The sequence below is a fragment of the Uloborus diversus genome, chromosome 4 (genome assembly GCF_026930045.1).
Source record: "Uloborus diversus isolate 005 chromosome 4, Udiv.v.3.1, whole genome shotgun sequence".
NCBI classification, from domain to species: domain Eukaryota; kingdom Metazoa; phylum Arthropoda; class Arachnida; order Araneae; family Uloboridae; genus Uloborus; species Uloborus diversus.
In genome coordinates this window covers 86,592,268-86,647,754 of record NC_072734.1, presented here as the reverse complement: position 1 = coordinate 86,647,754, position 55,487 = coordinate 86,592,268, and the positions used below count along the sequence as shown (strand labels likewise).

Here is a 55,487-nt window from a genome sequence, read left to right as displayed (position 1 = left end):
TGGTTTTGATAGTGAAAACATACTTGCATATTTAAAATATTACTTAACAAGAAGTTCCGTCCAGAACTACACGAGTCTAGTTTCCCGTATACCAATATCAACTATCTAGTATCTGATCAATATTCTCAAAATTAGCTAAAATCTCAAATTATTTCAATCATAAAATTTTTAATATTTTAAACTGATTTCTAGAAATAAAATATGCCTCGCTCATCTTAAGAATTTGATGTGTAAAACATAAATAAACGAACAAATAAAGTAGCAGCACCTTTTAAACAAAGCAGCTAATACATTTTTTCCGCATGCTTAAATGTCGTGCTTTCGTTTCTAAATCAGTACTATTTTGTTCTTTATACTTATTGCTATTTTATTTTGATGAGTAAAGGAAGAAATTCGATTTTTAATTACATCAAAAGGTTGTGTTAAAATTCTTTTACTTAAAGCAGAAAACAAAGGCAAATAACGATTCGCAACTCCAGACCTCGAATACGCTACCTTGCGGTGATTAATAATACTAAAAAAAGGGGAAAAAATTCCATTCCACGTGTTTTCTTTGGGATAAATTACAGGCTTCAGGCAGTTTATGGTGTAATATAATTTCAGAAGAATAGAAAAGAAAGCTTTCCACAAACACGATGAAAAATTACTGTCATTCACTAAGCGTCAATGCAAGTTATAAGTTACAGCATTTGTTTGTTTTACCTTTTTCATCCGCTATTAGTCAGTGGCTGTAGCGCCCCCTACAGTTTATTGGAGTTGCGAATTGTTTCTCATAATTATTACTGACCTAAGCAACGCCGGGTATTTTTGCTTACATCATATAAAAAAAATCGTTTGTTTTTCCGCTGTTACCAAAAAATAATTTAAAAAATGAATTAATGTACTTTCAAAAATAAATAAAAACAATAAAGTGCCAATTTAAGGAAATATTTTTATTGTCGGGGAAAAAAAATCGTCTGCGCATATCTTTATGTAGAAACATAAAGGACTCCAAATTTCTCCGCCAAAAAACTGAATGTATAAATTAAATCTTTAGAGTGAAAATAAAAACAGATCATATTAACGATTATTATTTCAGAGTAAAAACACCATGGCTGCGGAGCCGGAGTCGGAGTCAATCTCATTTTGCTTTCAACAACTCTGCCAATATTTGTGTAGTTGGATTCTTTTGGGGGGATACAGGAGTTGGAGTCGGAGTCAACTTTCCAAGAGTCAGAGTCGGTCTTTTTTTATCCGTGTATAACTTTTTGACGAAGAAACGAAGTCGAAGAGCCGGAGTTCGATTAATTTTCGGGCTCAGTAGTCGGAGTAAGGTGTTCTGTTCTTGGAGTCGTCTAGAGCTATTTCTAACAAAATTTGTTCTAAGTAAATCCTTAAGTTAGGGATATTGACTTTTAGTTTTGCAGTAGGCGCTAATGTTAACGGATTTGAACTGTTCAAAATTGATCGGAAAATTGTTCAAATCAAAAAAATATATCCTACGCACCCTCTTTGAAAATTTTTTGATACAAACTTTGTTTAAAGCAAATTCCCCTCGAAGTGCAGGATTTTTATATGCCTAGTGCTCTAAATGTTATTTATTTATTTATTTATTTTAAGATGTTCAAAATCAGACGAAAAATTGTTCAAATTAAAATATGATAATGAGGTGTCCTCGCCGAAATCTTTCGAACAGAAAAAAAGGTTGTTCGAATCGAACAATTCATTCAAAAGTTATATGGGGACAGACAGACATTTTCCCCCATCTCAATACCCTACTTTTCAACTTTTAATTTTTGGATATTTCTTTAATTATATTATTTATTTTTGACTTTTTTTTTTTTTGGTTTTTCACGATATTTTAAAAATGCAGTGAGCCTTCTTTCATGCTCTTTTCATGTTTTTCTGATTTTTACAGGGAAAGTGGACTACAAAAAAAAAAAAAAAAAAAAAAAATAATTTGAATTTTGATATCTTGAATTTATATTATGTTTTTCGCAATCACGAGTGTGTGTATGTAGGCGTGTGTGTTTGTGTGTGGGGGGGTATGTGTGTTTGTGTGTAGGGGTATGTGTATGTGTGTGCAGGCATGTGTGTTTATGTCTGTGCGCTGGCATAAATGTTTGGGTAGTTGTGAATATGAATGTGTGTGTGGGGGGGTATGTGTATGTGTGTGTAGGCATTTGTGTTTGTGTCTGTGTGCAGGCATGAATGTGTGGGAGTTGTGTGTGTGTGTGTAGTGTAGTTGTGTATGTATGCGCGTGTGTGTAGGACATGGATGCAACCTGGAGACGGCTTTCGCTATAGGAGCAGCATCGTGAGGACCCGGTCGACGGTGATGATGCAGAGGGTGGCGGTGGGAATATAAAATCAAAGGACATCAAAACAATCAAATGAGAACAATAAGCAATCGTGATTGCTCAAAAAAAAAAAAAAATAATAATAATTTGAATTTTGACATTTTGAATTCAAATTGTGTATTTCGCAATCACGAGTTGCGACAGGATCCTATTCGTTGGAGTTATTGTTTCTAGAAACGGCTCCCGTCCCCCCAAGCTTGCCCCTCCTCCTAGGTGGTTACGTGTGTATAGTTGTGTGTGCGTAGGCGCGCGTGCATGCATGTGTAGGCTTGTGTGTGTGCATAGACCTGTGTGTATGCGTAGGCGTGTGTGTACCGGACATGGACGCCTCCGACCAGGAAAAGCGGATAGCTCACGACCGGGGGGACAGCCGCCGCGCCGCCTGCAGAGGCCGGTGGGCGGTGGTGCTGCAGAGCCGCTGATCTAAGCTGAAAAAGGCGCGGACCTCAAGAACGGTCAAGTGAGAACAATAAGCAATCGTGATTGTTAAAAAAAAAAAAATTAATTTGAATTTTGACGTCTTGAATTCAAATTATGTTTTTCACAATCACGAGTGTGTGTATGTAGGCGTGTGTGTTTGTGTGTGTGTGTGTGTGGAGGGTATCTGTGTTTGTTTGTAGGGGGTATGTGTATGTGTGTGTAGGCATGTGTGTTTGTGCCTGTGTGCTGGCATAAGGGTGTGGGTAGTTGTGTGTATGAATGTGTGTGTGTGTGGGGGGCATGTGTATGTGTGTAGGCATATGTGTTTGTGTCTGTGTGCAGGCATGAGTGTGTGGGTAGTTGTGTGTATGTTTTTGTGTGTGTGTATGTGTAGGTGTCTGTATGTATGTATGCGTATGTGTGTGTGTATGTGTTTGTGTGTGTGTAGTTGTGTATGTATGCAGGCGTGTAAGTGTAGGACATGGATGCAACCTGGAGACGGCTTTCGCTAGAGGAGCAGCATAGGAGCCGGTCGACGGTGATGGTGCGGAGGATGGCGGTGGGAAAATAAAATGATAGGAAGCCAAAAAAGTCAAGTGAAAGCAATAAGCAATCGTGATTGCTCAAAAAAGTGCTATGATATAAAATAAAAGCCGTGAAATAAAATCAGATAAACTTCGTTTTTTACCCGGAATAAGAGCTTAAATTTTTTTTAAATTAAACTTTTTATTTTGCTGACGTTTTCTTTTTCTTTTTTTGAAAGTCCTTTAAGGATAATTTTATGGTAACATGTTAGCTCTGTATTTGTTTAAAAGTTGCTACTACTTTATTATTTGTTCGTTTAATTAATTTTTTAAGTATCTGTTTCATCAGATAAGTTGAGCATATTTTGCTTCTAAAATTAGGTATGCTTGACATAATTTGCTGTGTTGGCTAATAAAGAGAATATTGATTATATACTAGAAAGTCGATGTTGGATACGGGAAAGTAGAATCGTTGAGCTCTTGACGGAACTTCTTGTTTATGGATGTCACCAGTAATCAGTAATGACGGGTGCGAATTTCTTCTCCATTTCCTTTCCACTTTATTTCTTGAAACAAGAAATCCAACGAGTATGGTCCTATAAGTAAGGGTTACGTTCCCCTACCCACAAGTTCGGAACTTTTTTTTTCTTTGATCGTAGCTAGAGTCCCTACGTTTTCATATAGGGACTCTAATCGTAGCGAACGACTGAAACTACGCATAGGGCAGTAGCAGACGACGTCATCCTGGTGGACAAACAAACTCCAAGTGCTGCTGACAACTAAACGTGCTGTTCACTCGGCTGTCAAAGCATCTCGTTCGCTTCCATGTTTTTACATCGTAATGCTGCGTGTGATCTAACTTTTGTTGAATTAGGTACTGTTCAACTAATTTCTTGGCATTGATGAGCATTTATTTTAATACTAGATAAGTTGAAGTGACTAATACAACCAGTATTTTGTTAACTTTATGTACAGATTCTTTTTTAGAGTGAGATTAAATTTTTGTTTACTTCACTCACCCATCCACGATGTTTACGCTATGTTGCTATTATTGTTGTTACGTTTGCGTTGCATCAAAAATTATTTGCATTCTCGACAAGTCAAAGTCACAACTTCGTTTGCCTGTAGTGTGGGTGTTATTTCTGCTTTTTTTTTTCCATCCCTTCATCATATAACTTTTTTGCCTTGTCATAAATTTTGTCAATACATTTCGTGTTACGTTTAACCACAATACGCAATGTTTAGATTCTAAAAATTTTTTTTCTAATCACTGAACCGACTTGCTCCGCGTTGTGTTGCTATTCAATTTCATGCTAAACGAACTTCGTTGCACTTTTTCCTCTCAGTAAAACTCATCACATTGAGATTAGATAAGTCAAAGTCACAAAATAAACAGTTTGCCACAAATTTTATGAACTCTCTCCCCCTCCTCCCTTTGTTTTTGGGAATTGTTTGTTTGACATTTGTTGCCTTCTATACTATTTCTTTTGCTGTGCAGTGTAGGTGTTATTTTCTGCTGCTATTAAGTTTTTCAGTGTTTCTTAAGCAATAAATTTTGATCAGACTACGGAGCCGGAGTGGGACTGATTTTGGGGTAAAGGAGTCGGAGTCGAAGGTTCTAAATTGCCGGACTCTTTCATTTCCCCTCCAACTCTACAGACCATGTTGTCAAAAATTTCCCCTTGGATTTATGCTTAAATGTTCTTTATTAAAAATTTATTATTCTTGAACGTTTGTATAGTTATGGCAATTCCCAAAAGAGGCAAAGGATATATGCTTAATACATGTTCTATCGAAAAAGAATGTAATCCGGGGACAGTCTCGCGAAAGTTTCGCCCCTGTAGCGCTTAAAAAATGTGGCTTTTAATATAAAAATTTAAGCGATCGTTTATAGGGGGCTTTAGTCCTGTTTAATGTTCAGGCACTTAATACTTTCAGTGTAACTTCCCTACTGATATTTTAATGTTACTCAGATATAAGTACTGAAAATAGATGAATAAAATTCCTTAACTGAAATGTTTTATCTATTTATAAATTTAATAGTTTATTATGTTGATCAGAACAGCTTTCCTGTTTAATTACATTGATGTGAGTCTTTTTATGTGTTCCCAGTTTTTATTTTTTTCATTACGATGGTAATTTTTTTACTACCCGATTGCAAACACTACTGCGAGCTTAATAAGCTTTTTATGATTCTCTACGGATGAGAAGTGCCAAAAAAGTTGTATCAGAAACACAAGGAATATTTTCACTAGCTGGATCATTTGTTCAGAGACAGAGTTAGTCTTTAAAATTCTGCCCTGCGAATGATCTTGTTGGTATGAAAATTTGGAAGAACTATTTGCACTTCATAAGGATGCATTGAATTTGACAACAGAAATATGAACTCTTTTCTGCAACCAAGGACGGAGTAACATAGTAGTATATTCTAAATATAAAGTTTCTCACTAAATTAGACCATATGATTACCACATAATGTATTTTTACCACATGGACAGAAATAAATTCAAACTTAGGTAATAGTTCATGGTTTGTGTTAAAATTTTAAGTTCATTTTCCTTTATCTGTGTCAACTTTTTTAACTGATTTGAAATTTAATTTGATCTAAAATGTGAATTCCATTAATGAATGTGCCACTTATTTTTATTTTGATCCCAGGTGCTGATATATAAGTCAGAGATAACTGTATTAAGTTTTCAGAATGAATAGAAAATTATGGTTTAGTGAAAACTTGATTTTACGCTTTCTGTAGAACCAGTGATGAAAAACGTTCCAAGGTGGAATACTTAAAATCAGGGCCTTGTTCAAAATCTGAACACATTGTTTAAAAATCGACTCTTATCCAATGAAGTAGGGGGGAAATGTGTAATCTTTTTACTTGTTTTTTGATACAATTTCATTTATAGCACGATTCGTTAACATTTTTTTACAAATTCACTTCTTGGTTGGCATTTACGAATGTAAATAGCTTTAGAGTTTTTGTACTTAAAATTGCTTAATCATCTTGTAGGGACATTCTCGATTATATCTTCTTTGTTTTCGTTATTATCATCAAAGGCGTTCAGTTAATCTGATCTTGAAGGAATTCGTTATTTAATGAGACGTCACGTGTCACCAACTGCTGGAATAATTTCAAGAAGGGTACCGGCAGCTCTAGTCCTCAACTGCCATGAAGGAATATTGGACGGTCAGAGGAAATCCTTCTCACAGACAAAGAAAAATTAGACAGTGCAAAAAGGATGCCAGAGCGGCTTCAAACAGCTATAAAACATTTATCTTTAAAAAAAATTCTGTGAGTCTTGTAGCTGGAAAATTATTTTGATCTGTTTGTAGAAAAACAATCATGTGGACTTTCTGAAAAAGGGTAAAGTAAATCCGGAATATTTATCGTATCAGTATTTTTCAGAGACCATCAGAATGGAGTTCCACTGTATCTGCAATTTAACTGCCCATTATGGGAGAAAAACTTTTTGATGCTTTATCATTCAAAAATCATCGAAATCAATTTAATTTTGAATGGAAGGCACAAAAATAACACATTCAAATAAAAACTTTTATTTCCAATAAAATTTCTATTGCTCCTTTTTACATACATACATATTTATACTTACACACAATGCTGTAGTTGTAGTATAATTGTTTTTTTTTACTGTAATAAATGCAAATGTGATGTCAATTGGTTTGAAACCACCTTTTCTTTTAATGAGTCCCCTCAAACATTTTTTCTTAATTGCAGCACTGCTGACATGTATATCTTATAAGTGAAAATCAGCCCTCATATGAAAAATTCATGATTATGTCAAATTTTATGGGTTCTAAGCCCATAGCTATGATAACCTAAAAATTATCAAACAGTTGTTGGGGTAGGTAAAAAGAATGAGTTGGCACAGAAACCACCTCTTCTCCTTAAAACAGAGTACCCTACCTTTATAATTCTAACGGGTTTGATGACAGTCTGGCAATTGAGAGAGAGGACTTAACAGAATAAATTAACATCTGCTACCGGGCCTCTGCCCATTGCATTTTTATCTATAAACTTTCTTCGTTATAAATCCCTCCCCCCCCCCCCCACGAAATAAAATCCTAGCTATGGCCTTGCAATAATCTACCCCACCTTTATATGTCCGGCCTAGGCCCGTATCTATAGTTCCTTCCCTCCCATAATCGCTATCGAATTGTCTTTAGTCGTAACATCATTGTTTTGTGAAATCCTTAGGTTTTTTTTCTTTTCAATGAAAAAAGGAGGAAAAAGTTTGTTTTTAAATTCAATCGATCCTTGCATTACATAAGTAAAAGAAATGCAGTGAAATCCCATTACAACGAACTCCAAGGGACTGATAAAATATTTCATTGTAACGGAATCGTCTAAAAACTTACTTTATTTTTATAAAAGTGTCAGTTTTACAAACCTACACCCTAATATACATAAATATGCAACTTTTACAGTTACAAAAAATCTAAAATATAATTAACACATTAATTATTCTGAAAAAAAAATTAAAATATTGAACACTGAACTTTTATTCACTGGTCGTCATCACAAAAAGTGTTGCTATTTTCTTTTATGCGAGACATTTGGTCCCAGTAGACATTATAAAAGATTCTAATTGATAACCGTTATTATACTGACCACAAGAACCCTTTTCGAATTCGCAAGGTGCCTTGTGTTTGGTGTGCAGAAATCGACAGCGCTTGGATAGACACTAGCTTTTGTTGTCACACATAAACCCATGTTTCAGTATGAGTGCATTTCCACCTTGAATGGCTCTGTTTTGAAAGTACAAATGGAGTTTTCACATAGCGACTTGTGAAAGTTGTTTTTTAGTTTCTGAAAACAGCATAAGTACAAAATATTCGAACTGACGTTGAAAAAAATATTTCGTGGAACAAAATTTTGAAAAAAATGTCTTCGTTAAAATGAGATGTTTTATACATCATCTTAATACGTTTTAAAATGGGACCGCACATTTTGTTCGTTGTAATGAAAATTTCGTTGTAATGGGATTTCACTGTATATGGAATTCTACACACTCGAATTTTTTTTTTTTTTTTTTTTGTGCTATGTAAGAAAACTACGTGTAAAAAATGGACCTTTTCCATTTTTGAAGTTTCTTTCTCATTTCGGAGAGGGTTCTAACTCCCTGGATCTACCTTTGGCTGTGCCATTGTTTGTGGTAAATATGTTGGATTATAATCTGTGCAATACGTATTTTTCAGATTTTTAACTATCATTTGTGGTAATTTGGCTGCTTCATGTTATCATACATAAAAATAAGCACATTACATATTATTTACTTGTGTGTAATATTTATATATATTGTAATACTGTAGACAATAATTTGGTTAACCTTTTAGTTCCATCAAGTGACCACTTGACCAAAAATTAAAAACCTCGATTCTCCCTCTCCACCACCATTTTCTTCAACTATTTGGATATCGCATTTAAAAAAATAGAGCTTTGCACAATGCATTTGTTTTCGATATTAAATTCAACGCCTTTTTAACAATTCCGTTACCTAAGAATTATTTCGCAGGAAAAAAATTAAATTTCAGTTTTTGAGGTGAAATATCCTCTATGTTATTATGCTTCAATTTTGAAATATAGTCAGTACCCTGTTATGTTTTGATATTCATAAAAATTTGATTAATTATTCATCAGTTAAAGATTAGAGAGAAATTTAGAGTGGCATTAACTTCAGTATTAGAATACAGCAAAGCACGTTTATACGTTTTTGAAGGGACTGTATGAAAAAAGCAAACAAATGAAAAATATGTATTATAAGTATAGGTTAATGTGTATTAGACTCTGCAGGGACCAATTTAAAAAACCTATAATTGATAAGAACGTATAAAAAAGATAAGTATAAATGGTGCACTGTATTTTATTTTCCGAAAACGCATTAGCATTTCAGGTGAGCTACTGAACTCGAGAGAACTTCGAGCTATGAACCAAAACATACAATTAAATTTAACCGTATTTTTTTCCTCTCTATATTTGTCGACAAAACCTCACTACAGGTGTTAACTAGATTTTCCTGAACGTCACAGCATAAAGGTGCCTAAAAGACATTTGCACAAGGGCACCAATCAGGCTTGGCACAAACCTACCCGCCTTGTTAAAACCAAGTATTTAAGAGATCAAAAACGAATTTTCTACAATAGATACAAAAAAGAATCCTGCTCAAAATGGAATCACATATTGCTTTACGAATTGGAATTAATTTACCAGAATAAATAACAGTTTATTTAGGACTGTTGTAAAGATTCAAAAAACAAGCCTGTCGTTTTGAATTTTTCGGGGAGGGGGCAAAGGGCTATATTTAATGCAAGTTTTTATTGGATAATAACAAAACCTGCACTCTTTTATGAAAAAAACATTAATTTTTCAAAGCTGGCCATTGAAAAATTAATGTTTTTACATGTAAAAGGGTTTTGCATTGCTTGCTCCTCCGTGGAAAACTCGAAATGACAAGCCTGAGGGGGGGGGGGGGGGGGCAGTTGACCCTTAAATGACAGGTCTGTCTAAAAACTTCCATGACTGAAAACTTACTATGCAAATTAGCAGATATACTCCACAATTTATGTTATAAATCTGAGTTGTACGAGAAGGATAACTTTTATCAATATTAAGAAGATTAAAAAGTTGGCAAAGGAAGTTTTTCTAAATATTTCAAAATCAGAATAATCATTTATCTTTGCAGATAATACACATACTCAATATCCAGTATGTATTCTAAACAGTAAAAACACTAATTATTTTATTATTTATGCTTTCTACTACTTTTATGTCAAGGCATGTTTAGTTTTTGAGAGCCAAAAATTTCTTCTATTCTTCCATTTATTTAAAATGTTCACCAATAATTCAGTTTTATTAGCAAGTGTGAAAACTGAATCTGTGTCTGGTGTGTTGTCTTTTTTTGCTCATGAAGTTCTAACAATTCAACAATTAATCTGCTCTTGAAAAACTGCACTAAAAATTTTGTATTTCTTAGGAGACCAAGTTTAGCATTAATTCTGGGATCAATTTCATAGAAAATATGATATTCGAAACAAAAATCAATCCTTTAGAAAATGAATCGAATTTTGTATTTATATAATTAAACGCGCACAAAACAAGGTCATTGCAAAAATATTTGGACAGACGCCGGTATGCTAAACATGATTTTCACCGCACATATATCGCCGAAATTTTACACATAAAAAATCCGAAATACATCCACAAGAGAAAAGGTAATAAGCTTTTAAACTTCAGTACGCTTTAAATTCTTCTAATGCATTGGCACTGAAGCCATAAATCGAATAATTCAGGATTCAAGTCCGTCAAGTCAGATGGCTTTGTTGAAAGCTCATTTTTACTCAAATATTGGTCCTTATTGTTGATTATCTTGATTTTTTTCAGTTTTTCATCGTTTTTCTTCACTACTATGGCTTTGACAATATTCAGAATGCATTTTAAGCAAAGAAAAAGCATAAAAGAATAACATCGCACTCGCAATAACATGCAGCTAATACGGCGAACTGGAGGTTGCTTGTCCACCAGGAACGGTTGCCAGGTTCCGTTGCTATGCAAAAAGCAGCTGACTGCTACTGCCCTATACCCCCTCCCCCGAAATGTTTTTCCGGATGTGCTACTGTCCCAGTATTTTAGCAAATTTATTGTATGTTGAGTGGTCTAAAAAACTGCATTTTTATAAGAATAAATCAGCAAACCAGCAGACCTTTTCAAAAAGAAAGAAAAAAAATTTTGGGGAAAATTTTTTTAAAAGAAAAAGTTTGTGAATAAAGTATGATGTATACTTTACCTGTTGTCAGCAGAGCTAAATATTTAAATTCTCACTCTAAAAAAAGTACTAATAAATTATTTTTCTATTTGTCATTTGTCATTGGCATGGGCAGAAGAATCCAGCCAAATTCAGAAAATTTACTAGTTTGTAGTATACTTGTTCAGCCAGTAGATGGCAGCATGTATAGCAGTATTTAAAAGTTTTTGGTGTTGATGATACTGGCTGAATTTAACCGATTGTCCGTAATCTTAGCATACGTTGCCAAAAATATTTTGAAATTTCAGGTTCAAAAATAATTTTTAAGATCCCGGTAAGAAAGGGGTTGAAATAAAATTTCTGCGTATCATTTTTTTATTTATTTGAAGTTTGTAACAAGTATTTTATAATTTTAGTTAAAATTTGTTATTTTTGTCACATTAACGCTACTTCTTTTAGTTAACTTCAACTGCAACTTTCAAGAGTTCATTCGATCTCTCTGTTCGGTCGCATTTCGTGTATCTGTGCTTCGTCAACTTCCCACGACTACGATGTGGTCGTGACGGCAATCTTCATCAATCCATTTCACAATTAACTTTAAATAGTTTATTTAATTTGTAAAATACTCTACAACTATGAGAGCTAAGGTAATTATGCTCATTTATTTGTTTTGCTTTTCAATGTGCGTCTATAATGTATAAAATTTTTCGAAGTGCGACACACTCTTGCTAGAGTGCAATTCTGTTCTAAGTAATTTTTCTAGAAAGTAGTATCCTGATCGGTTATTTTTTTGTCAATGCTCGATGTTTCTAAACAAGTCGACAGATTAAAAAAAAAAAAGATGTCGTTCGATCTGTCCCACAAATTAGTCGAACCACGTGTTAACATGCTTTGCAAGTTCGGGGTCTAATTTTTTTTTTAAGAAGTATGTCTCTCAATTTAAACAGAGGTTCCAATATCTTAAGCGTTTTCACCTAGAATATATATTATGTTTAGTTGACCTTTCTCACGATCATTATATGCTAATTCTTAATTATTTGTAGATTTTTACATGTGAAAGCAATTTGTATATTGTAAGCTAAATTTTATTAAAATACAGTAGAGCGCCGATTATCCGAACACGTCGGGACCGACCCTAGTTCGGATAAGCAAAAGTTCGGATAATTGGACAGACAATTTAAAGGATATCCCTATCTATACAAAAACCTTCACACTTTATCCAGGCTTAGGACTGGCAACACTGTTAGTGCTGGCGTGTTTAAAAATGTTTTTTTTTTGTCTTTTTTTTCATTTTTTAAACTTTTTTTTGTCTTTTTTTCATTTTTTAAACTTTTTTTTGTCTTTTTTTTAAAAAGATTATAATTTAAGTAAAAAAGCTTTTGATTTTTTCTTGCTTCAAAGAAGACATTCTTTTCAATGCTGCCATATCTCTAATGCTTCTTAAATGCATTGCTTGAATAGGATCAGCGTCTTTCTGCCTTTCGAGCCATTTCATAGCTTTTTCCAAGCATTCATTGGCTTCGCTATGTGATGGACCTGGGTCATTTTCAGAGCATTCATTTTCAATTTCATTTTTATTTTCTTCATTTTCGCCTTCAATCTCAGCCACAATCTCATTGTCATTTAAAATCTGATATCCAGGGTCTTGCATGTCACAATTTAGCCACTCATTAATTTCTTTTTCCTCATAATTTAGGATTCTTCCCATCTCTTTTATAGTTTTACACTCCTCATTTTTCCTTATCAGATGCTTCTGCTCCAGTATCAATTTTTTCCCTGTTTAAAATTTTATTCCAGGCATTTTTTAACGTTGATGATTTTACAAGCTTCCAGGAATCGGCAGCCATAATGCAACAATGTTTTAAATTAATGTTTTTGGCATTCTGGGAATCAGGCTCTTCAGTGTCTTCTGATAGAAGCATCTTTCTCAACATTTGCTTTCTATAAAAGCGCTTAAATGTCTCTATTACACTCTGGTCCATGGGTTGTATCAGTGATGTAACATTAGGTGGCAAAAACTTTACTCGGAACTTCCCATTTTCCCGTTCAAGGGTATCTGCACACAGATGTGAAGGTGCATTATCAAGAAGTAGGAGTACTCTGCCCTCTTTCTTCATATCTTCTTGATGTGTCTTAACTTTAGGAATGAATGTGTGATCATACCAATCAATGAAACCTTCTGATGTCATCCAAGCCTTCCTTTGAGAAATGTAAATTACTGGCAGATTTTTCCAATTATTAAAACATCGAGGCTTCTTTGAATGTCCTATCACGAACAATGGTATTCGATGGTTACCGGTTGCATTTGCGCAATAAAGAACTGTGATTCTTTCTTTGTTTAATTTAGTTCCAGAAGCACTTTTTTCGAACCCAGATGCTAATGTTTTTCGGGGTAAAGATCTCCAAAACAGGCCGGTCTCATCTGCATTGTAAATAAATTCTTCTTCGTATTTTTCTGATTTTACAAATTCAATAAATTCTTTTACGAATTTCGTAGCAGACTCTGTAGATGCAGATAATTTTTCACCATGCAATCCGATTTCGCGTATACCATGCCGTAGCTTAAAATTTCTAAGCCACCCAGAGCTTGCTTGAAATGTATTAGTATTTTCTCCATTCAACTTTTCGTTGAAAAATAGTGCCTTCTCGCATAATAAGGGTCCAGAAATGGGATGACCAGATGAGCGTTTCTGCAAAAACCACATGTGCAAAGCTTTATTTACTTTATCATCAAAGGATTTTTTCATCGATTTTCTATCTAAGCTTCCTTGCTCACTTTCAAGTCCCGTTAAATACTTCATAATTGATTCTTCATTCTTTTTTATATCTGATATTGTAGACTTTCCTACACCAAACTCCGCTGCTAATTTTGAAGCGGCTTCATTATTTTTCAGCCTCTTCAATATCTTTCCTTTGTCTCCTAGCGAAAGAACAACTCTTTTTCGCTTTCCAGACATCTTTTCACCTTCGTTGCAGAAAAAGAAATGAGCTAGTTCGCTGGTGCAATCAACAACCGCTATCAAGAAACCTTTAGTAACAACCACTAACAACTCTATTAACAACAAGAATTAACAGCGGCTAGCAACCGATATCGACGATAACAAACTCTAAAAAAAGCAGAGCACATGATTCTGAGCAACTCACTTTGTCAACGTAGATACGTCACACAAACCAGTTTTTCACCACGTGTCCACAGCGAGGGTGGGGGGAGAAGAATGCAAACAGGAATTTTGTGCTTTGACCTTGGTTTCTCAACCCCTTTCTTCAAACCTTTTGTGTTCTCTCTTCCCACTAACAAAACTCCCCAAAAATACCTTGCAGTTTCCGGATTAAAATTTGTATGCCAAGAAAGAAAAGAAAAAAGATAGATAACAGGGTGAAAAAAAGAGTACGTACGTAATTGAAAGCTTGGTTGGAAGGGACAGAAAAAAAAAATTAGGTTTTGGATGAAAAATATGCCGTTCGCATAAAGTTCGGAAAAAAATTTTAAAAGGCGAAAAACACGGTTCGGATAATTGGAAGTTCGGTTAAAAAATTTTAAAAGGCGAAAAACACGGTTCGGATAATTGGAAGTTCGGTTAATTGGAGTTCGGATAATCGGCGCTCTACTGTATAGGGTAACTTTTTCCAGTTACAGGAAAACGTGATTTAAAAACACAAGTGGTTCAGATATGCTGCTTAGTGACGCTTGTATTTAAAATAGCGAAAACTAATGACCTAAATTAACAAGTTAGCTCTCATTGGAATCTTCATTCTCCTGTAATTTCTGGGCTACGCTTTTTTGCCGCATTAAATGAAAAGTTTGCTTTTGGTCTGAGTAAGACGTAAAAGCCAATTAATGCAAAATAACCATAATAGTTCCGAAAGCAACTTTCATTTTATTACATAATTTGCTTAGCTACAGAGTTATAGAAATATGTCACGAATCGTTTGAGCAATCTGTAGTGTATATAAATCTACTGTGTAGAATATTTTAATGACAAGAAAAAACATCCATAATAGACAGTTGCAGTTATAGACTATCCCAGTAGCATTAATTTTTGAAGAAAGTTAGTCACACATGCCTTTGTGACTTCTTAAGCAACAAAATCTTGTCCTTCATCTTTTTTAATCATTTATATTGTTATTTTTTGAAATATATGAAATGTCACATGCAAGAGAAAAATACCCTTTTCCATGGAATGACCCTTCTGCAGAATGGTTCTACTGCTGACTTTTCCCTCCCCCCCCCTAGTGAAAAATCTTTCTGCACAAACTCATTCTGCGAGACAATGTCCTGTGTGACAATGTCGCTGTTTCGGCAGCTTTCTGCCACGGGGGGTTCTAAGTATATTCAAGTTATTAAGACTGCTGAAATTAAAATATTTAAACAATATTTAATAAAACATTGTCCTTGGAAAGCACTTTTGTCAAGCATTGAGCTAAAGTTCAAATTCGAGTAATAAGTGTATTTATTATGTTATATTTGAAATGTATTTTATTGTTTTTTGTATAATATGTTCTGAACTATAACCTTTCACCCTCTCCCCCCCCCCCCCCCCAAAAAATATATCGAAAATAAGAATTTGGAGAGCGATATATGTGGTACTGAAATTCTGATATTGTCCAGTCCCTAATGCAAGTCTTTCTGACAATTTATATCTCCAGTTGAAAGGGAAAATACCAAATTTTCCAGTAACATCTTCAAAGAAATAGGATAATGCAAGTTAAATTAAACATGTTTGTTAAACAAAACATTGCTATGTTTTTAACTAAAAATCATTCTGGTGTACTGGTAGTTTATTTCAAAAAAAGGGCAAGCCTAGGTAACAGGGCTGTCACTAGTGACTACAAAGTAAAATGACTAAAATGTAAAAAATGCAAAGGAGGTAAGAAAATGAAGATGTAAAAAAACTTAAGCTTCAAGTATCATTGATCGACCATTCTAGGAAGTACAACCTTTGTTCTTCCTAGAAAGTAGGGTTTGCATCATGAAAATCTAAATGTGACCATCTAATGAGAAACTGGGGTAGTAATAGCACCCCTCGATAGTGGGTGCCATATGAATGAATTTGAGGGTACATACTAGGTCTTCAAAAGGTTTAGGAGCCAACACACATCCAAAGTATAACAAAAAATCTATTGAGTTAACTACTACTTATATTGTGTGCTACTTTTCATTTAAGTGTAATTAAAGACAAATGAGGCAGTGAGCAGCAAAGGGATGTAAGTGGGAAAATTAAAAATTTGGAGATAAACAGTATGCATGGTAGGTGAACCTCTCCTCTGTCTTGAGGCAAAAGATAGTACTATACTCAATTCAGTGAGTGCTGATAGAGGAAGTAAACAAAGAGGGTTACTACTTTCGTGACTTACTCGCCCGATTGGCAATGTTGTTCGCACTGAACTTGCGGACATTTCACTTACCTGATTGGCGATGTTTTCAATCACCCCAGCACCAAGCAGACAGCGGTAATGCCAATAGGGAAGTTGCAACCTATTAAATGTTCATATTTTGACTACTGGATACTGTTAATTGACCCTCAAAACTAAAAAATTCACCATCGCCGAATTTTGAAACACCGTGGTTGATTTTTAATGAGTTTTTAAAAATCCGTGTGCAAAAGAGCGCGCTTCTGAAACGTCACGAGCTTACGTCACAGGGCACTAATGGGCAGCCGAAGATCCCTTGTTTTCGCTAGGAACATTTTGAGTGCGCTGATATTTTTATTTTTTAGAAATTCAATAATCCTTTTGAACACACTATGGAGGCCGGATTCGTTAAAGCACAATCTAAATAATCTTCCTCAAGTAACACCAATGAGATATTCGAATATTTTCGAGAGGATGAGAGGTTTAATGTTCCAGAAACGCGAGGAGTTAAATGCGAGGAGAAAGCCTTTTACGTTTCGTCTTCGAAGTCGAATGCGTGACCTTCGCTTCTCCCCTATCGGAAGAGGGGATGACGTCACTTCCTATGCCATTTGACGTCACAAGAACTTGAACTTTAAAAATTAATTTAAAAAAAAGCATGTCACTCTATCATGACTTACTCTCTCTTACGTCTCTTTCATGACTTACTCGCCCGATTGGCAATGCTGTTCGCATTGAAAGCGCGGACATTTCGCTTATCCGATTGGCTGTTTTCAATCGTCCCATCGCCAAGCAGACAGCGGTAACGCCAATTGTCACGTTGATTTGTTTACGTCCACTATCAGCTCTCGCTAAATGGACTATAGTATAGCTTTCATTAATAAATGCACATAATTTCATTTGAAAAATGTTTTTTCAATAACAAATCACAGTTTAAAGGGGGCAAGGTGATTAAAATTTTTTATCATCTATAGCTGTATTGTACAGTCGGTTATTTGGTTTCCGCTGGAAAAAAGTAATTCTAACATTTCCTTATTGTTAAAATTAAATCCGCAATCCAATATCTCCAACTCATTCTGCAGTCTTACCTGCCCACACTGTTATAGATCTTATCAATTCTGTTGATACGTGTCACTATACATTGGCCCCTATCCCTAGACTTGGTTATGTTTGGAGTTAATAGATTTGCAAGGCATCTGGTGGCTCTCAGGGACAATTGATATTGAGGGTAGTCTTGCTTTTTTAAGAATGAAATATAACTGCATGATGTATATTAAAATCCGCAGTACCAATACTTATTTTTTTTATATTAAGTGGCGTAAGAAGAGGATGCGAAGGCTTAAGCGTAAGAGGAGGAAGATGCGTGAAAGGTCCAAATAAATTTGTTGGTAAGTAGATTGTTTTTATGCTGCACTGGACAGTGCTGGATTAAATGGTTTATCACAATTCATTTTTTTGGGTTCCTCTTGACTACCCTAGATGCCACTTACAAGCTTGGAAAATCAAAAGATACATGAAGTTAAAAAAATCCATAGGTAAAAAAAAAAGAATTTTCTGCAAAGCCCAAATTGTGAAGATTGAAATTGTAAAAATAATGCCAAAATATAAAGCTGTAAAAATAATGCCCAATTATAAAGCATTTCAAAATAACTTGAATAAAACATTTTGCATACTTTTTGTTTCGAGGTGAACAAATTAAATTTATTTTTAAAATGCCAACTCAAGAATTTTTCTCGATTGTGTATGCTGCATTTATTTGTAAGTTGATGGGCAGTAAAAGTTCTATTTTCTCCAAAATAACACTGAAAAATGTTATTGCAGTGTGTCTCAATCATCTGGATTTTTTTCCCCAGGTAGATGTTGGCAAGTATGATTTTGTGCCAACGTTATAAGTGAAGTTGCCAAAGTTATAAAGGAACTTTTTTTAAGCTTTGTGTGTCAAAACAGTTAAATGTTAACTGCTGCGTGTATTTTATTTCTGTGAATCAGATAAAGATCAAGTCCGAGTTTGTACTCTCTTGAACAGTGCTATGCTCTTTCAAAGCTCTAAAGAACTAAATATTTCATCAATGATATTTTCTAATTATATGTTCGATACACAACATCACAAAGTTATTGGGCAGTTCTCAAAAGGTGGGAGCAAGCACAGATCTCAACTTTGAAGCTTCAACACCAAAAAACTTTCATTTTAATTGACTCAAAATTTTTTGAGTTAAATAGTAATACCGTATAGAGACAAGAATTGACATAAATTATGGAAAAAATGCTCTTCAAATACCCTTAAAAAATATTTTCTTCGCTAAAAGGCACAATTTTGGACATACCAAAACGTAACCTGAGCAAAAGTACCATTAAAAAAAAATTAAAGGTTTGAATCGAACACTGAATAATTTTTTGTTAATATTTTACACAAATAACAAAAGTAAAGACAGATTATTTACTTTGTAAACAATTTTAGAAAAAAGTAAGTTTGAAATTTGATGCATGTCCAAAAGTTACGATCTTTACAATGCTATTATTTGAGAATTAAGTATATGATGTTTTCGTTTTAAAGGTATTTATCGATCCTCAGAATCAATTTTTAATTGTTTTAAAGTGTTTTCATAAGCTTTTATGCCATTTTCCTTAATCCATTGGTATTTTGCATAATTAATACGTTACACATTGAACAATACATAAATTACAGTAGAAACATGGCTGGTTATGATCGCAACGAAAGCCGTTTTGCGCTTAAATCGCCAAGCAAACCTCCGTTGGCGACAACACAGTATACGATAAGCTAAAGGTTACCAGATGGGAATTCCAGTTTGACAAATGTAGTTTATCATCAGCTGCATTAGTTTTGGAGACTTTATCGCCTGCGCTAGCAATTTTTTTTCCCCTGCTTTTGTTATTTTAGAATTTTTTTCTCTTTCTTTTGGAAACATAATTTTTCGATCTCCAAATAGAAATACGAATTTCTTTTTTCAATAATTTTTTTAGACATAGTTTTAATTCCTATGACATTAGAAAATTTTTGAAATTGCTCAAAGTTACTTTGCTTTAGTGTTAAATACATCAGGGTTTGTACGCTCCTTACAAACTCTTTATAAACTCTTTTCTTTTTAAGAAAAGAAAATAAGGGCCCTTAAAACTCCTAAATTTTGCTATTTCCTTACAAACTCCTTTCTTTTATTCTACATGACCCCTAAAGATTTTCTGCTGTCGATCTGATACAAGTGATTATATTATACTGAATTCTACCATTGTTTTTAACAGGAGACTTCCGTTTTTTGCTTCCATCTCCTGATTTTCAGTTTTTAAGATTTTCTCCCATTTTTCAGTCTATCATCTAAAAGGTTCAGGTCACTTTCTTCTCAATAGATAGTGCCCTTTTCTAGTCATCCCACCAATGTCGGGAATAAAAAATTTTCCAATTAATAACTCTGTTAGCAAAAATTAAATTTTTTGGAAGCTTTCTACATTGCATGTTCAACGAAGCAAGTGCTCTGCCGAAAATTGCAGCAGATTTCAATCTTTTTGCATATTGAAAATATTTCAATTATTTTGAAAGTTTGAAGTTATTTTAACATGTGCTACCCTATACCTACTTTCATTATATATTGATGTTGTTTTTTTTTCGGATTTAAGGAATCAAATTTTGGTAGCTACTTTTCTGGAAGAGACTAGGGGATGTACAGAACTTTAAGCAACTTTACTACTTATGTATTAGGTTTTTCCTTTGCAGTATGATTTTCTTGCTGCTACCTATTAGCTTACATCTACGAAAAATCCCCATTTCACTTCGAATTTAGTATTCATGTTATTTAAAAGCACAATTAATAAGTATTTTCATCAGATCTTTTTATATGTTGTCTTAGAAAAACATTTTGTTAAAGTAAAAAAAAATAATTTTTTTGGGAAACATGCCAACATAATAATACTTGGTTCTCGAACATTTGCTTTCTTTGTTTGAGATTTCAATCATCTTTTTAATATTATGTTTATAGCAATTTGATGTTCTTTTTTTTTTATTAAAGCTACATTAAATTAGCTGGTTTTCATTAGTTTCAATAACTAAAAAAATTATAAATATCAAGTTGAATTTATGAACGTCATTGTCCTGATGCCTGCTAAAAAAATTAAATAAGCGTTATGTGATCTGATAAGCCTTATGTGATAAACAAGCTGTCATGACATTTTTAGAAAAACTTTCAATGCTGCAGATTTTTCAGTCTGTGGTAGAAACCACATTTTGTTTTTCTATACTTATTTGTTTGCATTACATACTTGCCAACTCTACTGTTTAACGAAGGACTCCAGTTTTCAAATTCAATTTTTCCAATTAATAAATCATTTTGTCAAAGTTAATTTTTTGGAAGCTTTCCACTTAGCTTGTTACAATGTTCAACAAAACACGTTGTTTTGCTGAAAATTGCAGATTTCTTTCCTTTTGTATCTTGGAAATATTTCAATTATTTTGGAAGTCTGAAGTTATTTTAAAATGAGATACCCTATACTTACTAAATTAATTTTAATTTATATTGGTTTTATTTTTGGATTTTAGTAATTAAACTAATGCAGCTACGTTTTTGGTAGAGACTGGTACTCCTTGTTTTTGGTTTTTCCTTTGCAGTTAGTGATGTAAAATACCTGGGTATTTATTTTTAGGGGTATATACCCGGGTAAATACCCAAAATGGGTATTTACCTGGGTATTTATTTCAAAAATTTATATCCAACTTTAATACTTTTCTGTTTGTATTCCACTATGTATATATACAGGGTGTTTTGTTTTATCTTTCAAGACCTCTATTTTTGCAACCGTTAGTCCTAGATGCATACTTCCAGTAGCAAAAATGTTCAAATTCAGATACAGACTTAAGATATTAAAAATTTGAAGTAAAAATAAAAATGAGTAAAAAAATACAAATTTTAACTCTTTACACCAGCCCCAGGTCCTCTGACTTATATTTAGGGAAATAATCTCCATTGAAAAACAATTACAAAAAAAGTTTGACATGAGTAGGACAAATATTCACTGAGATATGAAACGCAGTGTTTTGTGATTTACACCACTTTACACTCGCCCTCAGTAACATCTTTTGGGGGAAAATATAGCAGTTAATGAGTGTTTATATAAAATATAAAATTATATGTGTGCAGAGTGTGATTTTTCAAATTGTTCAAGGTTTTGCAGCTTGTTTTGCGTATCACGGCATAACATTTGCATGAATTTTTGAATAGAAATGAAAAATGTAAATACCTTGTGTTTTTTACTTTGCCAACCTATCATTCTTCTGAAAGGGTAATAAGTTCTAATCTCATCTTCTGTAGGGTCCCTTAAAACTTTTAAATGGAATATCTCCTTGAGTTTTGATTGCACAAATGTCAAGTTTTTTTGTGTCAGTAAGTTTTAAATGCAGATCATTTCTCTAAATATAAGTTAAGGGACCTAGGGTCGTAGAAAAAGTTAAATTTTGTAGTTTTTGACTCATTTTTATTTTTGTTCTCTATACTCTTTACTCTGCATTTGATTATGAATATCTTTACTCTGCATTTGATTTTGAATATTTTTGCAATTGGAAGTATGCATCTAGGACTAGCGGTTGCAAAAATAAAGGTCTTGCAGGTTAAAACAGAACACCCTGTATAACCAACCATATATACAAAACAATAAATTTTTCTCTAAAATTTGTATTTTGATCGCATATTTAAAATATTATTGTGTGGAACAACTCAGCAAGCTAATATGATATTCACATATAAAAAGCCATTCTACAAAAAGTAAAAAGCTTAACTGGTTACAAAAAAAAAAAAAAGTTAACATCTTCTCCAATTATGGCATTGAGAAGAAAGATTCTTTGGTTCATGATATGTTTCTTTCATAATTTCATTAAGTGTTTCAATAAAAAATATTATAAACTGTGTAATACATATGTATGTATCAGTTTTACCAATTATTTCATATTTAGATTTAAAAAAAAAAAATTCTCGCTCACTTTTTGCATTTTTTTGTAAAATACCCAGTTTTTGGGTATTTACCCAGCCCTTGGGTAAATACCCGGGTAAATACCCAAAAAATATTTACCTACCCGCTGGGTATTTACCCGATCCACATCACTATTTGCAGTATATTTTTTTTTTTGCTGCTACCAATTAGCTTACATTTGTGAAAAATCCCCATTACACTTTAAATTTAGTATTCATGTTATTTAAAAGCGTAATTTAATAATTCTGTTGTGAAGATATCTCACTAGTGAATCGCCTATATACCTCTAGTGGAATCTTCTGTTTTCCTTTCTTTGAAGGTTGACAAGTATGGCATTAAATAAATTCTGCAATCTATATTTACTGTATGAATTTAAGGTAGTACCTTTTGAAAATAACTTTAAATTTTTCTTCCTAAAAAGTATGAACCTTTAATAATTAAATGATAAAAGTATTTGTTTGTAATTTTAACTCTTCATTCCATGTTTCCTCATTCTTTAAGCTCTCAAATTACATTTCTTGCCTTTTTCGTAAAAGGCAGCATAATAGAACAGATTTACTCAGGAATTAGGGTTTCATTAAAAGGTATATTCTTCACTTTTTCTCATAGCATCCCCATTTCCTGTTACTATCCTGAGGTAGAAGGGACAGAAAAGTACCACATATTTTGCAAATTAACTAAGAATTAAATTTGAAAATTGTGTTTAAGATCAAGGATGGACAATGATCTTATTTGTTTTTTTTTTTTTTAAATATTTCATTTTGTGATTTTATGCTATCAGTACTGACTGATGCTAGTATGTACTGACTGTACAGGGTTTTTATTTATTGCAGGTGTATAAGAAACGAGCTCCCTTTTATTTGTAATCAATTATATAAATAATGCTAAAAACTGAATATGTCATCATTTTACTTTACCCCACCTTCACCTACATTGTTTTTAATTTTGTATATTTGTACGATAAATTTTGCATGATAATCCTTGTTCATGTATAGATAAATTTTTGTTTTTCTTCTAGGTGACAACACTAAAAGACTTGATGCACCTGGTACAGAAATGAAAACTCAAAAGTTGGATGCATGACAGGAAGCATCAGTTCCATCATTCATTTTTTATCTTGAACTTTCCATTTGTTTGGAATTACTGGATACCACAACAGCTTGTAAATTTCAGAAATACAAGCTCCTAATAAATGTTTCTTTGTGGAGATTTTGTTATATTTCACTTGTTGTTCAGGCAATAGTGCTTACTCATGTTGTGTGACCTAAAATCTGTTTTACTTTTTGCAGCAGTTTTATAATTTATTTTTCTTAGGCATCTGTATAACGAATATAACCGTGAACTAAGTTTCAGAAAAAGAAATATTGGGTTTTAGTCTTCATGGACATGGGTATAGAATTAAGTCTATTAGCTTATATAAATTGATTTTAAGACATCTTGACTTGCTCTAGTAACTAAAATTGGGAATGTGTAGATTTTAGTGTGGCTTAACTCTTCTTTATTGTGTAGAATAATATTTGAATAGCGATTGACCTGGTTGAAAATGTTTTTCATTGTTACAAATAATGTCTGCAGCTCATAATTTATTAGTATGTATTGTTTATTTTAATTTTGTTCCTGTTCAAAATTTCTAGTTTTTTCTTTAATTTTCTTTTTAATATTGTGAATCTGGCTCTGATAATACCAAAAAGAGAAATGCTAATGGATTACTAATTAAAATCTTAATCATACTGAATATTTCGAAGTTAAAAATCAAAAGCAAGGATTTTGTTCACTGGAGAGAAAAAGCCAATGGAATGATTTTATTCATGCTTATCAAGTGAGCTTCTGCAGAGGGTAAATGTTGCAAATTACACTAATATGAGAATTTTCCATATTTGTAAGGGCTTCTTTGTACTTCCATGTAGTGCACTCAAATCTGTTACTTTCTCCCAGAATATTTAGACTAATAAAAGGTATGGAGTTCTCCTATTTTTTAAAACTCAAGTTGTGAGATAATCTTTGACGTTTGGGCAGTCGTTGGCGCTGTAGATTCCTCTCTCGAATGTTCCACTCTTAAGAGAAACAAGAGAACAGTTTATTTGGAAATTTTAGTTTTGAATTTCGTGAAATGAATTTTATCTGAAAAGGGTTATGGCAAGGCTCATTTACTATTAGAAGTGAAGTGGCCGTTGCCATCCCCCCCCCCCCATTACGAGTCGCCTATGCCTTAAATCGACCGTCCAGGGTACTTCCAGCTATGTCTCTGTCAGGAAAACAAAAGTACGATTCTCTCATTGGGAGAACAAAGTGTGTTCTTCCATTTGCCAGCACTACTAATGCAAATCAATGCATTCTAGTAACAGAGGTATGCTGGCTATAAAGTTTGAGAGACCCTGTCAAAGATTTTCCTGCATTTATATTCTTTACCTCTTTATTTCAATGCATAATCGTGCTTCCACTTTATTACCCATACTTCTATGTTTTTGTGCACCTTATCCACAGACGGTGGCGGATCCTGTTGGGAGGGGTGATTGAGTAATGCATCAAGGGGGAGGGGGGACTAATAAAAATTAGAAAAAGGTTTAAGAACTGAAGCATGCTTTTTTTTTTTGGAATGCGTTTCGTTCAAAGAGTGAATGGAAGTTATAAGTGCTTCTCCAGTACCACACACATACAAGAATGAAAAGTTGAAAAAAAGTTTCTATTAGAGTATTGAGGATCTATTATCTAAACTTTTCAACTTTTGATTCGTTTCTTTGAGGACTCGAAGTTTTTCCAGTTGCTATTCAGGTGTCCCCAATTGTACTTTTTTCCTTATAAAAGAAAGGTTTCAGTATTAAAATGGTCTCTTATCAGTTTTCGTACCAAACATAATGAAATACTAAAATTGCTTTTGTAAATAAAATTGAAGTTAGTTCTGGATTTGTTTGTTGTTCAGTTTAATATTCCCGCATAAGTAGGAGTGTTTGCAGGCTTGCCCCCGAAAATGTTTGTTAGAAACGTCTTTTTAGACTTTGTTTTTTAATAAGAGGAAGGGAAGTTTGGTGGTCCCTTTTTGGAAATATTTTGAAATTTAAGGGTATATTTTCGAAAACACAATTGGTTACTATCTTTGTTCTTGAAGGGAAAGGATGAGATAACAGGAATTCTCCCTAGTTTTATTAACCGACTTCAAAAAGGAGGCGGTTATCAGTTCATACCGTATGTATGTTTTTTTTGTTTGTCCACTCATAGCGTCTCACCTAGTGAACCGATTTTGATGATTCTTTTTTTAATGGATAGGGGATGGCTCAACTTAGGTCCCATTACTTTGTTTGACCATATTTGTTCTTTAGAAAAAAAGTTATGGGCAATAAACAGTAAATTTTATGCAATTAAAATGATATTGTAGCGAAGTTCGCACTTTTCATCCGTGGATAACGGTGGCTCAGTGGTAGAATTCTCGCTTCCCACGCGAGCGACCCGGGTTCAAATCCCGACTAGGACAAAGTGAATTTTACTAAAATTTCGTTTCTACTGTTTCCCGTATTTTCTCGAATGTTCTATTAATTCTGTATCTTTCCAAGTCTGGAAAGTTCCAGCACTTTCTCAAGTATTCGCTTCATTTGACTTTCACATTGACTTCGCTATCTTCATCTACGCGACAATATGAAACTCATTGTTATAAAAGTTTGGTGCCATATAACAGTAACATTAATAGTAATTGTAATGATAATTTTGAATAAAGGGTTTTCTAAAGCAATGCAGTGATATAGAACCGAACTTCTTACTAGGTAACTTCTTACTTTTACTAAAATATCTACATTTACACTAAAAAGAATGAAATAAAAAAATTTTGAAAAAAAAATAGAACCGACTTCAAAATTGCTCTAAAAAGTGAAAAATAATTTTATTCTTTAAACACCATCGATAATACTTTTAAACATAATTTTTGAAGTTGGCGCAAAAACAAAACGTAAAATCCATTGTAACCATGCTTCGTTCATATTTTTATCAAAAAATCATCCAAAGTTAGGAACGAAACATTTATATCGCTACTTAAATATGCTGTCATCAATGCGTAATGCATGTGGTAGTGAAGAAACTGGACCTGGTAAAATTTATACTTGTAGTTGAGTTATGGCTGTGAATGATTTTATCGATCGTTTTTGCGCCAACTTCAAAAATTATGTTTAAAAGTATTATCGATGGTGTTTAAAGAATAAAATTATTTTTCACTTTTTAGAGCAATTTTGAAGTCGGTTCTATTTTTTTTTTTCAAAATTTTTTTGATATTACAGCTTCAAAAAAGCAATTATATATATCTTTAGTAATGCTAAAAACCTGAGGGCTCCCCCAGAAATTTCTTCCCTAAAAACGCAATTGTAGGCCACCTTTGATGACGTAGCAGAAGACATGGGGTTCAGAACTTTTCAATGTAAGAGTTCCAAAAATGCTGTTTTAGACAATCTTTGAATGATGTTGAAAGACGAGAAAAGGACATGGGATCTCCTCTCCGGCACTTTTTCGAAATTGAAGTCGCAAAACAGTTGTATACCATCTTTTATGACGTAAGAGGAAGGAACGGTGTTTGAAACTCCCCATCAGAAATTGTTCCAGATTGGAGCCTCGAAATGCGAATGTTAACCATCATTGGTAGTGTTAAGAAAAGGGATGCAGTCAGGAGTTATCATCCCTCAACTTTTCAATATTGAAACTTTAAAAACGTAATGTTAGTGGGTCTTCTTTGACCCACTAACGTGGAAGGACTCGTAATCGAGGGGATTTTTTCGGAATTAAATATGTAAAAACGTATTTGAAGGCCTTCATTAACGACATTTTCGAAGAAGTCTTCGATTCTGGCCATTTTTTCGAAATAGAAGCTCTAATAATTCTAAAGTTTTGACCATCTTAGATGACATTGGAGAGAAGGATTGAGGAACTCTCTTGGAAAATTTTCGGAATTAAAGTCGTAAAAGTACGGTTGTAGACGATTTTTGTGATGTGTTAGGGGAAAGGGGGAGTGCGGTGACCTTTTCCCGGGTTTTTTTTGAATTTAAAAAACTTTTTTTTGGGGGGGGGGGAGTGGGCAATCCCCCCCCCCCGTTGGATCCGCCACAGACTATCTGCTATGAGAGTGCAAAATTAATGATGCACTGATTATCTGTGCTTTTTTTCCCCTCAAAGTTAAAGCTTATTGAACCTCAATTTATAGTTAAAGGACTGCCTGTAACACAGATTTCCTTTTACTCTATTGATTGCAGCTATGTAATGTTAAATATGTTGCAAATAACTTCTTACCCTTCCACAAAAAGGGGGTAAAAATTCGCACCATTTTGTGCGTCGGATTTGGGGGAAGGGGGGGGGGTGGAGGCAAAAAAAATCCTCTTTTTAAAATTCTATTAAAAAATTACTCAAGAATCGCAGAAACCACTCGAATAGTAAAATAATAAACTAATAAACAAAAATGCTAATTAACCGGAGTGCCCTGGCGCAAATTGCATCATTGGAATTTTAAAGGAAGGTTTTTTGAGGGGTTTTATTCTGGAGGGATATTTCCGTTACGCTTGAGGGTACTCCATCGTTTTTTTTTGGGGGTAATTTGAGACTGGCATAGCTACAGTTTCTGCCGGGCGATTCCCCTATTAGCCACCCTTTCATTGAAACATCTAATACATTAAAACGTCAATAACTATTGAACTTAAAATTGAAAACATCATTTAGGGAAATAAAGGGGAACTAATTTAATCCATATTCTTCCTACCAGAAAAGGGGGGGGGGGTGTCAGGTGCCAATCTTAGAGAATTTGTAAATTTGCTTCAAAAATTGCAATTAAAAGTAACATTTGGGGGGATGGGGTTCTCTCCCGAATCTTCATCGAAACTGAAGTCAATTTTAAGCTTTTGGTGACATTAGGAAGTCAGGGTCTTTTCTTAAATATTTCCCGAAATTTAAGTGTGTTTAAGGAATGAGAAAGGTTAGGTTCACTTATGGGGAAATATTTAAACTTCGAACACTGAAAGGCGCAATTGTACAGTCTTACCAAAACCTTACATTTTCGAACTGGTTTCTTTTCTTTGCTCCCAATAATAGATTTAAAGTGATTTCCTTATTTAAATTTTTTCACACTAAAGGCGCTGAATTGTCGACCCCCAAAAGTATGCCCCCTCCATCCCACCCTAGCTACACCTCTAGATATTGAAATGTCAGAAGGCCCATCCTAAAATGATCTAAGTCAGCTCAGAAACCAATTTAGTTGTGACTGGAGTTATTTAACTGTTAAGAGCGTTGAAATGATAATAAAAACTAAATCCCTGTGAAGCCCCGAAAAAGTTCAAATTGACTGTGTCCTTCTTAATTTACTTTAAGTTTTGAATTGTACTAATTTGGATCTACCAGTTTTAAACCGGAATTCCCACATTACAATCTAAATCATAGCATCGTCTTATCATACCAGTATAGTGATGGAAGAAAAATTTAGAAAGACCCTTACATATATAAAAATTATTGTAGTTTAGTAAAAGGGGGAAAGCGCGAGCTTGGGTAAAACTTTTTACTTGATTATAATAGTAGCAATTGCAAGTAATTTCTTTAATTCAATATCATTGGTTTCAGAAAATAACGGTCACTTCGCCCCCTAGCAAATCCCCCTCTGAAGCCTTTTGCTAATAGTTGATATGTATAAGTAAAACATTCTCTTAAGCAAAACAATTTCCTGGTATTTTTATATTGAATAAAACTTCTAATTGTTTTCATTAATTGTAATATGTTTAATAAACATGGAACAGCTTAGTAGCTCTTTTTTTCATACTTAAATTTGTAATATATATATATATATATATATATATATATATATATATATACAGTCGGATCTCGACTTATGCGAGGGATGCGTTCCAAGACCCCTCGCGTAAGTCGGAATTTCGTGTTGTGGAACAGCGTATGTTCAGAAATGTTTTATAAGCATACTCAATTATTTCAGACACGTGTTAACACCCTTCAAATTGTTTCAAACAATTTCTTAGCTATATATTACGGTATGTTTTATAAAGAACTTACTTTTTACTGTATTTTAGAAAAAACGTTACTATTTAACATTATTACTCTGTTATGAAGCACAAAATCAATGATCAATAAAATACATGTACTTGAACAGTAGGGTACTTACAGAAAGAACATTACTGCATTATAATAGCACTGAACACTAGATATCGTAATTTTAATTATAAAATTTATGAAGTTTATGCAGTGTGGGAACACCACTATTTCTGGCCTGGCTTATTTTGCTCAGACACTACTCTGCGAGCTTCATTATTAAAACTAAATTCTGAACTTTTGCAGATTTCCTTTTCTTGAACTTTAATTGTATGTATCGAAGATTAAATTATACCTAATTGTCGTGCTACCTTCAAGGCACTTTATAATTGTTTAAGCATCGAGAATCTTTACCTCTTCTTACATTGTCAGAAACTTTGTTTTTCTTCCCACTTTTGCTAACTTGAGATGAAAGTCCTTGTTTGGAAACCATTCTGTTCAATCAACGTTCATAAGAAGGAGAAAAACCGTTCAGAATCGGAGTGGTAATTTGCATAAAGTAAAGCAAAGCCTATATTAGACTAATAGACTAGTGTGAACTTCTGCTGTCAGTGATGCAAGTCTATTCACGAAACCAATATTTAGTGTCAACGAAGCCGCTGCTCCTTTCCAAAAAATTTCATGTTGCAAGCGAGTAATTTGCGTCAGCTATAAAAAAATTCATTACTCATGAAAAACTCGCATTATAAACATTTCGCGCAAGTCGGATAGCGTTGTAGCGGGATCCGACTAAAGTTGCAATTTTCTTCCTTTTTTAGAATATAATTTTCCTTTTTCTTCCTATTTTTTAAAGTATAATTTTCCTATTTATGAAATTTTTGCTCCTATTTTTTTCTAAAAATCGTCTGCGGAGCCTGAATAATTATACGATTGACTTGATCTCAGTCTTGATCGAAAGCTCGCGAAAAATACCTTTGAAGTATATTTACTGCCTCCAAGGAAGAAGAGTTAAGGGAATTTTAAGGAGGAAGGAACATCAATATTAAATCTTGAATTTAACTTCTGCCACAAGCTCGGTTTTAATTAGCATGAATAAAATCATTGAGAATAATCACAATGGTGCTGCATTATTTCCAAGTCATCAGCAAAATTTGCCGAATAAGTAAATTTTTGGTAGATCACAGTGCTTTTTGGAGTATTCCTGTATGTAAAAAATTTCTTCATTAGCATGACAGTTTAGAAAGCACTACATTTTGTTTTTCAAGTCGAGGAAATCTTATGTGTGTGTGTGGGGGGGGGAGATTTCAAGGTTATCTACTTAGGGGCGAAATAGAGTTAAACTTGCTCTATGTGCCCCATATTATTATTTCCTGATTAGTGGACAATATAAAACATGCTGGAGAATTTCGTTATTTTATACTTGCAGGGGTTTCTTGTTAAATTCCTGCACTTTTCTTCATAAAACTTCAAAGAAATTTCAGGATTTGCACCAATTAGCAAAAAAAATCAACTAAAAATACACAATTGTATGAATGACTATCTCGCTATTAACATAAGAAAAAACACAACTCGTGATTAAATGAAATGCGATATAGTTTGCAGTGGTTGCTATGAGCTTAGAAAAGTAGGAATTTTGGATGTTAAATTAATCTTGTTATAATGTTCAACTAATATCAGTATTAAATTTAATGTCCCAATACAATTCTAAGCCTTGAAAACTAAGAAAGTTTGTTAGAAAATCAGAACACAAAATACATCTACATTGCAAAAATTTCATAACTTTAATACTTTCATACAACATGAAGAGTACATAAATAAGCCTAAAAACAATTTTATTAGTATGTTACAATCATAAATTGATTCATTTTTTTGAAAATTTTCAATTTTGCATTAATTCAAAAAATTAAATTTTAAAAATATTTCATTGAGTCACTAACTGTAAGAGAAAAAAAAAAAAAACGAGGTCTAAACTTTGAAATCTAAATTGGAAGATGAGCAATAATGATTATGGAATTGGTCCACAAAATTAAAGCAAAATATTTTGTGTGTGTGTGTGAAGTCAAGCAAAACGTTCTATTTTTAAAAATTTGAAAATTTTATTTATTACATGAAAGAAGAGTATATGTTAAACTGTGTAATTGCATTGAATGTAGGACGCAGCCAAGAGAAGACTCAAAACGTTTCAAAAATGTGTTTTTGAAATTTTTAATGGTCTTTTTTTCATACTGAGTTTACACCACGATTTGCATTTTATGCTTTAGATGCCAAATACATAATTTTCAAAGATTAAAATGAAGATCTATGGAATGTTTAAGGAAATTACATAGTTTTGATTATTAAAACATAAAATTGACTATACAATGGCATCAATGATACTAAAAAATTGTTTATTTGGAAATATATAACAGAATACTATGATTACACATTTGAACCAGTCAAACATAGTGCTGGATATATAAAAACAAGTGATTTTACAAACAAAACATTTTAACATCAATAATCTTTTTTTTTTTCACTTTCAACAGAACAGAATGTAAAAAAAATAAATCCTGTCCATATAATATTGCGTTAAAATTGAACACAGAGGAGGCAGGCAAGTTTTAAAAATAAGAGAAATTGACATTTTATTGCCGTAATTGGTTTGATACATTTGCTGTATTTTTTATTATCATGCAAAATTAAAGTAAACGATGTGATGGTCTAAACTATACTGTCATTTTAACAAAACTGAATATAATCACTTAAATAATAACTACTGAAAGTATGCTTTTAAGAACAATTATTTGCAAAAAAAATTTCCACGACACTATAACAGAACATTGTTCAGCAATTAAGCGACAATGCCATATTTAAAAAAATCGTTCATGCTGTCCAACTGAGATTACAAGCTTTCATATATTCAGTTATAAGATAGTGTGTGGGCATGTTCCTTATTGTTCTTTAACTAATTTCTAAAATAAGAATATGCCAACACACAATTTGCTATGAAAGAATCAGTCTCAGTATACCTTTAGAACATTTTGCCAATGGCCAAAACTTCAGATAAGTGTTATATATATATACAAATTGTCCAATGTACATTACTTTTGAATTTTTTCAAATGAGTAGAGTGGTAGCCAGTTTGCTGCCTGAATTTCACCCATCCTATGATTTACAGCACCCCCCAGACTGCTGTTGGTTCTCGCTCAAGTCTACACCTCTCCTGCCATCACTTGCTCCTCCATTGCCTGCAGTTTGGTCACTTTTGGGTAATTTTTTAGCTGGAAAAAAAAAAAAAAAACAGGAGATTTTACTAGAGGTATATAGGTGATTCACCATTGACATATAATCACTACAGAATTATTAAATTATGTTTTTAAATAACATGAATACTTTAAAGTGAAATGGGGATTTTTTTCAGATATAAGCAAATTGGTAGTAGCAAGAAAAATATACTGCAAAGGAAAAACTAAATAATAAGGAGTGAATTTGCCTAAAGTTTCATACATTCTCCAGTCTCTACCAGCAAAGTAGCTACAAAAATTTAATTACTAAAATCCGAAAAAAAAAAAGGAAATAAATATATATAGTGATAATACAATATAAATTAAATAAGTATAGGGTAGCACATGTTTAAATACCTTCAAACATTAAAAATGATTGAAATAATTTCAAGATGCAAAAGGATTGAAATCTACTGCAATTTTCGGCAAAGCACGTCCTTCATTGAACATGCAAAGTGGAAAGCTTCTGAAAAATTAATTTTTACTAAATGAGTTATTAATTGGAAAAATTCTTATTCCCCGACATTGGCCGACTAGAAAAGGGCGCCATCTATTGAGAAGAAAGTGAAACTTTTGATGATTGACTGAAAAAACTGCAAAAACGGGAGAAAATCTTAAAAAACGGGAGTCTCCCTTTAAAAACAGTAGAGTTGTCAAGTATGAAACAGCAGTGCTTGCACACACACACACACGGATAAAAAAAAATAATATTCTTTCCCTCGGATAATCATACAAAAAATGTTTTAAAAAAATGTAACAGAAGAAAACTCAGAAATCCCATTAAAACAGACTTCAACGGATCTCAAATTTTGCTCGCTATGACGGGATTTTCACTGTAATGGAAATGGAATCGAGACTGAATATTTGTTTCGTTCAAACAGATATTTCGTTGTATTGGTATTTGTTGTAATGGAATTTCACTGTCTGTCTATCAGTTGCCACTGAAAGCAAAAAATTGCTTGCCAAATAATGGCACAAAATTGATTTCTGTCAACAGCAGCAACAGTATGCAAACTGAGCCAAAAGATCTGAATTTAGCAGAGACTCAATTGAAATATGCAGTATGTGTTTTCAGACATTGATGAATATCAGTGGCACACAAGGGGAGGGTCCAGGAGGTCTGGACCCATTTCATCACCCTTGAATAAGTTTGATGGACTATAATCCAATGCATGTAGTACGTAAAATAATTCAAGCAAAGGTTACATTAATTTCAGATTTATTAACTAAAATAAAAATATTTTCTCTCTTTCATCCCTTACAAAATCAAACTGTATGTGAACATAAATTGTTTTATAATGATGTTGCTTCTTTTTTTTAATTTTTAACTAACTGAAAAAAGTAAATGCATGTACAGTCGACACTTGTTACAACAATTCGTTACAATGTATTGCAAGTTATTTAGTCAATTATTAAAATGCAAGAATGATCTCAAATTTATGGTTCGTTTTAAAAGACAAAAGTAATAAAATAAAATCTTTGATTTTTTTTTAATTTAATTCTTTCTCTTTTTTAAAATTTTAAAAGTAAACACCCTATTCATAAAATTTAATAATTTAAAATAATTACACATTAAATAAAAATAATACATTCAGAGACAAAATACATTGAAAATAACAGAGTGAAATCAGTTACAGTAGAGTCTCGAAAATACGAGTCTCAAAAGTAAGAGGTTCCGCTTAATTCATGGTGCTTTGTTGGTATTTTTAAGGTAAACATTTGAAAGACAAAAAATTTTTAGTCTGAAAATCAAAAAACTTTGCTATGTAGAATTTCCGTAAAAACATACAAAAAGGTAATGAACAGCTCTTTTGGAATATCCAATTGCAATTAAAAAGCGAATTGCAAAAAGCGAAGTGTGAAACTTGACGCTTTAGGAATTGGAATCATATGTACAAAATCAGGGGCAGATACTAGACATGAGACGGGCTCTAGAACCGAAAATAGGTTTCGGGCTGGGACTCTAGCTAAGATATTCAATCGTCAATCTCCAAACAAATTCAAAGCAAATAAACATTTTCCTACTGTGAGGAAATGAAAGGATCATTTAAATCAGTTCAATCAAATGAGAAGATTTAACCAAAAGAAAAAAATAAAAATTAATTTGAATTTTGTCATCTTGAATTCAAATTATGTTTTTCGCAATCACGAGTGTGTGTATATGTAAGCGTGTGTTTGTGTGTGGAGGGTATGTGTGTGTGTGCAGGCATGTGTGTCTGTGTGCAGGCATGAGTGTGTGAGTAGTTGTGTGTATGTGTGTGTTTGGGTATGTATGTGTGTGTAGGCATATGTGTTTGTGTCTGTGTGCAGGCATGAGTGTGTGGGTAGTTGTGTGTATGTGTTTGTGTATGTGTGTAGGTGTATATATGTATATGTGTGTAGGTGCGTGTATGTATGCGTGTAAGTGTAGGATATTGACAAAATCTGGAGACTGTTTTCGCTAGAGGTGCAGCATCGTGAGGACCCGGTCGACGCTGATGCTGGGGAGGGTGGCGGTGGGAAAAATGATAGGACATCAAAAACAGTCAAATGAAAGCAATAAGCAATCGTGATTGCTCAAAAAAACAGAAAATAAATTAACGCTTATTTATAATATGTTTTTTTTGTGATTACTATTGCAATATCTCATACAATAATGCATTTGAAGTGGAGCATTGAGAAAATTTAGAAACTTCTGTTAATGAAGAACATGATTTGACATAAAATTTTTCATCAACAGAGAGATCATGTCAAACTGTAGAAGGTTCGGCTTTTGATACAAGAAAGTGTCCTTCGAGCTCGAATTTTAGTCCGAGACAATATCAGCCGGGTTCTCAAAAAGGAGCCTGAACTCATCTCTAGCGGATACAGACTACCATTTTAGGGAGGGGGGGGGGTCATGCTGAAAAATGATCCCCCCAAACTAACCATAGTTAGGGGCACAAACATTTTTTTAAAATTCTTGGGTGTCAATAAAAAGAGCACGAAATCGGTCTCAGGAATAGGGCTTCTGATAGGCATAAACGTAGCAAATTAATTTTATATCAATGAAGAAATTTCAAAAATTTACTTTCAAAACTAATGAATTGAACAAACAAGGGTAATCTTTTACATTTTACGCATTCAGTGTTTGAACTAAATGTGGACGGATATTATCGTCGACGGTTAAGGGGGGGGGGGGGCATGACCCAGATGACCCTTCTCTTGTATCTGCCACTGTACGAAATTTTATCCTTCTATGACAATTTTTTTTGTATTATGTGAGGTACATACGTACGCTCATACAACACAGATGAAATGTCACGATAAAACTTGTGCAAAATTTGAGGACGATCAAAGGGTATTTTTTGGTTGCCTGCATGTTTAGACACAAGTACATTCAGACAAAAAAAAAAAGAAAAAAAAATAATCAAAACTCACGTAGGGTTTATTAAAATATAAATTTATGATGAAATTTGAGTGATGAATTTTTCGAGGAGACAATGTTTTCTTTTCATAGCGTGAGAAGTAAACAGTACACGTCCTTACTTAAGCCAAAGAATTTTTCGGATAATCCAAGTTTTCAGCAATCCGAGACAACGCAAGCCCCAATTAAAATGAACTTTCAAGATGCTACTGTATTTTTAAAACTAGATATTTTTTTTAGACGTTTCTTTTATTTGATTGAAATTTTTTCCATGTATTTTCTTCTTCGTATAGACATTGTAGAAATTTTTCGCTTTTTAAAACTTTTTGAAAAAATGCAATTCTGAATGTCTATTGTTTGCGTGAGATGTTCATCACTTGTTTAACCATACAGCAACAAATAATTTCCTTTAATCGAAATTATACTTTTACACATAAAACGTTTTAATATCAATTTTTGAGCAGTTAGTCTGCAGAATATTTAAAAAATTGAAACTTAATTTTGTACGTTGTATTGGAATGAAAGATTGCATTTGGACGCTCTAATGGACTATAAAATAGCATTGCATCTATGGAATAGGAAAAGTGACTTTGTGCACCGGTCGCTATAACGGAAAGGTCGCAGTAATAGGAGGTCGTTCTATAGAGCGTTGACTGTATTCTTGTGCTTTCTGGTATTTTAAGTAAGTATATATTTATCATAAATTAATTTCAAAATTAAATGATGCTAAGTAATTATTCAATATTTTTAAAAAAAAATTCCGGACAATCGATAAATAAGAATGTTTGGATGCCGGTTGGAGTATGACATGAGAATGGTGGACCTTCAATCCTAACCCCGCCTGCGGAATTTCCGTGCGCCACTGATGAATATAAAAGGTAGAGTAGCTCATATATGAAAAGAAAAACTTACCAATTGCAAGGAAAATGTCATTGACATTCATAGCTGTCTTCGCAGAAGTTTCCATAAAAAGAAGACCATTTTCATCTGCATAAGCTTGAGCTTCCTAAAAATATAATAAAAATATGACTCTTATACAGTTCTCTATATATGCATGTGATGAATGAATAGTATATTTTGTCGCCTCAGAGCAACAGTAAGATATCTTAGTGTTATTTCTACTATTAGATATCTTAGTGTTGCTCTGAGGCGACAATTTGGATGATGAAGAAAATTTTATAAATACTTTTCATAACTTTAAATCCTGTTCGGTAATACAATCAATTTTAATCTACTTCAAAAAATTAATCTTTTGTAAAATAATTATAAAATTATTTTTTTTTTCCAGAAAGTAAATACAATCATCCCTTGCTAATTCGCACTTTGCGGCTTCACTCTATTGCCTATTTCTGCTACCAGGCTGCTTATTCTTAGGTCTGTAGGTTTCTTTATAGAACTTTAAATTGATTTCCAGGTCTTTGGTGGCCTATGACGAGGGGGGGGGTAGACTTAAACTGAAAAAAGAAAGCATTTAAATATAGTGAACACTCTGCTACTAACCAGGTCATCGGAAGAAAAGTATCTCTTGAAAGATGAGCCAAAAGTGAATGAACCAGAACTCCTCCCTATTAATTTGATGCTAACCTGCCCTATTTTAAGTGACCATTTCAAATAGCCTCCCTTAAGAAATGACTGCATAGCGCATTTAATGTCAAATCACCAACGGGTGGAAACTTGTCCTTTAATGTTGGTCCAATTTTATCAGAATGTTGATAAAGGCCCCTAGGGCCCCTTTTGTGGAATAGTGGCATGTAATGCACGCATGTTTGACAAATATTTGGCTAAGTTTGCACTTTCATTGCTCTGCATCTAAGGTTCTTCACATTTACAAACATGGGTTCCTAGACCAGATTTTTCTTTTTTTCAGAAAATTAAAAAATATTATGATGGATAAAAGCCCCTGAGCAATAAAAATAATAACAATACCTCATGCTCAACAGCTCTTTTGGCTGCTAAGTCTGCTTTATTTCCAGCTAACGCAATAACAATATTTGGACTTGCTTGACGCTGTAATTCTTTAACCCAAGTTTTAGCCCTGCTAAATGTATCCTAAAATTGAAACAAAATTAGTTACAAAACACTTCAGCTTTTGTAGTAATCACAAACAACCAAAATTAGAGAAATTAATGTTCAAGAAGAGATTTAATGGAAAAACAATCAACTTATGGAAATGCTAAAATAGGGAAACAGTAGTCAAATTCATGTTTTAAGGTTTAAAGCTTTTTTGCTTGGGAAATTTTTCTCAATAAAACTTTTTTTTTTGGATAAGTTTGAATCGTCCTGTTACTGAAAATTTGCTTTCATACTTAGCATACCTGCCAACATATACTGGGAAAGAATCCAGTAGATGATTGAAAAATTCAGGAGATCATTAAGACAGATCTTTTATTTTTCTTAGTATGCAACTAAATGTTCCTTACATCATATATATTATATAGAAAAATAATCAAAATCCAGGTATCTTCCGGAAAAAACTAGTAGAGTTTACAGGTATAACTTAGCAAGAGGGATAAAAAGAAAGGTGAAAAACTCTAAAAGCATAATCAGTTAAACATGGTTAGGCACAATGTTCAGTTACACATGGAAAAAGTCGGAATTTTTTTTACATAAAATGTTTTTTTTTTGGTTCATTTTATTGTTATAATACACAGGGTGATAAGCCAGAAACTGACAGATGCACAACATATCACACACCTAACACAAAGACGATTTTACACAATATTTTAAAAAAGGCTCAAAGCAGTTTTTGAAATTTACGGCCTTAAGCCACCATATATGCGTGTTTCAACGGCAATGCACAAGAGTGCCTTAATTATGAGATTAGAGCAAGATTTCACAGATCCCAGAGTTTTTGTTGCAGGACGCAAATTTTAAACAGTTTTAAGCCTTCTTAAAAAACTAAAATGCTTTGCAAAATAGAGACATGACCTGGATCCGCCAGTGTCTGGTTTTGTATGTATGACGCAAGTCAGTTATCCTTGTAGCAAGATTGATCTGCCATGTCATATTATTCGCATTTTTAGCCTACTTTTCCGTAAAAGTAAAAGATCAAATCATGAAAGCATCTTAAAAATACTGCTAAAAACAAAAAGTCAATAATTAATAAAATAAAAAATAGAAAGTCTGGTTTTGAGATGGAGAAAATGTGTGTCTATTTGTCCTCCCTAATAACCTTTGAGTGAATAGTCTGATCCGAACAAAGCTTTTTTTTTTGTTTTAAATATCTATGCGAAAACGCCTCACTCCCATAGTTTACATTTTGGTTTCAACAATTTGTCATTCAATTTAGAACAGATCAAAAAACTTATCAGTGCCTACGGGGAAATTTAAGGCAAATATTAATCCTGTGTGTGAGTTAAAAGATGGATTTGCTTCAAACTTTGTAGGAAAAAGGTCTTGATGAAGAAAATGGAAAAAAGAAAAGACTTGTTTTGATTTGGACAGAGTTTTGTTCAATTCTGGACAGTAAAAAAAAAATTAATATTAACACCTATTGAGAGATGTATAGCAAATATAAATCCTGAACTTAAAACTGGATCTTTTTCAAACAAACTTTGTTGGATAAAGCTCTTGTTGCAGAACCCCATGTATGGAAAATATCTTTTTGATTTGAACAACTTTTTGTTCAATTTCGAACTGTTAGAAAAATTTTACCATTAAGCACCTGCAGGGAAATTTAAAGCAAATATAAATCCCAAACTTAAAAGCAGCAACAAATTTCATTGGAAAAAGCGTTTCCAACGAACCGTAAATCTTCACCTATTAAAGCAATTGTTAAAAAGGTATGATTGACATAATTTGCTGTCTTAGCTAATAAAGAGAATATTAGATACACCAGAAAATCAATGTTTTATGTTAACTCTTGTAAAACTTTTCCCATAATTTTTTGCTCTTGTCTTGGAAAAAATTCATGTTTGTTGGCACAAAAGCAACCTTAAATGTCACAAAGGTCCATACAGAAAAAATATTTTGATGAGATCGAGTTGTTATTACACAAAAGCAAAAACATTTAAATTAAAAATATAGAAAACTCTGAACTACCTGATTAGTAATATCATATACAACAATCGCTGCTTGAGCACCTCTATAGTACATAGGAGCCAAACTGTGATATCTTTCTTGCCCAGCAGTGTCCCATATTTCAAACTTAACTGTAGTGTCATCCAAGCATACTGTTTGTGTCAGGAATGCAGCTGAAACACAAAAATGAAAACTAATGAAGTACGAAAACATTTTACTGAAGAAAAGGATTTAAAATGTATAAGCAAATATGTGTTTTATCCACAAGCGCAATCTTTCAAATTTATGCATAATTTTTTCCTTCTTTCAGTTCTGAACACATTTCTAAAAGCCAATTCAATAGTACCATCTGGTTTATTTTCAAATAACTTAGCTGTTTGAACATTGGACAGGATATGCAGAAGAAAAACAAGTTAACAGAAAAGAGTTCACAATCACTAGCTACCTACTTGGCAGCAGAATTTAATTTTAAAGAATACACTACTTAGCACAGCACCGCTTGTAACTTTGAAAATATTTAACAATTGACAAGAATTTTTAAAAAATTCAAAACATTTATTAAAGAAATTTCAACTTTAAAAATCCCTAAAAGGCTTTGGTTTTCCACTTATTTAAAACAAGGGTTTTGCTAAACATCACAATATTCATGCATCTCCCAAAAATCCCAGGTATTCATTTGTTTCTATGTGTATTGGAACATTTTCTACGATTAATTATGTAAAAAATAAATAATTAAAAAAAAAATTTGTTTTTAAGCTATAACATGCTCTAAACATTTTGAGTAATTTATAAGATGCTTATCAATGCACATTTTGTTAAATATATATTATCCTGACTGCAAAAATGTACTTTAAAGCTGTATATTTAATAGAAAAAATCCTTAGGAATTCTAATGACATGAAAACACACACAAAAAAGCGATCCTGAAAACAGTTTCAGAATTTTTTTTTGCATAATAACACATAGTGAGTGACCTAAAACTACTCACCTTTTTAAATATTTGAACTTAAGCGATGGAAACTTTTCTCCACCTGTGTTTGGGCTTAATTTGGCATTTCAGAAATAAGCAATAAAAATATTTTTTGATAGTTTGATCATTTGGAGTACTGTGACCCTTAACGAAAAAGAGTTTACAATGCACTGCATACCTTCTTTGGCAAGAACTCAATTCAAGTACTATAGCGCAGCACATGTAACTCTGAAAATATTTAACCATTAACAAAATTATAGTTAAAAAGGATTTATAAACTTATCATGTTCATTGAAATTGCCCTAATTTCATTTAAAATTTGGACCTTTTCGTGTTTCTCCAACTTTGCTTAGTACAATTTGTATTATTATCAAGAACATTGTGGTCAGCACACAGTAAAAAAATTTGATGCCGTTTACTCTGAGAATTAAGCTTTGAAATTTTATTTGCACTTTAATATATATTGTTGATATCAACTGAAATAAAATAACTTTAAAAGCACACTATAACGCATTGAGACACCTACATCATTAAACTCAATCAAATTCAACAATTTTGGAAAATATTTGATAAATATTTTCAAGAAGGAGGGTTCAATTGTTTCTTTTATTTAATACAATTATCATTAACTGAAAGTTTGTGCCAATGAATGGGGAAAAAATTCAGTAGTACTTGTACAAAGACATACCAAAGCATTCTCATATCCCATAGCTAGATAATATAGATGCATTTGTACACAAATACATTTGCTGCTGTGCAGATACATTTGCTGTAGGATATGTGCATCACCTAGTAATTGTGAATTAATATCATATTTGGTAGGTAAACTAATGAAAGAAAGTTTACATTTTGCCCTTATGGATACATTATTGGACCTACCCACTATATATTGATTTCCATACCTGCAGATAGTTTTGTGCTTTGTATTTTTATCTTACTATGCCCATATCATACTGATTTTGTTGCAGTTACTTCTTAGATAGTTCATTTAATATTTTTTAAAACAGCATACCAGCTAAGCTGATTTGAGTTGTTTTCTAACTTTTGCAAGGCACCTTATTTTCTTACTAAATTACAGGCATAATTCAGTGCATTTACTATGAACAGAACTTTCCTGTCACATCTACATACGTTGCACAAGTTTCTACTGCTATATCTTTCATTTTAAATATCATTGCAATAAAATGGAGAGGATCTTAAAAATACACGGGAATCTCACTTATTTGGATCTTTGAATCGAATTTGTAGCCATTTATGATCATACATTATAATTTTAAATTATGATAGGAAGTATGTAACAATGGGTACACCAGACATTCATTTTTTAAAAAATTTTGATCTATTAACGAGAAAGAGTGACGTTGGTATTTCTTATTTTACAATATTAACCTACCTCGATTTTTTGATGCTGAGCATGTTACAAAGAACTTCGGAAAGAAAAAATAGGGTAAAAATGTTATACATCTTACAGTCAAATTACATATATTATGCACTCAGTGCTGAAATACCAACCATGGACAGCAGCTAGAGCTACAACCATTAGTTGGAAGCTTCAGTATTCGGCGCTTCGTGCCATCACTACTTACCACCAATTGTACTCTCTTGATATTCATGAAATTGTCCTTTAACAAATCTTAACACTAAACTAGATTTGCCTACAGCAGATTCTCCAAGTAAAACAAGCTTGAACTGACAAATTTTGCCTTGTGACGTGTTGCTAGGTCTTTGAGCTCCACCCCGATTTGCCATCACAGGGTCTAAAGTTGAAGTAAAACATGAAAAAAGTTTTAAATGTAAGATACCAAAAAAGAAAGATAAGCATGCTTAAAGATTAGTATTATTTACATTAGATACAAACATTGGACGTCATTCTTTGAAGGGGGGTCCATGAAATTGTGACATGGGGGAGGGATAACAAGAAGAGTACTGCCATGGGAAAGTAAAGGAAAGTAACCAGGAATTTTTCAAATTTAATTTTTTTGCATTTTATCATCTATTGTGTGTTAGTTTTATTGGTCAAGCTTGCTCATTTGGTTTCCGCTATACAAAAGCACGAAAAAAAAGTCTAATTTCCACATTTCCCTATTGTTAGCATTAAATCCAAAACTAGTTTCCTCAAATATTTCGAAAACTCATTTCTACAGATAACTGCCGTTTACCTGCCCATGGCAGAGTAACATGCCACATTTTTTCATAAAGTTTCATAAGTTTGACATCATTTATGGACTAGCCCCTTAGTTACAGGAAAATCCTAAAACATAACCATTGCAAGTAAAACTTTTTTCATAAATCGTTGTACACAAATTAGTTTATATTCAAACAAATACGTCACACTTGCAATTCACACCTTTTAACTTTCAAAAAAAAAAAAAAAAGAACCAAGGCCACACCCCACCACTCAATCATTGATGTTAAATTTAATAGAATGTTTCCAAAAGAAATAAAAATTTATACCAGATGATTGCATAAACAATACTTTATTCATTAAAATGATTACATAATTTATTTTATTTCTCTTACAATCAATCACCCACAATTCTTTCCTCTACAAAAGTTTTGTTTTAGGGACTGCTTTTTAACTACTTAATACGTTCTATCCTGATCAAACACAAATTGGACAATGCCTGATGCTTGTAATCCATACAAATAAAATAACGAGTGTATGTATGTTCCCAATTGAAATCCACAGTTAACGTTGGATCTTGACCAAATTTAGAAGTGAGGTACTTGGTCACCCGAGATGAAACTTAGGCGTGTTTCCAAATGCCAAAAAAGTACCGAACCGTTCAAGTTTTAATTTTAGGGCCCTAAAATGGCATTAAATGGCTCTTTCTACCCGAAATAATTACAGTAAAGAACCAATTATCCGGGAAGTTAGGGACCATCGCTATCCCGGATATCTGAATTTCCCGGTTTTCTGGATCGCAAAAAAGCTTTGTTGGCCGAATGTGTATAAAACTGAAATTACTATAATAAATGGCAATACATATTAATGTAAGAAGAAAACAGTTCAGAAATGATTATAAATACAACCAGACATATTAAAAACTACTAGTGGAAGAATAATTTAAACACCAAAAATCTTCAAATTTTTCATAAGACCTGAGATCCCTCACATTCTCTCTCTCTTTCTCTCTCAATCTGAAAAAGAAAAAACCCACCACTTTTCGATGCTTTAAAACGAAAAAAAAAAATGAATGGGAGGGCTAGAAACAAGTTTTTGAACGTAAATGTGCGATTTTCCTGCTATAGTGTATGAAAAAATTTGTTTTCATGAACACTGTTTTTTTTTTTAATTTTATAAAGTTTTTGTGTTTGCGTTTACTATGGTTATTGATTACTATTGTTTTTTGCAATATCAATAGGAATTTGATTTAGGAGTTCTTGCAGCCTTATTACAGTCTTGCGTTTAACGATTTCTAGATTTCACGATCAACTAACAATCCAGAAAATTCGCGAATCTGATTTTCGACGTTTCCAGCAATTTCGCGGCGTCGCTTACGCTCTAAACGGCTTTAATTTTAAAGGCCGTTGAAAAAAAAATTGCATTAGAATGCGACAATATTCATTTCTTTGGTTTTCAGTTGAAATAAAACACGAAAATTTGCGACTTGCGAGTGTATTTCTTAATTCAAAAAAATATTTCGGAAATTTTGCCCCGCGTAAAGGATAACCCTTTGAAGTTCGTTTTTGTAAACATTTCCCCCAATTACAGTGAGTAATATGGTATTATTAAGAAGCAGTTCATATTCTTTTACATATTTCAAAGCTTAGTTTTTCAAAATTGCTGAAAATGTGTATTTTTTAAAAAATGGCCTGAAAGTCGGCAAAAAGTTGCCGGTTTTCTGGTTTCCCGGTTTTTTGGTTCCCGGATAAAAGGTTCTGTACTGTATCTGATTTTCTTCATTCAGGTCCCATTCGAAAGCCGACGAAAAATACCGCTAGAATTGTTTTAAAACCTCTGAATTAAAAAAAAGAAAACCGAGGCTGTAAATTTCCGGGGAAAAAATAAAAAGCATTTTTAAGCCTAAAATGGAACAGCATTTTCACATCGGAAAATTATCGCTTGCGTGATCTCATTTTAAATTAGAATGAATAAAACCATTGAGAAGGTTGCCACTTTTTTTCTCAACTGTGACAAAATAAAATTTTGTTCTTGTTTTGAGGTGATAATTTCTCCTTTTGACTATTATTTGGCGAATTGTCCTTAGTTTTTTTTTTTTTGTACTGCTAGCAGAAGATAATCAAGGATTTTAGTAATTTTTACGGAGGGTTGCGTTTAATTTTTTCGGGAATTTTCACAGTAATTTTTTCTCTAATTGAAGCCTGATCGTTGATTATGCCGCACTTGACATAACTTTTAGTTTCAAGATAGGCTGTGCAATGCAGCTAGTTGAAAATAAATGAAATACAGAGCACTTCTTTGGTTTTAATCTAACACAGCATCAAAATCAATGCTGAAAGGGGGGTGGGGAGGACACACCTGTTGGTCCGTGCCCGATCAGGGGTGAAATATGTGTTGGGATGTGGGGTAAACAACGTGGAGGGGCCCGTAAAAGTAATTAGTGACGAGTTCCAAGATTTCTGTGCACGCTCATGATGCTTGATCTAGTTTGGAGCAAGACCTGGTCCTTGCCCAGGGCAGTCTATTTACCCCATATCCATTTTTTCATTAAAATTAGATACCAAAAGTTGATAGAAGATGAGTAAAGTTGGCAGTTTAAAGTTTTTGCAAGTTCAATCCAAGCTACGACACTGATGGAATCACTAAATTTACCCTTTCAAAAACATTTTTAAAGCTACAATTTTATCAATACCTATTACTGATGTATGCTCAGTAAAACTCGACATTGAGAGCTGGAGCTTTCTATCCGATGTTTTTACTTTGTTTACTATTTGTAACTCTTGACTTTTTTGGCAGTTGTGAAAGAGATCTAGATCCTCATCACTTTTGCCACTAAACTTGAACATACTAGCTTATGAGAATTGACAACAGACACCTGTCTCTTGCTAACAATTTTGATAACACAAAAATTTGCTTAAATTTCAAAACTGTCAGCAAACTTTGAAAATTTTCCGAGAACGGTATTAGTCTAGATATTATCAGGGTTTAGAGATGAGCACCCTCTGAAGATGAATAGGAAAAAGCTCTTGTTCTAGAAGATTTACATGTCAACAATTTCATTATAGTTCAATTCCAAACTAAACAAACCGTTCTTCATTACGTTGGTCAAATTGAACAGCAATTGCAAGACGAAACTGAATTTAATGTCAGGTTTCAACGCAAAAAGGAAAGCAATAAATTTTACTTTATCGAAGCATCAGACACCAGCACAGTAGATTTCCAAGATATAATAAAAAAAACTGCCACAACCACAGATTTCTGGAGGGACCTTACGTGCTGTTACAATATTTTGCTTTGATGTCAATTTTGATTCATATAAAATTAATTAAATAGTCATAAATTTTTAATTTCAGTAAAATAAAATGCTCTAATTTTATTCTTATTATTTTGTAATTCTTAAAGGTATGTGATTTTTGATAAAATCACTCTATTATTACAATTTGGGGCATGCTTTTGGGGCATGCACTCAGGGTTGGCCGGATTGGACCCAATGGGTTTTTTTGAAAAAACCCATTTAAAAAAACCCATTATTTAGCCCACTTTTGGGTTTTTTAAAATTTTCTGAGAACTTTTTTTTAAAAAATAATTAATTTAAATACTTTTACAATTTAAACTTCTTTTTTATCTCTTCTTCACAATAGGCAATGGACATAAAAAATGAATTTTGAACTTTAATAGTATTTCTTAACTTTTAAGGGCATTAAAAAATGCTTCAAAGATTTTAAATAAATATATTTAACTTTTTTCCTTCAACTGGTCAATAACGAACTCAAATTATCTTGACTAAGTCCTGTCACGTCAGATTTTCTCAATATTTGTAGATTGTATACAGAGGATACTACTTTAGCTAAAAGGCTCTCGAATTATTTTCTGCAAACCAACACGTCACAAAACTCGAATAAACAAGGTATATGTTTTAGAAATTAACAGGTTTTACAAATGGTCGGACAGAAAACGGAATAGGATGTACAGTATTTTCATTATCTTACGAAAAAGTTTAATATTTCTTACTCTGTACACAGAAATAGAAAAACAGGCAACATAAAATTCAAAGAAATGTCTTGATTAAGATGGAATTCAGTAAAAAGGGATTTAAACTACTTGAGGTTCTACAGTAGTTTTGCATAACAAAATGAAATACAATAAAGTAAAATACAAAAAAAAAAAAAAAAAAAAAATGTCGAAATTAAAAACGAACAAATAAACAATAGATTTTATCACTCAAGAAGTAACTTTGCCTTAACTGTTTGCAATCATGGAAACTAAAAAAATCTGAAACTTCACCATTCTTGAATTTTGTGTTCTTTTATACCTTTCTTCAGAAAACGCTGAATTTTCCAGCTTTTTTTATCAAGACAATTCTTGTGCTTTGTCCATATACTTATGCTACAATATGCTACGAGTACCCCACCTTTCCCCTAAAAAAAGACAAAAAACCCACATTTCTTTTAAAAAACCCAGCTTTAGTTGGGTTTTTTTAAATAAAACCCAAAAAAACCTGGGTCCATGGGCCTTTTTTAAAAAACCCGGGTTTTTGCCAACCCTGCATGCATTACATGGGACACGTTTGAACAGAAATACTTACAAATTTTAAAGCTTAGTATATATTTAATTTATCAGTAAAAATTTTGATATTGATTTATATGATAAAGAAATGCATTCTTTTTTATCATAAAATATTTAAACATTAATAATTCTAATCTGAATAAGAAATATGTTGATTTTTCAAAAAATTGTTCAAAGGTGCCCCCCCTCTCCCCTACATTTACAGTTTTATGGAGAAAAATAGAGAATACTTTGGTTGCAGAGGAAAATTAAATTATCTCACAGCTTGCACTATCAAAGTTAGCTCTTTCATGTGGGATACTGAAATTAAATATTATAGATTTCTGAATGAATTATTATACAAATAAAATTTCGAAACTTTCCAAAAACTCCTAGTGTTTCTACGATCGCTCCAATCTCTGCTCAACTTGATAAAATTTTGAATTCAACTTTTGCTGTCATACAGTGCATGCCATATACAAGGGTCTACAGAACAATATCTTATTTTTCTTAAACAGCAGCAAATTTTTAAACTGCTACCTTTACCATTCTTTTAGTTTTTATGTCCAGTTTCAACGCAACTCCACCCACTGAAACAGGGTAAATACCTCCCTCGCAGACAAGCTCTGATACTGAGGATAAGCATAGGACTATAATTGATTTGTGCAAATACAGTGTGAATCGCTTATTAAAATCATTATATTTGTCTTGAGGACATGTGATTTTATAAAGTGGCTGATTTAATAAACCAGCTTAAACTTTAAAACCTCTTTTTTTACTTAAGTTAATACTCTAAAAGGATGAATTACTACATTTATATTGTATTAAGTGTTTTAAACACAGGTGACACTTTAAACAAACATAGGTATTTTTTTTTCATTTACACACGGTCTTATAAAGTTTGCCCCATTCATTTTTGATAAACAGAATTTGAAAATTAAGATGAGACATTGCTTGAAAGTTAGTAAACGTTTTTATAAAATTTGAAATTACCTCTTCTTTGCTTTAAAGTGCATCTTTTGACATCAAGCACTTTCTTGACATCAATCGAGGAGGGCAAATTTGGCGCGGCGGTTTCCTTATCTTCCGAGATCGATTTCTTTTGGTGCAACGCAACTTTAGAATTTATTATGTCTGTTACAATGTTTAAAACATTATAATATTGCAACATGTTAATGTTGAGGTATTTAACTGTCATAAAATAAATTAAAGTTCAATGTTACATTTAATAATTAATTGGCTTTTTTCAATTTTCAACTTATAGGCTTTAAAAGCTTCATTTCACAATCCAGCCATAATGATTTTGTTAAAGGATGGCTTTAATATGTTTTCCTATTGTAATGAGTCTGTACTTCTAGATTTGATTTTAAAAAGCGGCTGATTTTATAGGTGGCGGTTACTGTAGACAAAAAAAAAAAAAACAATATGGCTTTTTCAAAAGAGGAAAAATATAGATTCCAAGCATACTATATTACCAAGCAGGCGACAAAAATTACTACCTTGGTACATATTATAGAGAAAAGACAACATGCTAAAATATTATTTCTATTTTCCAAGATACAGGGGGCAATCGGCCCCTGATTGCCCAAATGACGGACCTCCATATTACAGTTTAGCTCATTCCCACTACACCAATGATTAATAGAAAATACTCAGGTGGAAAACATTACAGCCTAACATAAATGCGTCATGACTTTATTATTAGCTATCTTTAGAAACAGAGCTGTTCAATGAATGGAACCAAAAAGTAACAGCTCACTGACTATGACCTATAAATCTTACAAGGGAGAAAGGAGATCATATTTGTTATGAATTAATGTTCAATACATGCATGCATGCAAATATTTATTTACATTTAAAAACGGGCTGGTTTAGGTTCATGACAAAATAAATATCTGCAAGTATACAAGCTTAATGTATCAGAAAACTCGTGTTTAGTTCATGAAAAAGATAGAAAAATTACAGTATTATTAAACTCATGAATGCATTTTTGTTCAATACTTTTAACATGAAATGCAATCAAAAGGAAATTTTTTGCATTAGAGCTTTGCAAATTTATATTTGATACTTGTCGTGATACAATTAATGTCGTCCACAATTCATACAACCCTAGCAAAGCCAACAGTAAAAAATATTAAATTATGCAACTGCAACATCACATACCAAATAACTGAAATGTGTTTTTTTCAAACAGGATAATCAATTTCAATTGCAACTTTAAAAACACAACTGGTTTGTTTCTAGAGCTACGAATTTCAGACGTTTAAAGGGCCTAATATTGCGAAACACTGTGTACCTGTAAGTTCGGACTTTGGTAAGGTCCCAATAATTTAGCGAAATTTAGACATCAGGTTAGTTGAAAATTTTCATGGGCAAAATTTACCACATCAGCAGTTTTTAACATGCAAAACTTCAAATTGTGACTGAATGTAGACCAGCAAATTTTGAATCGCCCAGTAATTCAATTAGCTGGAACAATATAATTCAGGCTGATTTCGAATATACGAGAATATTCGCACTAAGAGTTACCACAAGAAATTTATTTGTGATTCACTGCATTTAAAAAAAAAATCAAATTAATAAATATTAGGCTTAATGAAGGAGGTATTTAACGCGTAGTAACACAGAATTGCACATTCATGAGTTTACACATTATTTACACACTTCGATCGGGATAAATTTTATATTTCATTGCTGTAAGTTTAGGAATTTCAAGGTAAAGAAAGAAAATGAATGTTAAAATACATTTAAAATGTGGTTTAACCCTAATCCAGTAAGGTGGTACATGAAATGAAGTGTACTAACCTGTATTATAGGACTAGGAAGAAGTATTAAACAACGCACACGCTTTTAAATCCAAAAATACACTTTCAGATTTTATAAAAACGTATCCAAAGTCTGTTTAATGAATTTTTTCACATATATAATCTACGTCATTTGCAGGAAAGTCGTAAGCTGAGAGTTTAGACATGAACCACCCTCAGCTCAATAATACCACATTACATGAAATCGTAATTCTGACTCCGCCATTACGCCAGCATTATAAAGCAATATATACATTTATAAAATCCTTCTATAAGTATAATGCTTCCTTTTATGTAATTCAGCTTATTTAATATTTTTTCTAATAGGTTATTATTGAAAGTTTACTTACTTTTCACTGCAAGAGATAATTAAAAAAATGCGCACTATATTTCTGTATTTTCTGCGGCGCTACAGAAATCAGCTGTGTTTTTATTGTAGAAGTGTCATGCAAATTATTATTTAATGGTAAATTGTGTTACATAAATATTTGTATCAAAACAAGCTACTAAACGAGATGCAAGGTTTTGAAAATTATTGCACGTGAAGTAATTTCTTGAATTTTTAGCGGTTATTTCAAACTGAAGTTTCGAAACTCAATATTTAAGATTGATAATTTAGAAAGAATTTAAAATAAATATTGCAGCTGGTTATCAAATAAGTTTCGTAAATTATTTTTCAACGTTATACTATTTTAACTAACATATTTATGGAGAAACAGCATTACAGTTCAGAAGTAATTAATGTTGTTTTTTTTTCTTGCTGTATTCACTTTATCGTTGTTACAAAGCTTCGTAAGACAAAGGAAAATTTATTATCACGTTTGGCATTTTAATGCTTACGCATATTTTCCTCGCCTATATTTGAAATAGCACCATGAATAGCACCTTTATCAAATATTCCCCCCGATATTTAAGTTACTTTTTTTATTCGTTTATAATCGGATGTTCTTTGAATTCAATTTCTTACGCGGTATTTCTCACATAAATTCAGCCAGTGAAATGATATCGTTACAAATTGTGCAAAAATATTGCTCATTTTTTTTTCGAAAATGAAGGAGTGGGTGTAGATGAAATTCAGTCGAGCATCTTAACACCTAAAATTTGTATATGTGGTGTGTATGGTTTTTTTAAAGAGAATTTCGAAAAATTGTTTTTATAATTTTATATGTGTTTTGCGGTCAAATTTTTTCTGATAACTTTTCACACTTTGATTTAAATACTAAGAAAATGTGATTTTGTATTTAAATGTAAAAATATTCTTCCTTTTTGAAACTTTATTACCGATTTTTCAAAAGTATTGTGGACAAAAACTTATAAATTGAATTTAATATTGACACTAGGAATGAGAATCTTACACTGAACTGCATTTTTACATGCCTAAAAGATGAAGACAGACTCGAGAAGAGAATGATCTTCCTACAAAATCTTTTGAATCTTAAAATGACCATTACAAAAAGTAACTTTGTTGTTGACATTTTTTTAAAATGAAGCCACGGTGGAAGCTGCAAGAAAACACAACATCAGTTTTAGTGGTCCCCACCCCCCTCAGGATTTTTATGATCTTAAGATTCTATCTAAGAAGGTTCTTCTGCCCAGGGGCGTAGCTAAGGGGGGGGGTTTTGGGGACAAAACCCCCCCCGAAAAGTTAGTCTCAAAAAAAAGAAAAAGAAGAGAGAAGAGAAAGAAAAAAAAAAAGAAGAAAAGGAAAAAATTCCAAGCGATTACACACACACATATATATATATATATATATATATATATATATATATATATATATATATATATATATATATAGAGAGAGAGAGAGAGAGAGAGATATGTATAAAAGTAACTGAAAGTCGGGTCTAGCTACGCCACTGCTTCTGCCTTTATATAGGAGTTTGGTAAGACCCCATTTGGAGTATGCTGTGCAGTTTTGGTTGCCCTATCTGAGGAAAGATATTTGTATTGGAAAGGGTTCAAGGAAGGGTAACTAGACTAGTAAGCAGACTTTCAGATTTAGATTATGATGCCAGACTTAATAGGCTTAATATGTATAGCCTGGAGCAAAGAAGGACTTGCTGCTCTTTGCCAAAACTGTTATCTTACTTTTGCCAATTGATCCGCACCGTTGCTTGCAGACTCTTGCTTGTGTCAGAAATTAATTTTAGCCACCGATTTTAAAGTAATTTCAGTGAGAATGAGGAAAACACCTACAGGCCCGTCATTTCAAAATTTTTTAAAGCAAAGAGTTTGTATTAAATTAATTTCGTTTTGTGAATACATACCAAAATGCATAATTACAATACGTTTCTAAAATCCAAATTTCTTGCCTGGACAGCTGCCTCCAGTTTGTTTTGCGACTGTTCCAGGCTGATAAGTCCATAACAAGGATAAACTGCAATCTCTCTGTATGTCATAGCCAAGCTATCAATGTTTTGCATGTGGCATGGCCAGTGGCGCCGACTCCATTGGGCTTGAGGGGGCCCGACCCCCCTCAATAGTTTGTTTCGGGGGGCAGAGCCCCCTCAATAATTTAAGAATATTATTTTTCATATTATGGTTTCTAAAATCACAAAATTATGTTGGTATTTTTTACGTTCCTTGTTTGAAGATAGTTACATTGTAAAATACATTCAGTAATGAATTAAAACAAATAACTATTGCGGTAGTAAGCAGGTTAATTGAAAACGAGTGGTGTGAATAATGATAGTGTTATGGTGCTGAGAGCACTCATAGAATTTGTCCCAGTCTGTCGCCGGCGGCGCTCTCATCTAAGTGTTGCTGATCTGGAAAAAATATATCGGGGTTTGATTTGTATATTAAACGGAAGGCGTGATAGTTTTCTTCAATTATTAGAGTTAATAAAGTAATCTCTGTATTGACTGTTTTAACTCTATTGAAGCATTAATTTTGAGATTTTTTTATTTAATAAACTCTGAGCCTTATTCAAAGCAAGCTTAAATTAGTTATTTCACTTATAGTAATCAAAGTGCGACAGCAATCTTTTATGATAGTTTAGATTTATTTAAATATCATTTCAATCTTTTCAGAGTTACTGCTTTGTAATAGACTAAAAGCATAATTATTACTGTAAATTAAATTAGCTTTTTACAAAAATACTATGCGTGTTTTTTTTTTCCAAAGCCAAAAAAATGTGTCGGCTTGTCGAGTTTCTCAGAGTGTCGATTTACCGAGAGTCGAGTTTTTGGGGTTCTAATGTTGATCATATGACTCTAAAATGCTTAAAAAACTCACTATTTTTTATCTCAAATTTAGAAAATTTCCCCCTGGCAAGGCCCCGTTATGCCACCCTCTCCCAATAGTTGTTATACAGTGGCTCCCAAAAGTCTTCGTACACCTACGACTTTCAGAGAAATAGGCCCCAAATCAATGGTTAGAATTAATATTTCGGAATAGGTATTTAATTATAAGATCTATGATCAATTTTTAACAAAACTGCATGAAAAGTTTTCAAAAAATATTAAAACTTAATTTTTTAAAAATCAAAAACTGAAAAGTGCCGGAAATTTTATCTCACAAAAGTCTTCGTACACTTTATAAAATGTCTATATATTAATGAATAATCTAACTTTTGATTAAGTTATTACTAAGTAGAATATCATACAGTATTCATAACACCTTTTAAACGTCTGGGAATAGATTTCATTCTTTTTCTTTCTTTTTTTAGCGTAATTTCTGAGTAAGTGTTCTACCACACTTCGAGTATTATTATTTCTAGCTCTATTTTCGTTTTAAAGCCCTATTTTCGTAATCTAGCCTCCAGATATCTCTAAATACGTTACATTAAGTTACAATCTGGAGATTGAGGTGGTATTTTCTAAACTTTAGGACAATTTTCGAGGCACTAGACGCAAACGTTGAAAACCGTGTGCTTCTTATCGTTATCTTGATAAAAAACAAAGTTGTTTCCAATAACCAAATTTTTGGCTAAGAGTTCAAAATTGGTTTTTAAAATATTTAAAGGAACAGCATGATTCATTATTCCATCAAAAAATTACAAACTACCAAGTCCTGATGCTGATATGCACCCTCACACTAAAACACCTTCACAGTCCTGATTAACTGATCCAACTAAGTTTTTAAGATTAAGTTCCTAATTTTTTCTTCCACTTACAGTTATACAACAATTTAACCAAAAATGATGAATTACTTTTTATCTGTAAGTAAGACATGATTCTAAACTGTTTTTAGCTTATTTATCAATAATTTTGGGACGAAAAGCGTAAGCTTTCTGTTTTTCGTACGACCAAGAAAATTTCTGCGGAAAGAGGTCCTATTTAATCCAGCTAATCAAAGAACTTGCCGAACAATTTTAGGTGAAAATTAAATGTAAAATGTTTCATTTAACCCTGCAGAAACTTTTACAGTACTCAAATGTGTATTTTTCATAAATTTTTTAACTTTAAATCAACAATCACGTTTTGTCAACTTTGCCAGTTGACCTTTTCTTACCTTGTTTTCGGTCCGATTTCTTTCTTTAAAGCATTTTATCAAGCACTTTACTGTACAAACAAATAAATTAAGTAATTTAGAGACATTTCAAACCAATTTACCACTGCTGTGGGAAAAAAATTCAAATTTTAATGGCGTTTGCGGTTTTTTACGAATACCAGCCATTTTATAGTAATAAGCAATATATTATGGAATGAATAAACAAAAAATTAAAGCCAAATGACTTATAAGGGTCAATACAATGCAAAAATACAAATAAAATGGCATATGATAATTTTAATCATGAATTTATTCGAAAATATTTGAGTGTACGATGACTTTTGTGGCGTGTTATTTCTCTGTCTCTTCGTTTTCTGACCCATTTCAAAAAGAAGATCCGTCAATATTTTGAAAAATCCAATGGGTTGCATTTAGAATGACATAGGAATGATGTGAAAAAATATTGGACCTTATATTCGAATTCAGTTTTGAGTTATTTTGGTTTTACTAAAAAATTTCAAAGTGTACGAACACTTTTGGGAGCCACTGTACATCGGTGCCACTGGGAGTGTCTTTCCAT

At 32.7% G+C, this 55,487-nt stretch overlaps 1 protein-coding gene and 1 long non-coding RNA gene across 3 annotated transcripts; one reads left to right on the top strand and one right to left on the bottom strand.

Moving 5' to 3' along the window:
* Nucleotides 1-11,530: 11,530 nt before the first annotated feature.
* LOC129220467 (uncharacterized) lies at nucleotides 11,531-23,572 on the top strand. Its single transcript, XR_008580470.1, has 3 exons — nucleotides 11,531-11,690; nucleotides 17,710-17,783; nucleotides 23,384-23,572. It is a non-coding gene; the product is annotated as an uncharacterized LOC129220467 (long non-coding RNA).
* A 7,978-nt stretch (nucleotides 23,573-31,550) lies between these two features.
* Nucleotides 31,551-50,893, bottom strand: LOC129219772 (ras-related protein Rab-5B-like). 2 transcript variants are annotated; one of them, XM_054854071.1, is made up of 6 exons: nucleotides 50,824-50,893; nucleotides 42,586-42,756; nucleotides 40,051-40,202; nucleotides 37,936-38,058; nucleotides 36,922-37,015; nucleotides 31,551-32,621 (listed from the first exon to the last, which is right to left on the bottom strand). In XM_054854071.1, the coding sequence occupies exons 2-6, from the start codon at nucleotides 42,746-42,748 to the stop codon at nucleotides 32,506-32,508; spliced, it is 648 nt and encodes a 215-aa protein (XP_054710046.1). In that variant the 5' UTR covers nucleotides 42,749-42,756; nucleotides 50,824-50,893; the 3' UTR covers nucleotides 31,551-32,505. The 2 variants fall into 2 exon arrangements, with proteins under 2 accessions (XP_054710046.1, XP_054710045.1); XM_054854070.1 differs by lacking the exon at nucleotides 50,824-50,893 and adding an exon at nucleotides 50,475-50,686.
* Nucleotides 50,894-55,487: the final 4,594 nt, after the last annotated feature.

Coding starts and splice junctions, on each gene's coding strand:
- LOC129219772 (XM_054854071.1), bottom strand. CDS start 42,748: ATGGCAAATCGGGGTGGAGCTCAAAGACCTAGCAACACGTCACAAGGC. Junction 38,059..40,050: donor TATATGATATTACTAATCAG/GTAGTTCAGAGT, acceptor TTTCAATTTTAG/GATACATTTAGCAGGGCTAA. Junction 32,622..36,921: donor TGACATTTTCCTTGCAATTG/GTAAGTTTTTCT, acceptor TTTTTTTTCCAG/CTAAAAAATTACCCAAAAGT.